This window comes from Aquila chrysaetos, chromosome 2 (genome assembly GCF_900496995.4).
Source record: "Aquila chrysaetos chrysaetos chromosome 2, bAquChr1.4, whole genome shotgun sequence".
Lineage (NCBI taxonomy): Eukaryota > Metazoa > Chordata > Aves > Accipitriformes > Accipitridae > Aquila > Aquila chrysaetos.
The window spans coordinates 69365588-69437676 of record NC_044005.1 but is presented as its reverse complement, the minus strand read 5'-3'; the positions used below and the strand labels follow the sequence as shown (position 1 = coordinate 69437676).

General features: G+C 39.6%; 1 long non-coding RNA gene across 2 annotated transcripts; it reads left to right on the top strand.

The window, feature by feature from the left end:
• The first annotated feature begins 35710 nt into the window (after positions 1–35710).
• Positions 35711–41170, top strand: LOC115333263. 2 transcript variants are annotated; one of them, XR_003920724.1, is made up of 3 exons: positions 35711–37495; positions 38483–39009; positions 40898–41170. It is a non-coding gene; the product is annotated as an uncharacterized LOC115333263 (long non-coding RNA). The 2 variants fall into 2 exon arrangements; XR_003920727.1 differs by lacking the exon at positions 40898–41170 and adding an exon at positions 39478–39698.
• The last annotated feature ends 30919 nt before the right edge of the window (positions 41171–72089 follow it).

Below are 72089 nucleotides of genomic sequence, written 5' to 3'. Positions count from 1 at the left end.
CACCCTGGGGAGAGCATGTCTGGCTTTGTTGCTTCCAGTTTTGGAACAGGCTTGGTTGCTGTGAGCTTGGGAATCTCTGTGCCACAGATGTTCGCATGGCCTGAAAAGCAAATCCAGACTATTATACTGCATACATCAAATATGACACGCAGTTGCTGCCCTTATTGCCATCCTAGTCTAAACTATAAAAAAAATTAAATTTGCTTACTTATTTCATATCTTCAGTCTTTCTTACTTGCCAGACTTGCTGGTCTCCTCTTTGACTTGTAGCATAACTCTTATTTCTGCGCTGCAGAACTGCATTCAATGTTCTGAACTCTTTCTCCACTCAGGATATCTGCCTTTCACTTTTAGGCTGGGTGCTTGTTCATGTTGCTGCACAGGCAAGAACTTTCAAGTCATAAGCTTTAGTTTTCTGCTTTTCCAACTATCACTTTCAATCTTCTAGGCTGAAAGTGTTCACTCATCTGGTGCAGCAAAAGTTCTTTCCTTTCTCTTTTCTTTTTTTTTTTTTTTTGGTCTCCCTACCTCTCTGTCCAGACTTGTCTCCTTCTCACTGTTCCTTTTCCTCCCACTTTCATCTGTCTTCTTTTCACTGGTCTGTTCCTAATTTTATTTTATTTTCTACAGATCTTCAGTTTAAAAAACTCACCTCTGACTCATTCCCCTCAAAATGTATTCAAAGAAATATCTTCATTCCTCATATTTCTTCAAGACCCCTACAAGCGGGTTTTGTTTCTGAGGTTTTGGATAGATATTTCACTTCCATGACAGATATTTCAGGGTTCATATCACTGCATCAGAAATATAGCCAGTCCAGACTCATAAATCAGTATTACTAAGGTGTATCTGAAGAACTGAAACACTTTTATTGCAAACATCAGTGATAATATGGGCCTCAGAATTGCCCTGGAATATGGATGAGTACAAACCATTTAGGAACAAATATTCTGGCTGATAACTGACAGCCAGCCAAAAGCAGCCCCTGATAAAGATAAATAACCTGTATTCAGGGAAATTTTTTGCATCATTAAACATGGTGAGCATATTAGCTAGCAGGGGGTGGAGCTGAGTCCCTAAAGAGATAAATCTAAATTATATGCGCTGCAGTGATCATAACAGTAATGCACCATCTTGGCTAACTAGCTGACATCAACGGGGAAGGGAATTTCAGATTTAAATGAACCAAACTAAAGAGCATTGCAGTACGCATACAGATTAATTGAAGCACATTCATGAACTTTTTAGCCTTTTTCTGTGGTCTGTTTTCATAGGTGCCACAGCACAAGGAGTTTAGACTTTTCTTGTCAGTCTCTGCGTCATTTTTTATTTTCACTTTCTTATGTGGTTTGATTAATTACTCCTTTATTTGCCTTCCATTAATCACTTTATACCACAGTTGTATCAACTCTTGCCAAAAGCTTATAGATGGATAATAGAAGTTTAGTGGCATTTTTCCGTAAACAGGAAAGTACACTTAGTGATTATACACTTAATATTTCAGAAAGGGAGAACACTGAAATCAAAGCAAAGAAAACATTTAGTTACACAGACACTTCTGAACAATCAAATTAAGCTCTGTTAGGAGAACATAAATCGGATGAAATATTTTCCTTAAAATGAATGAAGTGTATTTTTAAAAGCCTATCAAGTGTATTTTCTTAGGATGAGGAATGTCTTAGTAAAAGAGAATTGCCTGCTTTTAAATATTTGTCCTTTTTGTTTGCTGAGAAAAGTTTGGGTTCAAACTGCTAGAAGGTGCATGGAGTAAGAAGATGAATATTAATTGGTTGAAGCTAACTTGGTATAACTTGCAGTTCTGTATTATTAATTGAGTCCATTTATTTCCTGTTGACATGGCAAGTAAGGAAGTAAACCGGACGTAACGAACACATTTTTCAGTCAAAATTAAATATGCATTTTCATGAATAATTGGTTCACAGTTATGTTATTGTCCTGCTAGTAAGTAAATCTCTCCAAGAGGCTCGTAGATAAGTCAGCGGTTTTTCTTCTTGTATATAAAGATCCACTCGCAAATGTCTAAGCGTATTTGATAACGTGGCCTGAAAGAAGCATCCGAGTACAGAAAAATGACCTGCAAAGGGCAGTGCTTTTGCTCCATTCCTCGCCCGATCTCTGCTCCGGGGCTGTGATTGCAGCTAAACAACTCCCTTGTGTGCTCCTGGGCATCAGACCTGCAGTACCTAACCATCCATCAGATTGCCCGGGCTGTTTCTCCCCATGGGGAAATGACGATGAAAGGCAGGAATTGCTTACTTCGATGGTAGCAAGGAATTTTTCAGCCGGGTCCCTGTGAGGCTTCTGTTCCAGCTAGGAGGGCTGCATCTGGCTGCGGTAACTCAGTGGCCTGGATACAGGGTTTAAATGGGCTGCTGCAAAACAAGGAACTTCAAAAGCCTTACCACTGGCCAAAAGGGGCTTGTCCCTTAGAGGAGCACATAAAAAATGGCAACTAGCATTTTACAATGCTCTTTCACCCTGTGGAGATACAACTTCTCAGAGTGGCTCCATTGTAGTTCACGGTATTTAGCAAAATAAGAAATAAATCAAGAGAGATGATCGAGTATACTTGCTGGACAAGTCCCCATAAGGTAACAAACAGAAAAGTTACAACTTGACTGTGTGCTGAAACTGCTTAGCTGATTTCCAGTACTGGGCATTCAAAAACGTGGGTGGAGGGCAGGAAATCTCTTGGCTGCATGAAAAACTCTAGTTTCAAGTCCTGATTTTGCAGAGCATCTCAGTGTGTACCTTAGTCCTCCTGGTACTGCTTAAAGCTGAACTTACATGTTTTGCTGTCCTGGGACTATAGTGAGGAAGTAGGCAGCAGGAACTTTCTGAGGAGCTTACCGGAGCATTTGTATGCAGGAGAACAGCAAGGAAATGATAAAGAATAACTCCTACCTTGACTATACTCAGCTGTAAATAAAATATAAGCTGGGGGATGATGGTACTGCTCTGGGGCTTTCTGTCAGTGCTGCTGGGTGCGACACCGAGCCTCTGGGTGCAAAATGTGGTTTTCATGGAGCAGCTGCAAAACAGGGATTTCATGTCCAGTTTTTCTGTCAGGAAGCATTTTGACCGGGTTCAATAAATCATCTGGTTTTCATGCTGACTGGCAAAGCCCCAAGTGAAAGACCTTGTTTAGGCAGTCTTGACAGAAAATTAAAAAAAAAACTCAGCAAAAATGACGTTTTCATAGAGTTCTCAGTTCTGTCACAATTCAGCTGAAAAATTATGATCACTTCTGTATTACTTACATGGATATGGATGATCCAGTCTCTTCTCTCAAAATAGTGACTATTGCCACTACTCTTAAGAAAGTTCTGGATTTAGAATACGAAATCTTTGCCAGGTTCTCTAAGCACTGTTTTGATGTAAGCAGGCATTAATCTATTTTAAAAAGCTGCAACTTTTTCATTTGATATTTTTGTCTCCAAAAGGGTTGCTGCAATTGGACTTCGTTAAGGCTTGTGAGCTGTAAAAATGTTTTCCCAGATCCCATTATCCTTTGCTCTCAGAGGAAAGGATTCAGCAAGGTGCATCAGCTGGGATGTAGCTAGTTTAAACATTTGAATGGGCCTTTGATTTCTGTTCCTCTACTCATGTGTTTAAAGCTACAGATTCACTTATATAGTATATTAAATCGAAGACTTGTCTTCCTCCTACATTCATTTGCTCTCTTTGGTCTTTATCTTTGCTTCTTTTCTGTGCTTTTTCTGTCTTCATGCTCTTGTTTTGCTCATGCTTTCTGTTCCAACTCGTCTCTTCCTCATTTCTTCTCTTATTTTAATTTCATTTTGAGATTCCTAATAGAGTAAAATAACTGAGTAAGATAGAATAGGAAAGTAAAATAAACTTTAAATTTGAAGGCTAAGCAATTTCTCTCAGGTCCTGGTTGAATATCAAGTTTCATGAGAATCAGAAAATTTTTCACTAAATAGAGAAAAATAAAATCCCTTGAAGTGAATAGAAATTTTTCGACTGACTTCTAATGGGCTCCTGTGTAGGGAGTACTCTGATATTCCTTCTCAGTTTTGGGAAGAGTCCAGCAATTTTGAAAATGCTATTTAACTGCCTAGAGAAAATACCAAACCAAACAAAAAAAAACCAGGGCAGTGCAAAATACTGTATTCCTTTTGTTTCCTACACCCATATTTTTGCAATAGCCATGATCACGTAAGATCCAGGGAGGAAAGATTAGCCCTGCCATCCATTTACTGAAAGCAAAAAATGCTTTGATATGTTTCTCTCAAGCTGTGAGTTATAAAGCTTTGTGAAAATAGAGTAGGAAAAAACCCCAACAGCCTTGTGATAAAATTCTGAGTAAGCAGTTCCATGCGGACTGTCATTTTCTTTCCTAATTGCAAATGCCTTCTAACACCTTTCCATCACTTTATTCAGCATTTTTAATAACCAACAGTAAATGTGAGTAAATCGCATTGACCCTTAAGGTCCATATATAGATCAAAATAAACACACACAGATTAAACATGTTGTTGCTTTTACTGCAATGATATGCAAACAATTATATACCAGGTCAGTCTAGGGCACCATTGATATTGCTTGCCAACCAATTTATTTGTGAAACCTCTGACCCCCTTTAATGTGCTTCTTCAAAGAGGGAGACCTAAGAGGCTCTTAGGTATGACTGATGGAAAATTGTCATGTCTTTTTTTTTTAACTAGTAAAAGATTTTGAATGTTTTTTTATGATTTATTTCGAACTTAAATGAAAGGTAAAGTGATGGCAATTTAAAATCTGCTTGGTGATGATTTTCTGAGATATTTAAAAACATACATATTTGTATTCAGAGGAAATATTAAAATAACATACTACAAAGTGTAATAGACTGTCATCATTTTTATCCACTTTTCCATTAGCCATAGAAGAATATGTCTGTCTGTTCTTCCAGGATATGCTTTAGGATATTGTCTTTCTTGAAAATGTTGTCACTTTAGCTAAAAGAGTGTTCAGGCACAAGATAAATTTGTGTTTTTTTTAAAAAAAAAAGACATTAAAGTGTGGTGATTTGCTTATATCGCTCTCATTATTATAACAGAATCTTACATTTGAATCATCAATACATGATTCAGAGAGGGGAAAACAACTTTAGAGCTGAATACAAAACAGACAGCATAAATCATGACAAAACATTAATCTACCAGGGTTTAAAGCCAATTATATTTTTAATGCACTCTGTCCTCAGTAGATCCTCAAGAGAAGTACACACAATACTGGATTAAAAAAATGCACTCATTAGAATTCAAAAAATGAATTTAAATCTTTTAATGTCAAATATTTCTAATAATTTCTAAATTTAATTAGTGAGCAGCATGCTTGATATCAATGTATTTTTGAATATGACTTCATTCTCAAAGAATGATAAAAACTAAGGCCAGCTAAGGTGCTTATATGTTCAACTTCTTGGAGAAGGTATAAAGTACAGACATACGTATTTATTATTTGATTCTTCAAAAGTTATCATGAACCCATATCTTTTCTTTGTACACAACCATTTTCAGTTCTAGCTCTTGACCTTTGTGCATTGTTCATATGAAAACAGAAACACAAGCAAAACCATGCTTACATTTGTCTGCTCTCCTCTAATAGCTCATTTTGTAATTGACTGAGATTTTGCAACATCCTGAGCGAGATGCTTTTTCTGAGACAAGCATACATTGTCCTGTTGGTTTTTTTGTTGGTTTTTTTTTGATACACATTTTCCCTTAGGAGCCAATTCATCATCGTAGATCATGATGTAATTGTGGTAGGTGGGTGCTGATCTCTTTTAAATGTTGGTAATAAGAGCCAAACCTCTGAATGGTCCACAGAAGCAGGCTGGAGTGTGTGAGATGATAAAGGGGGAGCAAAAAGTGCTTGCAGTCAGGAAAAGGAAGCCGTGATCCTGCATTGCCAGCCACAGATTAGTAACTGGCAACTACTAGTAAATTCAGCAGGCTCTGAAGGCTTCACAGAAGCTTGATGACACAACATAAAAGAGGCTGCATTTGCTCTGGCTAGGAGATGAGCTCATTTGTCCAAGCAGCTCTTTGTAGCCCGTCCGAATGGCAGTAGCACCCTAGATTTGCATATATTAAACTGGAATGGCAGTTTTTCATTAAGGTGCTGCTCTCCTCTAAACATTCAAAACATTGATAGTTGTACACACTAAGAAAATAGGAAAGGCAGCGGGTTGCCCCGGAGGGATTTTTGACTGTGGAGCTCATGGCAGTTCCTTCTGTCGGCACCGGTTTGTGGTTGGTGCCAGTGTCAGCTGGAGCTGCTCAGCTGGCGTGCCGTGGGCTGGGGACAGCCCAAGGGGCTTCAAAAGGTGCAGTTTTTTCTGCACACGTTTGCAAGCAGGCATTGATGTGTGTGTGTGTGTGGGTGCATGCACATGCGTGCTCATTTAGCCCTGTGGTTTGCACCAGATACGTTACAGTGCACCCAAGGTAAGACAGTGATGTGACTGGCCTGGGAAGGGTGGAGTAGTTCAGCAGCTGTGGGATGGACTTTCTGGGGTGTCTTCAGAGAACACAAAACTCTGATGAGATGGCAGATGTCACAACATTGGATTTGGGTTGTCCAGCATTTTCTAATTTTGCCTTAGACGTGGAAAGCTGATGGTGAGATAGTAGCTGGAGACATTTTCTGCAGCAGAGGCAGATTTCATCTCACTTACTGATCTTAGAAGCTCAGCATCTAGTCAAAATTTATTTCACCAATTCTCCTTGGTAGTCCCGGTTGAGGAAGAGGCAACCACAGAAAGCAGTTCATCCCAATTGTTTTAGACTGTACTCTGGTGTGAGATGAATCATTGGTCTCCTCCCTCTTTCCATTGACTACAGAAGCAGTGAAAAAGACTACCTTAAAATGGATAGCTGTCTTTCAGATGGCTAAAATTATGTGAGATGAAGCCTACCTCAAGGACTAAGTGGGTTATTACACCTCTCCTTGATATTAGCAGATTTGTTTTTCTGAAGTAGATACTACTTGTAGCAGCCAGTATTTACATTACATTGCCTTTGTCACCCATATGGGTCACGAATGTATTCCCCAGATCTGTTTCATACTTCATACCATAAATTTTCCTTTCAGCTCTAGGCTTCTGCCTACATGTCAGATTAAATTGGGGTGAAGAGGCAATTAGTGCCATGAGATCTGAGTTCAGAATTTTATGCCATAGTGAGCTCAACTGTGGATTCAATTGTGGAAAACAGGCTAAGTGTTTTGAGTGGTATTATTACCTAATTACACTTACCTAATTACATTTTAATTAGGATGAGTAGCCAAGGGTTCACTATTCCCAATAAGAAGAGACTTCTGTCTGAAGGAGTTGACAGCTCTTTGGAAGGTATTGCACAGGAAAATTATCGATTTCAGTCTACTTTGGTTTTTATAGCTCTTTCCTGTCATTTTGTGTATAGATAGACTAAAGAATTACTCAATTTTAAGTGTACCATAAATTCTGTAAGTATGGATTGCATTTTTACTTCATTCCTTTTTTCACAAAATGATTTTGCTGTGGGAATGTGTTCATAGACTGACATTTCACAGAATTTTTACAATGATTAACACAAAAATGAAACATGGACTGCACTACTTCTGCATATATTCTGGAGACGATTGTAGCAAAGTCTATGACTTTGACCTATTCAATGTTTTCAATGTGATGTGTTAGCCATTTCCAATATCTCCTCCATTTCTAATTTTGGTACTTTGTGAGGAGGATGTAAAATAGTCAGTCCATCAATACATGTAATAGTGAGAAGGTCAAAAATGCTGATGTTAGTGAACAGGAAAATAGCCTTGTTGGAAACCTGGTCACCTCCAAGTGTGCTTGCACTCTGAAAAGTGGTATTGTGAATGTTTATACTTATTGTCTTTCTATGTCTTTCTAATCATATTTATTCAGTTTATTTTATTAAGAATTTGTCTTTTTTTCTAATTGCAGTATAAATGTTTCTCATGTTAGACTGTTATTATATACATATATAAGTATATTATATATGTGTTATTATATAAAAGTTCTGCATTCAGGAGCTATGACTCTACTGCAACTGAGACGAGTAACCCCTTTTATGACATTTGAATATTTCCCTAGTCACTGCTTAATATGATTTTAATATATATTTATGCAATGATTTCCCTGGGGCTGCTTACATGCTTAGGGTGCAATATGTGTATGTGCTGAATATTGCAGAATTGTCCCTCAGTTAACAATTATTTTAATCATACGCAAGTAAGGATGAACTTATTTCTAACTTTGTATATATACCCCAGATTGCAGAGTTTCACAGGAATAGAATATGAGAAGTCATATTCTTCAGATAAGCAGATATGATGACTCAAAAGACACAAAGTTTACACATCTGTTGAATAAAGCACTTCCATGTTTATACAATAACTTTCAAGGAGGAAATGTGCTTTAATCACTCATGGTTTTTATTTCTCTGCCTGATGTTCCCAGAAACAAGTTCTTCTGGGCATCACATTAAAGCATTGAGAGATCCTAGTCAGTGATGCTGCAGCATCATTCCCAGCCATACTTTGCCTTCTTTTGCTCAGATAGTGAACAAATCAAACTGTGATGTCTAAATTCTCACGAGAAAGAGTGTAGTGAGAGCCAAATGTGATTCCAATAAGAGACCGAATACAAGCTACAAATATAAATATAATCTGGTTACCGCCCTACAACTGTGACTTTGCCGACTTCCCTGGATACTCTGTTTTGGATCGTTCTGTCACCATGCAGATGTACTTAATCCAGGACCCTGCTATTAAAATAAAACACACCAAAAAAAAAGTTGCATGGGATTCTGTTAAAGAGGTGTTGGTAAAGCATAACGACAGAACATAGTACAAAGTGTGATTCAATCAATTATATTGAATGGATTGCATAAATCTAAATGCTAAAAGCTTCAGAAAGAATTAAAAAAAATTCAATTTGTTACAGAGGGACAGAAAGAATAAACATATTGTTCTCCAGAAAATTGTGTTGAAAGATCTTTAACATACTTAATATCAAGGGATTACAATGATAAAAACCCTTTGCACATTTGCTCACTCTAGTTTGTTTCATCTTGTTCAGCTGCTCTCTCACTGTTACGCATTAAACATATATTTTGAAAGGATTTGTGCCAGAACATGTTTGTGATGATGTAAAGGCCATAACCTTTTCAGTACCTCTTCATAGGATGTTTGCCTTTAATTTTTTCCATCTTCAGTTTCTGAAACTTCAGTTTTAAGAGGAATGATTTCTGTAAATGCATTCTAATATCTTCCCCTGTATCCTTCTCTTATCATTGTAACAGATGGTGTCATCTTAACAGAATTTTGGCACCTCTGTTTTTGACAATCTTACTTTATAGCTGAACCTCAATGTATTACCTAGGACAAGGAAGTTTAAGATGAATATAGGAAAGATAAGGTAGACACTTTAATATTGACTACCACTCATTTACATTCCAAAGGATGTCATGCAAGTTCTTATGCAAAAAATTGTGTACCAGATAAACACAATATTTTCTTACATAATTGCTTGGTCTTCATACTCTTTTTACTCTTTTTATTCCATTTGTGCAAATTTTTGTTTGTTTGTTTTGATGGCTATTGTTTGTGCATCTTTATATTGGCTCTTCAAAGGTTGGGTTTTTTCACTTTGGCACATACATTCACTTCCGTGATTCTGCTAAAATGTATATAAGAAACCTTCTTTCTGTACATACAGATTTTTCTTCTTCAGACTTCAAGGCTGTCTTGACTAGCTGCCTCCATTCCTAAGAGTCCTTCTAGCCAAATATTACTGACACTTTAGTATTACTCAATACATCTCCTCTCACAGACGTGTTGGATTTAATTATGTCACAGCAGCTTTAACTTTTTTGGCTGAACTGTTGTTCCTTCCAGATGCAAATCAAACCAGATGTGCTACTTACAGCCCAGTCCCAAATTACAGCAGTTCTCCGTTCTGCTAAAAACTAGTATCAGGCAAGAGCTGCGTGCAGAAATTTGGGGTCTTGGTTAGACACAGTGCCCTCTGCACACCGGTCTCTGGTGTGGGTCAGGAAGTCGGAGCTGCAGAAGGGCGGCTGCTTCCATAGGGGGAGGAATGAAGTAAAGAAACTGCTATGCTCATTGATCCCCCCTTTACTTGCTTTAAAAAAATAATAAAAAAAATTAAGTCTGGCTTTTTGCTTATTAAAAACAGCTTTCTCCTCCATCTCACAAAGAAAAGGGACAGAGGAGAAAGAAAACTCATTCATTGAAAAACCAGCCTGTAAGCATCTCAGAAGTTACCAGCTGTTAACCCTTGATGTCAAAATGCTACTCTAGTGTGGTAGCTCCAGTGGCTTGGGACATTAATTATGTGAGGGAGTTGAATAAAACATTCTGAATATCCTACACATTTTGATATGGCATTACATTCCTCCAGACCTTGTTATTTTATGTTTTCCATGGACTGAATGCTGGCTTATTACCAGCTAGGCCTCATGCCCATAAAAATAAGATGGCTTTAAATTAGAAAAACTGTTTCTAAGAACAGGTATAAAAATTCTAGTCCTCTGCATGCCGGCCGTATTCTTCACGCTTTTTCCAAATTCCCTCTCTAGCCTGCGTTCCTCATGGAAAGTTTTGTGGACTCTGTTACAAGGGATACTTCTAAACATCCACAGAGAGAGAGAGGACTTGTTAAATGGGGTTGTGGAAAAGAAGAACAGGTTGTGGAAAAACTGCAGAGCATTGGAAATCACAGGACTTATCACAATCTAAGATATTTCTGGAGAAAAATCCATGGATTCTAATCTTGATCTTTTTTATTATGAGAACATTTCAACAGGGCAAAAAGAATTGTTCTTCAGTTTAAAAAGAATTTGATGATTGCTAGTTACGCAGTGCTCTGAGTTTAACCTGTCAATTAAAAATGACATAATAAAAATGAGGAGGGAACTGTTTACCAATGTACCAAGTTCAGCTTGCAGTGTATTTGAAAACCTTGGGAGTGGTACGAGAAGGGTGACCTATGTATGATTCCTAGTTTAAGAGACCAGTGGTCTGGCAGGCAAGCTCAAATTAAGCCATCAGACAGTCTTTATAGTTTGCACATGAACTGATGACCTTAGGTTCATTGAATTAAAAGGAGTGCAACATTCACCCGCTGTTTCCACACAGGAAGCAAACTCAGTGGCTTTCTTCACTTTTGCATTTGGATCAGTAATTTTTACTATGGCAGAGTGGATTTTAGACAACGATGATCAAATTACAAATAACAGTGCAGTTGCTAACACCTAAGGGCTTACCAAGGTGTACTCTTGATTGCTTGCACATTTATCAGCATTTCCTGGGCTCAGGAATTAATAATGGTGGTTTAACAGTTTTCAAAGCAACTGTTTGCCTTTTTACTGCTTCCATGTCCAAGGTACTTATTCCCACCTGTAATACCCTCCTTGACAAGACCGGGCATTTTAGGATACACACTGGTCACTACATGCCAAACTGGTACTCTAAAGGGGTATTCAGAAAATTTTCCAGAGAAGGAGGTGAAAAGGAGTCACAGTTTCCTGGGAAACACTTTGCCCTAACAATTCTGAATTTTCACCCCAGTATTTCCCACACCTTGCTTGAACTATTGAAGGAGTGAAAAAAGATTGAGTTTGTACCTAACCATAGCAACAACTGTGAAATGTGGCGCATGAGAACAGACATATCATTGCTAGTACATCAAACTACATGGTTAACTAGAGCACAGGGGTGCCTCAGTGTCTTAGGGGTGCCTTCAGTACCCTGGGATGAGTCCGGCAGAGAGATGTTACAAAGCCATCCAACATTTTCTTCTGCCTAGGAGGAGTAATCCTAAAAGAATGGCTCTATTCAATTGATTTTGTACTGATTCATGCCCCTGAGTACTGCAAACCACACAGGCAAAACCGAGAGCTGGTACCACCCTATGAAACAGGAGATCACTGGTGTCGTCTGCCCGGGCTTGTGCTGCTCCTGGATGCAAGGTTATCCTCTTTCCAGCTATCTTCTGCTCCGGGACACTTCCAACAAAGATGTCAACAGTCATATTAGACTGTGGAGTAATACTGTTATATTTAGTACTGGGAAATCATGAAGACAGTACTGGAGTAATCTCCATTTGTGACCTAAGACAGGATTTACATGTGTGCAAATTGAACGAAGAGCAGCCTACACAGAACCCAACGGGAAGATGTGTTTCTGAGGCAATAGGTTTGCAAAAGGTTCATCTAGGATTTTAAGAAATGAATGGCTGACTGAGGCTACTGTTATCTTAGAAAGTCTTAAGAAGCAGGAGGTCTGTAATTTGATTTTTAGATGGAAAATTTTTAAGATAGCAAGAGAAAAGAACTAAGGTAAATGAGAACTAGAAAATATAATGGAAAGGAGAGAAATGCAACACACTGACAAAAGCTTTGAGAAATATTCCAATGAATGGAGAACGTGAAAAGACAGATCTTGTCTGTTAAACGTTTCTTTGTAGAAAGAACAATAATATAGGGGAAAAAAAGTTGTTTGAAATCTTTACTTCAGGTGATATTCACAAACAGTCCATTTCATATCCTTTAAGGCCATGTAGGTTAGGTATAACAGAACTGTTTGGAGTAGAGAAACTTGTTGAAGATCAGTGGGAAAATATTTGCATTATTTACTATCCAGATGGAAAATAGAATGCAAACCTGAGCTTTCTGATCATGAACTTCTTCTTAAGAGTCCACAAATAAAGAACTGGTCTTTATTAAATAATAAATATCTTTATTAAATAATAAATATTACAAATAAAGAGACTACACAGAGATGTGCCACTGTACTAATGGCAAATGGTTTTTAGCCTGTGCAGACATGACTGCTTTTAAAACAACAAGCATTTTCGATGAGAAGCTTGTCTTTGATTGTCTGGATTATGCCAAATGAGGTATATGTTCTTCATTCAGTGCAGTCCTATAACATTTAGTTACCAGAGGAGACAGGCAAATTTGAGCTATTTATATATTTCACCTGTGCAACTGTTGTACTGTTAAGTTCACGTAATGCCATTAGACACAAGGAACTTGTGAAATGTATAGCTTTCCCCAGAAATTGCAACACAGTGGGAATTTTTATTGTTGATTTGTTAGGATGCACACATCCAAAGGGACTTTTGACCTACTTCAGAACTATATATAGAAACCTCCACTGAAAGCCAACACATAGGACCGCATCAGTAAAAGACATTTTATCAGATATTGCTGAAAAAAATAACTTAAACAGCACAACTCTCTCTCTTAATGTAAAACTACATGTTCTTTATTTTTTTGTTATAGCAGACAGGTCTTTGTTATAAAGGTCCAAGAATTATAACATTGAAAGAGTTAAATACATAAAAATCAGGAGCATTAATCACAGTAATAGAAAAGAGGCAGACTTCTTTTTCAATACAAGAAAAATGTATTGCTCTCATGACAGTATATTCTTTCATTATGATTTTGATTATCATAGGACTGACTTCACTCGTAACTGGCAGTAACTCCAATGCTTGCCATTCACTCTGAAATAAATATTGCATTCATCCTCTCTGAACTGAACCTAACCCAAAGTAAACAGTTATGCTTCTGTATTTACAGAGTTGAGGGTCAGTTGATATTTCCATTATACCCTTTATTTTTAAAGGTCTTAACTTGGATTTTGCTTTTTGTTGTGTTTATTTTAGGCTTTCTATACTTAAAATATTAACTGCATGAAAACCACATGTGCATGCAAAATAAAATATGCATGCCAAAGAAAAATCGTGATCCAACTTTAAAATATGTTTTTTCAGTGCCTGGAAAGAAAAAAAACCCTCCCACGAGGAATAGCCCCAAATAGACTTGGTCCAAAGATAACAATCTGTGGTCCCAGAGCTGATTCCTGGGAACCAGGTAATTTTGACAGAACTTCAGGAAAGTAATAGTGATTGCAGGTTTAAAAGTAAAATATGCATGTCGGTTCTTGTACGCATGCCTACACACACATCCACAAATTCAGATACACAGATGATATCAGAGTAAATTACAAGTATGCCAAAGCCAGAGCATCCAAAGTCAGATTTTTTTATGCACAGCACTGAAAGCACTGGAGTTATCCAAGTAATAATCTCCACTCATATACTGTAATCTCCACTCACTCCCCACATACCAGCTCATTCCTTAACTCATGCCCAGGTGTATCAGCACAAAGACGGATATTGCAGTTGAAGCTGGTGCATAACTAGCAATCCAAATATTATAAGGCAATATCTTATTGCTAAGATTTGAAGTATAGTGCACTGGATGTCATTTGAATGTAAGAATTGCCTTGCCACTCTTGCTGCAGAGCCAATACAGAACTGCTGAATATCAAATATGCCTGAGGAGACTTAAACAAATCAAAACCCTCCTGGTCCATCCCGGTAAAGTATGTCTAAACTAGTATTGGATACACTTCTATACCATGACCATCAACTTGGACCAAGCTTTTCTAAGATACTAATATAACCTTTATTTTGAATTCAGTTAATCCAACTGATATGGTTAGAAAGAAGATTTCCATACTATTTTAGAAGACAGATGGTGTGTGCAATCAGGCTGCGCTGTAAAAACATTACCTATGAGATAATAATCACAAAAGAGGTGTTTAGATTGTTATATCAATGCTCCAGTCTTCTGAATCCATGCCTATCTTGTCTTAGGACAAGTTTTTCAAATCATTTTAGGAAGATGGGAATGTGCTTTTCATAGGATAATCTGGCCCTTAACATTTTTTAAATTTTTCCTTGGTATCTTTTTTTCTGAAAAAAACACTTTAATTTTTTGATATTAATAGAATTTACTCGTATTATTAAAGCCACATTTCCTTCTTCTGCAAGTATTGTATCACTTTAATAACAGTCAGCAATTCTGTCCTCACCAGCACTGTTTAAAACGAATGACACCCATCACGGATTTTTAAACAGGGAGATGCTCAGTCCTACCCGCCTGGTGAAAGCCTCAACTTGACAGAAGCTGTAACAGAGTCCTTTCCCATTTTACTTGGTCCTACCAAGAGGGGGAAGAGGAACGCAGAGGCAAAACCTGCCCCATCTGCGTGGAGGAAGGGGGCGAGCAAGGCAGCCGCCCGTGGAGGAGGTGGATGCGGGCTCGGAGAGCTGGGCTTGGAGTGGTGTACAGGGTATGTACAGTGAGCTACCTTTTAGGTGAATTCTGCAAAAGACTGTGAGCTGGCTAGAGTACCAGTCTTGTTGACCTTTTCTATGCAAGTCTGACCTGGCACTGAGATTTTACAGCTTGCTGAAAGGAGCAAAAGTGGGAACTTCGCCTGGCATGGGGATCGGGAAGGTCCTGTCTGCGCTCACTGCAATGGAGCTGCGGAGGCTGAGCGGCGAGACCCAGGAGCAGTTTCCACTGGGCTCCTTGCTCTCCTGACTTCAGAGGAGTGGTGACAACTCTTGCTGGCTGAAGTGCCACGTGGGAGACCTTGGAGAAGCGAGCAAGCTGCAGGGTGGAGGCCTGCCTGCCGAAATGCTAGCTGATCAAGTCCTCAGCCTGAGTGAGCAGATGTTAGCTAATCTTGGCGTTTGCTGCAGCAGTGTGAATTTCCCGTTGACAGCGCTGGGCTGGAGATCTGTAACGATGATTAAGAGTACCTACTGAATCACTGTCATTTTGTCATGCTGTTGGTGGTTGTATATGCAGGGATACACCACGGGTTATTTTTAAGTCTAAAGCCTGAACTATTATCTTGGTCAGAACAACACGAATATTTTCTAATCCCTTAATTTGGTGCCGGAAGAAAACCAAGGTTCATGTTGCCCCCTGTGGCTCTTCTTTGCTTTGTATTAGATGAAGGAAATGAAGCAAAGCCAATTCCAGTGAAGCTCCAAGCTTTTGAATGAAAAGTACTGGAGGTCCAGCAAGCTAAATAAGAATGTATCAGCCAAAAAAAAAGAACCCCATAAAATAAAAGAATAATGTTTAGAAGGGTAGAGACAGGAAATTACTTGTGAGAAATATATAACACTGAGTGATTTCTTTTTTAAATGTATGATGCCAATTTAGTGTTTAAAGCTGCTCAATGGCTGGAATACAAACTTCTTGTGAAATATATTAGGTGTTTAGAGTCACTTAGTGGTTAGTAAAAAACCCTCCTAATGAAACAATGTATTAATTGCTCAGGGCCACTCAAAGCAAACACACATAAAATATTTAGATGTCTGGAGATGCTCAGCAGCTTGATAACCAACTTTTAATAAAGTCTATTCAGTGTTTAGAGTTGATCAGCAGCTAGGAAAACAACCCATGCTCAGCAGTAGAAATGCAGGGCTAATAAAATACAGAGCTGCTCAGTGGCTGCAGCAAGGTTTTTAATGCTACACTAAAATTAGGGAGACTAAATTAAGCAATAACAGTAGAGGCACTCGTAGTTCCATAGGATTAATGGCTGGCTGGGATGAGTTGATGGCCTGTGGCTACATTTCAGGTCATTAACCCCAGCTGGTCATTAGTCCCTGGGAAATGCCCAGCACTGAGGTCATTATTACTATTGTAAGCAGTTAAAAAAAAAAAAAAAAAAAGCAACCAAACAAAAACAACAATCCCTCAGCAAGCTTATATGCATTATGGTGTATGGATGTATGTAGTGTCTATATATATTCTAAGGAGAGACGTCCATATTCATATTAACATTGATTTTCCCTAGAACAATTGCAATGCCTTAGAGTCAGTAAGATTATTGGGAAATCTACTTCCATTTCCACTCGGTACATGAATCAAAATCAAAGTTTTGGTGCTCTGCACCTCCTAGTTGATGCTGTCTGCCATTCGTAAAAGCAAGAAGGAGCACTTCAGTTGGGGTACTCAGTGTGGCGTCATTTGGGTTAAGTGGAAGCTGCATTTGGGAACACTCCCAACGTTCTGTGTCCTTCACGTACTGACCTACTTTCCCTTTCCTTTTTATGAATAGCAGAGTGGCAGCATTACATACTGTTGTACTTTGCATTTTTATAGAAACATGTACCCAGAAGGATACTAAAGAACTTCTCAGAGACTCTACAAAGATTGCTGGGCTTGCTGCTGAAATGCAGTTTCCCTTGGGATAATGGCAACCCTTTCTGGGACAGCAATATTACACAGTAGTGCTTTAACAGGAGGAAGTGAAGATAAAATTTAATTGAAACAACAGGGGAAATTTAGGCAGGTAGGACATAAATACCTGCTGGAGTTTGGCCAGGATTAACTTCCCCAAGCCATTCTACAACTCATTCTGACTGTCCAGCCATGAACACATCCACCCTGTCATGGGTTTAGCATTTGCCTTAATTTTCTCAGTTTAATAATTTAGGAAGTAGTAGGTAGCTTCCATGCTACACATTCCAGAACTAAAAAACATACTTGCAGCCTACTTCTGATATATAGAGAAGAATTTTACATTTCAGGCCTGGGATATAGCTTTGCAAATCACCAGGAGACACCATGATTGTTTAAATGCTATGAATTATGCTCTGGATTATACTCTGGAAACATTTACCCCTTTCTATTAACCTAAGTTAGGCACCTAAAGCAGAAATGATAGGAGTACGTCCATAAATAGCTTACAACAACAGTAAGGCAAGATAGAAAGGGAAACAGCAGATATCCCTTTCACAGGAGGAAGAAATCTGTTGTGGATTGGTCTTCTTGTGACTGGGAGTGTCTGTTCTGGGTTGCCCAAGATGGCCTGCAGACTGAGGAATGGAAGAGCTTGCAGAGCTCACAATCGGATATCCAAAAGGCATCCAATCATGCCTATGAGAAATTCCTTCTTGTATCTCCAGCTGATCAGCAGAGTAAGCCTTTTTTTTTTCTTTCTCAGGGTGATCAAAGCAGATTCACACTTCCCAGCCTTGTTGCCTAGGTTCTTATAATGATCTTTAACTCTTCAGGTTAAAATAGTGTGGTAAGAAGTCTGAGAAACTAAATATGAATTTATGTGCTGATCTTCTAGGCATCATGATCTGAGTTTAATTGTTGAGTTCTCTTGCTGTTACTACATAAGGGTCTTTGCAGATGAACTTATTTATCTGTCATTTGTACACAACAGAGACCTGAAAGCATCAGCACAGTTCACCAGCTGACCACGTCATTGTGGGGATAGGAAAAAGGACTCTCATATTATAGACATCAGAAAAAAACTCATTCCGTGAGCTTACAAAATCTTGCTCACATCCCAGCAGAACTGTTACTTTCTTTGAAATGCTGTCCTTCAAATCTATCTCATAAATTCAATCTGTTTTGGGGGGGTTTTATGTGTGGGTTTTTTTTTTCTTTAACTGAGGTCTTATTAAAAGGAAATAAATGAACTAATACATTAAAAAGAGATGATGAATGGCAGGACAGCTTAGAGTCAGTTTTTTACGTTCAGTAGTATGCTGCTAGGTTCTTCAGTTTTTAACCTCAGATAAATCTGGCATCCTTTCCTGTGTCTGTTGGGTCAGAGTGTAGAATCAAAGCACAGACAGGAGTAGCGTTACATACTCAAAATTTTGTTATGAGCAAAATGAAATCATGTCTTATATGTAAATTCTGAACTTATTAGGATGATTAAAATCTTATCATAGCAATCAAAGAATTATTATTAGTTCAGATCTAATTATTGTAGAAAAAGAAAGAAAAAGAAAATAAAAAATACTACTGTACAGAAAAAATCTCAATAGTAATGACATAGCTAAAATGCTCCACAGTGTCGTGGGGAACCGAGGGTGGGGTGGCCTCAAGACCCAAACCACACCACTTACTGACATAAAAATCTAAAATTTATTTACCAAGTAGGATGGCCATAGCAGGTGGCTAGTGATGTCTAGTCCAAGATTTCTGTTTTACCATACACGGACACACTCACACCAGCCAAGCCCCCTGCCCCTCTGGTCCAATCTCAACTTGCACCATGGACTTGAGGAAGCAGGACGCTCACTCCAGCTGGTCACCATGTCCAAGCCCTGGCAGGTGACCTGGCTTCCACACACAGTGGTGCCACTTGGGCTCAGCTTTCTGCACAGCGCTGGGCATTTGTGGATATGTTCCCTCCAAGGGCCTACTCTCTTAAATATTTATTGCTTTTTACGGTAGATAGTCAGCATAAGCTGCAAAGAGCTTTGTTGATCACGTAGCTGCAGGCCAATCTCTTTGACTTTCTCTCTGTTTAAGACTAAATTAGTGATCGTCACCTTGGTTGCTAACACTTTCTAGCCTCTGCCCCAAACATGTTACAAGGATGTAGATTTAACAGTTCATCTGTGACAATTATCTGTGCTCCTCTATTTTTCCACTGCCTACCAGAATCATCCAATGAGTTAGATCTGTGCATAAAATATCTGCCCAGGTATTTTATGAGGTGCTTTCAGGCAGTCCTTGTCCTGTGACAACACATGCTTCCCCCTTTCCCAGTGCTATTCACTCCCTTCCACCACCCCTTTGCTGTCCACGCGGGGTGTGTATATCAGGGTACAAGCCACTAGCACCTTGAATCCTTTCCTGGGACAACCATGATGTCGACATTAATGGCTGCTTTTTCCTCCCCTCCTTACTTTATTTATTTATTTATTTGGATTAACTAGGGGCTGTTTTTATGTATTTTCTAACATGCTGTTATATCTTGCCTTTTCTTGGTCTGCAGCTGGACGTTGCATCTGAATTTATAGTGCCTTCTATGTATGTTAAATTCTTATTCTTTGACACTCCTAAACCTCATTTTGTCCAGCTCCATATCTGCGCTTCTTTAACTGTCTGGTGGTGAGCTATTTACACTCCTAGGGTCTCCAGTGCTAGCCAGTGTCTCACCTCTGATCATCCCATGCCTATTCCTCTACGCTGCATCCTGCGTCCTCACTTCTCAAGACCTCTGCTGCTGTACCAGGCTTGTTCTCCTCTACAGTACCTTGCTATATTAGAGTCATAAATACCTAATTCACCACAGCATAACTACTTGATAGTACTTGTTAGTACTGGTCATTAGACAAACTACTGTTAACAACTAACACATGCTTTGTTAAAACAGAGTTCCTGGTAGCTGAAGAAAGAAAGGTTCAGACAAACCACTCCTGACAAACCTTGCTCTTGAGGCCTTGCAAACAGTGTAAAACCCGTGGCTCGTTACTAGCACAGGCAATGTCAGCACGGTATTACTGGCCTACAGGGCTACCGCGGAAGGCCTCACCTCCCGCAGAGAGGAAGCCCTACTTCCTTCTCTGCTTCGATCCCTCTCTCTGCCGCTCTGTGGAAGATGAGAGGGAAAGCAAGGTGAATCCATCTTTCCCTCCCTTTTTCATCTACAGAAAACTATGTATAAATAGTGCCTTATGCCAAAACCTTTGCGAAGCCTTGAGCTGTTGACCTTCTGCATCTTGCAGCTGCAAAGCTGAATAGTTTTGTCCTAAATTGCACACAAGATTGCAATGACACAAAACATTAACGTTAACTGCTGATGAACGTATTTCATTATTTTTAATAGCATTATATCTGTGTTTGTCTGCTCAATGCAGTGATAACTTAGTGAAGGAGAATTCATTTCACATATTATCCACATAAGCAATAATGAGGGAAATCAGTTTCCTCTAGAGTTGCAGAGAGAAGTTTAATTAAATTTGGGTATGGACCAATTGATTTCAGGTTGGTCACTTGCTTTCTGGCTGACAGTGGGACCTTAGGTCTCGAAGACAGGTGCAAAATCATGTAAATCCATGAGTGAAAATACCCATGCATGAAGCAAGTCTTCTGGACTTTAGAATAGGGATGAAAAAGCAGTATTTGGAAATTAACTGCACAGAAAACTTTTCTGTAAGGTTGTTTTTATTAATCTTATGCGCTGGAAGGACTTTGAATAGCTATGAACACACAAGTACCTATCAAATCATGGCCATAGTAATATTGGTCAACTGAGAAAAAAATTACATAATGCAGTCTGTCACTGCTGGGATATTCCGGAGTTATGAATGACGAGAAAAGCACCACTCAGGCAGGCATGGACTCTTGAGTAAAGATGCTTCATGTTGTATGTACTCACTTAGACTGAAATGACTAGCACTTTTGAGTACTTATTGCAAATGAAGTCTCTTTCACCACGTCCACTACATTCGGGGGAACAGATTCAGTGGGCACTGACTGGTTAGCTGGACTGAGTATGGCATACTATAATCGTATGTCATGGGATTGCTTCTCATGGAACCAAATCTATCTGAACACCCAACAATTTAAATACAGGTGTTGCTAATATCTTAATGAATCAACCCGTGTAATTGGCTTCTTAAATAAATATATTACTTAAAAATTACTTTTGAATCAGTGAGTTCTGAAAAATCAGATGAAGTGGCTAATCTATTAATTAAATATTGAGTTGACAGGAAGGTATAACTGGAGGAAAAAAAAGGTTGCAAAATTTCCACTTTAAAATTCATGCAAATCAAACTTCAGGTTATACAGTACTACTAATCTATAATAAAATAAATTACTGAAGTATCCAGGACTCATCTCAAAACTTCCCAATATCACTGGCTCTACCAAACTAGAGGAGTTTTGGACAAAGATCTTGGGGATGCTTCTATGAAAAGAAACAGGAAAGGCAAACAGCACTATACCTGCAGCTGCATAATAAAGCTATAGGCTCAATCCTGCTCCAACCTAAAGGAACAAGGGTTAGGCAGCTGACTTAAGTGGGTGCAGGATCAAGCTGCAAATCATCTGTGTGACCTTCACTTAATCTTGAATCACTTCCCAGTTCAGGGTAAACCCAGAATCCACCTGAGAGTGTTTTTGTTCCTCTAAGACAAAGGACAACTTGCAGCCTAAATGCTGAATATTGCCAAGGGTCTGCTGTAGGCTCCAGAAGCCTGGCAAAGGCAGGAGTGGAGGAGTGAATTTGTGGAGGAATGAGCAGATTTGTTAAAGCTGTACTAAAGCTGTTACTGTTTATTAAATTCAATTTGTCAAAGGTGTAGTATAAATTGCTCTATCAGTTGCTTGTAAATGGCATCATTCTGTATGGGAAAGGGTAAAGAAAGGGTAAAGCAATGTATTTAACTTCCAATAAGCATCTAAAATATGTCATCCCAGAGAGCTGGGACTGACACATTCACCCATACAGAAATGCAAGCGCTGTGCCTCCTGTGACCTTCCCCCTCTTCTTCCCCCTCCCCACATTTCTGGGGCAAATATGAAGTCTAGTCAGACATGCTTATGAATCCTTGGCAACATATATTGGCAAGAAAGAGCTGAAATTCCTATACCAAGTTATCATATCAAACTACTGGGAGTAACATTGTCAACAGTAAATTGCTATGTTGCAAGACAGCAGGTAGCAGAAGAAGCTCCTAGCAGGGAGAGATGGATCAGACATACAGTAGCTTACACCCCACCAGAGAAGATTACGAATGAAGCCCCAAAGGAACATGAACAATTTGATAAAATTAGGACAGAGATTTTAGTAGCACAGAAAGAGGCTTTTTCAGTGAAATCCTCCCCTCCAATGCTAAGCACGTCAGGTAAGAGTCTATGTTGTGCCTCTAGGAGATGCAGCACAGACCTCAAAGCCAAGCGTCAAGACAGAGAATAATGACTTTACATTACCTCTGTATCCTCATAATTCTGGGCTGAAGAGCTGGCCTGAATTTCTGCAGCTATGTGCTGCGGCCATACACCCAGCAGATCCATCCTATTCCAGCCTGGCTCTGTCCCTTCCTTGCCCCAGACTGAGGAAGAGCTTGGAAGACAGATTATACAAATGTCTTATCTACAAGCAAATTCATCTTGACACAGATATGTGCTGTGAAAAATCTTAGTCTAAATGTTTAGAGCTGAGCAAAGCAATAAACAAATGGAGAGTCTAAAAATAAGAGTCACAAAAGCCTTAGTGATATTTTAGGAATTTTTTGTTTGTTTCTTTTGGTTTTGTCTTGCTTCGGTTTTTTTTGACAAGATTGGATTCTGAAGTCCTTATTTAACTATTCCTAATGCAAAAAAAATAACAAAACTTTCAAAGAATTGAGGTAGGTGGTACACCCATTTGCTTAACAAGTCATCTCCATGTCAATCATGGTACATAGCAAAGGTCTAGATCTGTGAATTTTATTTAGGAAGGTTTCAAACCTATATTGTGTTTTGTGTTGTGACTGTGTCAGATAAATGTAATGCTATTATCTTTGCAAATTGGTAATGGAGTGATACCTCTCTGTGTGTAGGGTTTTTTTTAATTAAAAAAAAAATAATTAAGGAAACAGTTTTCTGCCCTACACCCTTATTCAAAAATTAACATTTCAAGTGGAGCCATCATCTTTCACGTTTTCCAAGTGGCTGGACTCCCATCCCTGTAACATTTTTTCTGATTAGCCTGCTGTCCTGTTTAATCAATAGAGCTACAAAGCCAGCTATCTCTCACTCTATGGTTATCTTTCATTGTACAGTACATAATGCCGCTAGTCCTGCTGATAACAAAGAGCACACAGAGGGAATGTGGCACTGCATGTTTGTTATCTTCCACTCAACTAAACACACCTCTCTTTTTCTCTTGGCTCTTATCAATGCAAAAATGCTGAAAACAAGTTACTCCTAGTGTTAACACTGCACATGCCAGCTGGGACCGAGATTTTTTGCCTATCTTAAGGCTGTGGTTTACCGGCGCTACAAAAGCCTGTCAATTTGATACATCACCTCGTCAACCTTTAAGAAGGCAGCGCAAAGTGGTACCGTCAGCAGCCAGCCTTACACAGACGGCGGGAATGCTCTGGATACACCGAGAGCGTAAGGCAGGGAGATTGACCCAAAAGCTGTTCGTGGTTGACCTCAGACCCGCAAAAAAAGAAAGTAATCCAGTTCTATTCTTTTTCATTTCCTACAAAACATGAAAGCTGATAAGCTTTGGTCTCTTTCACGGCAATAAGCAAACAGTTAAATTGAACCTTTGCTTCAGTTAGAGAACAATCTAGCAGTTTCCCTTCTCCCAGGTCTGCCACTCACAAAGGGTGGAAGCACCTTGCTCAGAAAAAAAAGACCATCTTTTATGTCTTCCCTGACACAAAACACCCTGGTGGGTGTGGGTGCCATCACTCTGATCTTGAGAATTTTAACCAAGATGATACACTTTGTTGGTGCCTCCAACATGCATGGGAGAATCTGATGTTCCATGGTTAAACAGAATGATGACCATGAATTCAGACAAAATTTGAGAGAGACTTGCATTTTTTTCCCTTTGCTCTCAATTGTTATGTGCTGGTTGATCCTTAAAAAAACTTAAAACTGGTGATTATCGTTTTCCACAGTATTTTCCTGTTTGCTTTATTTCAAAAGAAAAGACTAGAATGGCCCATAAAAAAAGCAGAATGTGAAAGCTCCTTAAAAAGAAAACAAATAAATGTTTTATTCTTTCCTGAGGGCATAAGTGTATTGGTTTATGTGTGTGCAGTATATGTATGTGACAAAATCCTTGTTAACTAAGAATGGTTTGAAGAAAACCACTCTGTGCATGTGTATATCTACATAGCATATCGATCTTTAGAGGTATACATGGAAGATCATATTACGTGATCTGCAACATGACTTTTATCAGAAGTATGAAAACATTGCAAATATGTAAGAAATGCAGAAATATAATTTTGCTTCAGCATTGTATTTGATGACACTCAAATAATCTCCAAAGCACAGTTATGCTTGTGTTGGAATCACTTCAAAATTTGTAATTTCTAACATTGTTCTGAACTTTTAGATAAGAGATGATCCTATAGTTTATGTCTCACTTGATGGCATGACCTTTGAGAATGTGTCTCAGCAATGGAATTCAAAGCTTTGCATAGTATTTATGATGTGTTCATAACCCTATTTCTTCTAGCTCTAGGCAAACACTACATATCTTTATTCAGATTTTTAAATAAATTTACTTCAAGTGTGTTGATATTATGCTTGAGTTTGCTTTCTGCAAATATTCACCAAATGAGTAGGACTAGTGTGAAAAACTGGAGATAAGCAAATTTACTGTCTAATAATCAAATATCTTTTTGAAGCTGGTGTTGGATTTTGTACTGGATTCTACATTTTGGAGTTCCTTTATGTACTCTGCTGATTAGCTAAAAAAAAAATAAATCATACAATCCAAAACCAACATAATATTACTTGATACACTTAACCAGCCAACACAAATAACTGAACACTCATAGTGAACTGAGCATTCTGTGAAGTAAAATGTTTCTTGGGAATAGTTTTGTTGTATGATTACTCTTGCTAAAACTGTCCATTGGATAGTTTTCATTTGATTTTTAATTAATTTAACTTTAATTAATTTTCATTGTAATTTAAACCCTACTCTACAGAACTAGATAATTTAACTCTCCAAAAAGTATATGCTATAATACAGGCAGCTCAAGTGTCAGTAACTTATAATTGAAATTTTCCCAATTGGAAAACTCTGTGTATAGTTGCTTGTAACAGTGCCAAAATTAAGTCGTTAAGTTCAAAATTTTCTGTACTGGATGTCTGTATTTGAGTGATATGAAGAAGTGTGTGTCTGTCCATGTCTGTGAATAAGTAAGCAAACATGTCTGTATTTGTAAATGATTGTGAAATTAAAGATTCATTATCAAATTAATTTAATAAAGTATGCAAACTCTGTTAAACTGAAATTTTACTAAAAGATATAAGGATACAACCAGTTGGCAGTCCATTCATCAAAGTCCCTTTTGGAAGTATGCACTTAGCTAGATAGATAGTACAAAGTCTGAATGCTTTCATTAATATGTGTCCCATTCATCTCTTTCTCAATCATATACACATAAAAATATTTTCATAAAATAAAGTTAAAAAAAAGTAAAGTAGAAAAAGTGGATATGTATAAGTATTTTGGAGACAGATTCTTAGCTGATGAAAATAGTTACAGTTCCCTAATCTTTAAATGAAAGCAAGGTATTTTAGCCAAGTGGCATAAGTCTGGACTTGAATACGGTATGTATTAGTTGTGGTGAATCCTAGAGTTTATTACAGAGATCATCCCAAATGAGTACCAATAAAACCTTTATATCACATATGCAGTTAAGCTATGTTACAAATTTAACATAAAAAGTATTTCAGAAATGGTTCAGGAGGTTTTATGATTTTTTTTAATTGATACTGTTATTGCACTTCCTTCTATATTAAAGCCAAATTAACTTGCTAATATGAGACAACTACATAGGCCCCAGAATGATTACTGATACAGTTCTGAACCTCTAAATGATCTTAAGCAACTTGTCTATAAATCACTGTGTTCCAGTCTTGAGGTCTAGTAAAAGCCAGCACATCCAAGCTAGAAACATTTGCTAGTTCAGATGGAAAAAGCTTCTTACCAGCTCTTTTCCCGTGAAAGAAACATGCTTCTGCATTCTTGAGAATAAGGAGAACCTCAAATATCTCCTTGCTTCAGAACCGAGTATTGCCCATCTTCCTCCTTATCACAATGTAATTTGGAGAGGAGTTTGCACATTTCATGGTGAACAAAAAAACTTGTTTAGATTTTTTTTTTCTTTTGTGGAAGAATGTTAAAAAATAGCAGATGCTTGAGAGCTGCTCAGAGGTTAGAGTGCTAGAATGAATCTTGACAGAGATAGATTAGTAGGCAAAATGCAGGTGAGGCAGTCAAAGGTGCATGATAAATGTAATTTATCACATGGATCTGCAATTTACCACATGAATATCAACTCCAACTTTGTGTGAGTCTCTCGTCTAATGTGGTAAACCCATCCCCTGTAGTTTTATAACAAATGTGACTAGTTAATACCAGGTCTCATGACCAAGTAATTACAGTATTTTCCCCTTAATTAGTAACCAGAAGAAAACAAAGTCAATTTAAGGAGTCTTAAATTAGGGAGAGATGAATTTAAGTGGAAGAAAGACTTGATCTGGAGTTTTTGCTTTCCATGTAAGTGCTCTAAACATAAAGACAACTGGACTTATGATGTATTGTGGTGTGTGGCACTGCAATATGGGTAAGTTATAAGGCCACTTAAGGGAATGATTCCGGATAACGCTGATAAAACTTGTGAGTGTGTGCATCAGTGCGTGTGTGTGCACAGGGAAGTCAGAGGAGGCTTTCTGCTCTGTCCTTTGGTGAAAACCTAGGATGACAAATTGCGCATGCTGCCTCTGTGGTTGAGCTGGTAGACTTTAGGTGCCTGAAAAATGCCAGACTCTCTGTGATACGTTTTTGGGAAGTTAGTACCAGTCTTGGCATCACCCCCTCAAGCTGTTTTTAAAAACTAAAGTATGTTGAAAGAAATATAGTAAAAATATATACCCTTAGGTAAGTATTACCTAAAGGTAAGATAAATACATATAAAATACCACCATTAGCTGTGTGCTAAATGTTAGATGGAACAAGGTACCTTGCTGCAATCTGGAGTTAAATATCTAAAGGTAGCAAATATTAACTCTTCATTTATAATCTCAGCAATTCCTGCTGGCCATGACACATTGTGGCACATGGAGCTCAGCAAGTACATGGGCTAGCTGAGTCTTGCTGAAAGTGCCTCACTTAGAATCATAGAATCATGGAATGGTTTGTGTTGGAAGGGACCTTTAAAGGTCATCTAGTCCTACCCCCCAACTTGCCCAATGCAATCCCTAACTAACAGCCTACCTGCTGTTTGAGGAACCAGGCACTTGAAAATTAGGCACTCAAAATCTGCCCTGGACTGTCTGAATAGTCCTGAAAAGAAATGAGGGAGAAAGCATCACCAGTGGGGAGTGAATGGGGGGCAGATGGACCTCAGCTGTCCCACTCCTTGGATCATGCCTGAATCAGTATGTCCAAAGCATCTCTCTGGCATCTTCACCTCCAAATCATCCCTGCTTTCTACGATGTGGCAGTACAATGTTGGTGGTAATTTAGAGACAGTGTTTTTAAGTTTCCTCTACTGTCTGAGGAGATATTGAAGAGCCAAGTCTTCCATGTCTGAAAGTGACACCATGGAAGAACAAGATGAAACCAAAGAAGTTGCAAGGAGGCAAGGGATTCTTACAAAGAGAAATGTAGGGAAAAGAAAAGGCTGTGATAACAAAGCACAAATGGGAAGAAGAGTGCCCAGGTAGGGAATTATTAAAAAACAAAACAAAACAAAACCCCCAAAACCCCCAGAACAAAAAGGCACATTAGAATAATAATACCAACATAGTTTGGCTTTGGGGTTAACATTTGCAAAATTCACTCTTTGGGGAAAATGTGCTTTCAAAGGTAACAGATAATTATTTCACAACCTCAAGAACTATTTATATTTTCCCTACTGGCAATAAATACCTGTGGTTCATGACCATACAGCTAGTACTTTTGTTTATATTTATATGCAAATAGTGTTATTTATAATAGTACTTAATACTAATATTGCCATCTCAGTTCAAGCTTATTGTTTAATTTTCCTCTAGCTCCACTTTTTACGCTAAAAGTATGTTAATACACTTCACCCTGAACTGTGGCATATTAATAATATGTCACGCTCCCATAGCAATACCTATCTATGGGTTTCAAAAGACCTTGCAAACTGTGAAGCAGATGCTTTTCTCAATCTCTTATAAATCATAAGCCATGGAATAAAAAAAAAAAAATCCCTTTCAGGGATTTGCTTGTATCAAGACACAAATTAGTAAAAGAATAAGCTAGGCTTGTACTCGGAGTGATCTCTTCTTGGCTGCTGTTGCTGTTCAACGCAAATCTTGTGGTGGAAATATTTTCTTTGTTGAAGCCATGCTTGCAGAATGGAAGAAACAATCCAAACACTTAGGCATACCTCAATCATACTTTTCCCATCATGCTTTTGCTATTTTGGAGCTTGGAAGAAAAGTATATGAAATGAATGGGAAAGATCCACACAGGGAGGACTGACTTATTTACCTGTGAATGGTCAGCAGTCATAAACAGACTTTAGCCTACATAGACCACCACTGCTACCAAAGGACATCCTTGAAATCATGAAATAACTAGTGCCGGAGGTGGTAGCAAACTGGGCTTCAGTAGACACTGAAGTGCTTTATAGAAAGCTGAACACTTCAAAGGAGGGAAATTCTTTTCCAGAATATCTTTTTGCCTGGTACCTGGGTCACTGCTGTGGGAATATTATACATAAATTCAAATCCCCTCTGTCTGAGAAGGGACAAAGAACTGAAATCTGCCACCTCTCCTCAAGGGCATCCTGCCCGGCTTTTGGGTGAAAAGAAATGACCACCTCTGAATGAGATTTGTATGACATACTTTGTTTGGTGACTCCCTGAGAGAGGGTCCGTGGGGACAGGACCAAGAAAAGAGGCACAGCTGCTTTCTGACAGAAGCATTTCTGATATTTTTAGAAGAAGGCTCTTACCTGCAGACCCTGTCATCTGAGAAACATGTTTGGGGCAGTGGCTGGGGCAGAGGTCCTGTCCAAATGAGCATTTTCCTCATGGAACCTGATCTGTAGGAAGCTACGGTTTCCAGAGGTGCTGTGAGACCACCTCCCAGCTAGCTGTTTATAAGAGCTCTCACAGGAAGATGCCCTTTTTCAGCGTTTTATAGGGACTTAGTCATAAGTCCCCAGATAACCACGAGTATCAAAACCAGGCACGCTTGGCAATACACAGCACACAAAACCAGAACTCCTCCAGGGACCTGGATTACATTAAGGTAAAAAATGGAGTCAGTAATAGATTTTATGTATATCCAGATTTAGGTGGCAGCTGAGTGAGGGTTTTAAGGATGACAGTTTGGAGCATAAAGGTCTACATTCCTTCTTTTTCCTATATATCTGACTCCCAACTGGTTGTCTCTCCTGCCCTGAATTGTATAGAATTGTCCAGCCTCACGGCTGAGGCTTCTGATGGCAAAGTACCAATGGCTGTTGTAATGCACCAACTCCTTTGTGCACCTAGCCCTAGATGCTTAACCTTAAGCAGTAGTTTTTAACAATTTTGGCTCAAGATCTGAAGGATACACTGGCCCTTTCTGACACACAGGTGCTTTAAGTCTAAATTCCCAGAATATTACCATCAAAGCTTCATTTTATATTGTTCTCCTCACTGCTTAACCACTTATCCTGGGCCACTCAATGTGTAATTTTATTGGTGATAAGGATTGATGAGGAAGATGAAGACAAGAAGGGGATTTTCTTCAGGCTGGCTAGTAAGATGTTTACCTGTTAGTAAGGCTAACGATTACAAAGGTTTGAAAGAAAATTCTACTTGAAGGGTCTTAGGATCAGACTTTGAGAGACTTTTATGTGTTTTCAATTTATATATGTGAATCTATACAAGTAGGCTTGTGCACACCTTACTTTGACATGTTATTGCTTTCCTGGTATTTTTCATTAAGCTCAATGCCGAAAGCTCCTGAGTTGCAGATTACTGGAGGCCGGGAGAGTAACCTCAGCAAGCATCTCTATGTGCTTGCCCTCATCTTACACTTTTTACGAAGCACTTAGGGAATTGGGTACTCTTGGAGACAGAATGCTAAATTAGCCTGACCTTGTCTCTGACCAGGTACAGCTGTTCTCATGTTCCTTAAAAATGCTGACATTTAGCATTTGAAAGTCATTTTTATAAGGCAATATTACACTATTTCCTTGCATAAAATGTTAGATCAATATTAAAGTCATTCCATGCATGATGTAATGGAAACGTCTATTATGTTGCAGAATGTAACATAGAAAAGCCTGCAGCCTGTGGTACTGGAAAATCAGGGGGAACTACCTATATTTTCACATGAGCCTATACCCTTTAAAAGGTTGGTGCCTTGGGAATAAGTCTTCAGATAATTTGCTGTGGGAAAACCAGAAGCAGGGTCAGTGTGAGGAGAAGGAGGACAGCAGGCTTAGGGGACTGTAGGCAGGGAGCCTGGATGAAAGCAGACCTCTTGTACTTCCCACATGCTACTGACTTGGTTTTTATCTCCATGAAAACCACTGGCTATTGGATAAAAATATGGCAAAACCTTAACATTTCAAGGTTCTCACTCATTCATAACAAAAAAGTTTAAGAACTTTTAGAACTTTTTTTGTAGGTGGCAGTGGCCTTAAAACTCAGGAGTACCCACTGACAACATTTGGTGAACTGTGTCCTTATGAAATACCTCTGCTTCTTTCAACGTGGAGTGCCACATATTAAGAGAATGTATATTTTAGGAATTGGTGGAAATACCTATTTTTGACTTCACCTATTCAAACAAAATTTCAGTATGTAATGCACCATGAAAAAGGTCACCTAATTATAGCAGTTTTTCATTAACTCACCTGATCCCTGTCTGTACATGCACAAACCATTCATCAGGTGGTATAGCCTATTAATATACCTCAGCTTTAACATCTGTATGCACAGGTTCAGTAATAATGTTTTGCATCTACCTTTATATTTATTGCAAATGTATTTTATTAGGAGATTGAAACCAACACACAGAATAAAGCCACCCACAGACTGTTCCTTAGGTCTTCCAGACATTTATGCAGGTGTTGAACTTTATATATTTGGAAAAGCTGTTGACATTTTTTTCCACCTATTCTTTTAATGAGAAATGGCCTTTAAATAATAAATAAAATGAGCACAGAAAGTCTGCAATGTTTTCAAAACATAAGTAAATACAATATTGAAAAAAAGAACATTATTATATTTACTTGTATTGGGTTTGCATGGCAAGATTTTGGTAGCGGAGGGGGCTACAGGAGTGGCTTCTGTGAGAAGGTGCCAGAAGCTTCCCCCATGTCTGATGGAGCCAATGCCAGCCGGCTCCAAGACAGACCTGGCCAAGGCTGAGCCCATCAGCTATGGTGTTGGTGCCTCTGGGAGAACAAAATTAAGAAGGGGAAAAAGTTGCTGCACAACAGAAACTGCAGCTGGAGAGAGGAGTGAGAAGATGTGAGAGCACCAGCCCTGCAGACCCCCAGGTCAGTGCAGAAGGAGGGGAGGAGGTGCTCCAGGCGCCGGAGCAGAGATTCCCCTGCAGCCCATGGGGAAGACCATGGTGAGGCAGGCTGTCCCCCTGCAGCCCAGGGAGGTCCACGGGGGAGCAGATCTCCACCTGCAGCCCGGGGAGGACCCCACGCCGGAGCAGGGGGATGCCCAAAGGAGGCTGTGACCCCGTGGGAAGCCCGCGCTGGAGCAGGCTCCTGGCAGGACCTGTGGCCCCGTGGAGAGAGGAGCCCGCGCTGGAGCAGGTTTGCTGGCAGGACTTGTGACCCTGTAGGGGACCCACGTTGGAGCAGTCTGTGCCTGAAGGACTGCAGCCCGTGGAAGGGACCCATGCTGGAGCAGTTTGTGAAGAACTGCAGCCTGTGGGAAGGATCCATATTGGAGAAGTTTGTGGAGGACTGTCTCCCGTGGGAGGGACCCCACACTGGAGCAGGGGAAGAGCGTGAGGAGTCCTGCCCCTGAGGAGGAAGGAGCAGCAGAGACAATGTGTGATGAACTGACCCCAACCCCCATTCCCCATCTCCTTGTGTCACTGCAGAGGAGGAGGTAGAGAATTCAGGAGTAAAGTTAAGCCCAGGAAGAAGAGACGGGTGGGGGGAAGGTGTTTTTACCTACTCTGATTTGATTGGTAATAAATTAAATTAATTTTCCCCAAGTCAAGTCTGTTTTGCCCATGACGGTAATTGTCGAGTGATCTCTCCTTGTCCTTATCTCGACCCACAAGCCTTTCATTATACTTTCTCTCCCCTGTCCAGCTGAGGAGGGAGAGTGATAGAGCGGCTTTGGTGGGCACCTTGGCATCCAGCCAGGGTCAACCCACCGCATTACTTTTATCTTTTTCTTCCTGCTTTCTTATCACCTCATTTTATTATTCCAGACTGGGCTACAGCTGTGGTTCAGTCCATTCTACTCGTCATCAACCAGGGATTTTAGAGGAGAAATACAGAAATCCCATGGTAGGACAATGACAGCCTTCAGCCTGGTGTAATCAACCTGGGGTGCAGCTTCAGGATGAGAAGGGACATCAAGCTCTGCACCAGTAGCTGTTGCCCCCTGTGCAGTAACAGCACTGCTCTCTCAGAATCTCCAGCCCCATCCCCAAGGTGGGACAATCTCCTTCCTAAGGTAACTGTGACAGCAGGGTGGAAGGCTTTCTGAGGCATCACTGATGTTCTCAGAGGGTTTTCATGGTATGAATTCCCTAGACAAATTAGAAATCTGAATAAGATCCATATCCCCATGTAACACCCATTTCAAAAGCCTTAGGACTGTATGAGCAGTGAGAAGATCTGACTGTTCAGGCTGGCAGGGACTGAAAATGCTGGTGAGCACCATCACGAATCACATCAGGATATGACTGGAGTTGGGGAACAAGAACAACAGTGGCCTTAGAGGACTCCTGGCTGATGCCTGAATCCTACTGAGGTCATTGAGACACTTTTCATCAGGTGCTAAAGCCCCATGTGCAGTGACTGAGGACACGTTTGATTGGAGGTGGCAAACCCTCAGAAACAAGTGAGGCATGCACAGCATTGTGGCCTGCTCTGTCCTCCCCAGCTTTTGTGAAACTTAGAAAAAGCTTTTCTGTAACTATGGTGAAATGACAGGACTTATATCTCCAAGTCATCTTTGCTCTATTTGTCAGAACTGGAAGGTTCTGGCTTCTGGGCTTGAAAAACCCATATGAACACGCACTCCCTGTGCTAATGCCTCTGCCTCATGGCCATAAAACACTTTTTCTTTCCCCAACTGCAGCAAGCATGCTTCTTTCCCATGAAAACAAGTTCATTGTCTTCCTTCAGGATAGACAATGGGTCCCGGCAGCCAAAAAGCTGTTCGTGCCCAAGCCTGCAACCAGCAGCTATAGCACAGCCTTGTGTCCCGGCCCAAACATCTCGCAGAGCTCCCTGCCTTTTCAGATCCCTTTTGCTGGATTTGTACATAAACCTTGATTCAGCTGGAGGCTGAGGGCGTTTATTCCTGGTTGCAAGAGAGCCAGAGTTGGGCCCAAATACACTTGCATAGATAAGCAGTGCAACGAGACAGCAGAGATGCTATTGACAGACTCGGCTGAACTGTAAAACCTCTGCAACATCAGACATGTCCTTTAATTTTGGCAGGATGTGGCTATGAAGCCCGCTTTATTTTAATTTCGCTGGATAACTTAAATTTGTAAGATGGAGTCTAACTTATAAGTCTATGGAAAATAGATCTGCGATGTTCAGGTTTGGATTTCTTATTGCTGTTTACTGTTAGCTGGAAACACACAAAATGTATGATGGCACTCCCTGCAATGATGGCAGCTGTTTGCAGAGACGCAACGGGAGTTAAAGATTGTCCATATTCATTTCACAGTAAAAAAAGACTTGCTTTTGGGTCTGCAGGACATCCTTCAGGTGTTAGGTATGTGTGCCTGAAAGCTTGGCTCTTTTTTCTGTCTATTTCAGTCTAATAAAAGATGTTAGATCTCCTCGAATCTTTGACTCTCTTTCTATCCTTAGATCATAATTACAAAAAATTACTTTCTACAGAGGCAAAAATGAAGGACTTCAAAATGCCTTAAAAAAGAAAAATGAATTCAGGAAGGGCTATTTTTAACGTTAGACACAGAATTTTTTCCACTAGAGATAATTAATCTGTAACTTTTCCCACAAAATAAATGTCCAGAATTAACCCCCCTCCCACCAAAAATAGGAAGCTCGTAACAGATGGAAAAAGTCACAAGACTAAATGATTGGTACTTCACATTAAATGTCTTTTTCATAAACCAGCAAGCAGCATATCTACTTCATGGCAGTCGTTACTACATCAAAGTCCTCAAAGCAGAATACAATTATATCGAAAAAAAGAAATATATTTTTTCCTCCGTATGAAAAGGAAGTTGTCAAAAGGAGGGGAAAAAAAAAAGAATCTCCCGTGAAGACAGATCCTGATGAGATGTATGATCTTTTTTGTTCTGGAGAGGGGAGGGGAGAAAGGGAATAGAAGAGAGGAAACAGAAAAAGCAGCCCCAGGATAACAAGCTTTGTGCGAAGCAGAAAATCATACCCTTTGAGGGTCATTTTCTTTGAGCTGCTGCCTCCGGGAGCGAGGCGGCAGAGATTAAACATCGGAGGGAAAGTCCGCGCGCGCTTGGGAGGCACCGCTCCGCCCCGAAGCGCTCTGCAGACGGTCATCTCGGTCTTGCCGGGGCCGCGCAGAGCCCAGCGAACAGCCCGCACCGAACCGCGCGCCCTTTGCCTTCCACCCGCAGCGCAGCGGTGCCACGGAGAACGCGCGTACGCGGCCGGGACGCGGGAAAAAAAGGCCGCGAGCGGCTGAGCGCAGGGGCCGTGCGAGCACGCCTGCCCGTGCGGGACCCAGCTTCGAAGGCGGGATCTGCGCCTCCAGCTGTCCCTTCTCGGGGCGGCCGCGGGCTCTGGGCCGCGGGCGGGAGCGGAGCGGAGCGGCGCGGCCGCGGGTTTCCCGGGGACGGGCGGCGTTGGGCCGCTAGGTGGCGCCTGAGCCCTTCGGTGCCGCCCCGGCGCCGGGTCCCCGCGGGCCGCGGGCGGCCGTTTCCTCCGCGCCGGCCCCGGGCGGCCGGGCGGGGCTCCGGAGGCCGGGCGGGGAGCTCCGCCGTGTGCCGGGGTAGGGAGGTCACGAGAGGGTTGGGTGGCGGGTTTCGGGGGGGTTGGGGGCTTTTTTTCCCCCCCCCCAGATTATTTTACCGTGATCCCTGTTTGTTATGCGTTAAGCTAGGCAATGAGGCCATCACATCCATCGATACGCCCCCCTAATGCAGCTGATACCAGTGTATTGGTTTTTTTTTAAATAAAGTTACAAAGATTACGGCCAGTTCCTAAAAAAAAAAAAACCAACCCCAAAACCAAACCAACAAAAATGCGGTGGCGTGAATTGAACTGTTGAACTGCAGGGCGTGAGGGACCCTGTTTCAAAGTGTGCATGCAGGAATTGAAGGAAAATCTTGCAGATCCCCCCAGGTTAAACTGCCCCTATGTTGTGTAAGTGGAATTGTATATCCTTGATGTGGGATGGGGGAAAAAAAAAAAAGTGTCAATGGAAGGCAACTGCATGGGCCTGCAGATGCAGGTTTAAATAACCAGGCTGCGGCTCCTGCTTATGCCGCCGAAGTTGGTAGGTCAGACCAAGCCCTTTGGCAGACTCTGAATGGATTAGCTGGCAGTGGCTGAAAACCCTGCCCAGCAGTTTCATTTCCATGGCCTTTCTGGAAGAGGCACTTTCTTTGCTCAGCACAAGAGTTCTTCTCCCCAGTGTGTTCTGAGTCAGGAGTGGCAGGACTGGCTGGACAATGATGACTGTGTAGCATAGTAGCCTTTTAGTTTTCAACCTTTTCTTCTTCATAGGGTCAAAGATAAACCTCTTAGATGCTTTGAAAAACCTGACCCTGTCTCTGGAAATAACTGAAGTGTCCAGCCTGGATCAAAGAAACCTTTCCTTCAAAAACATTGTCAAAACTGAGATTTTTTTTTAAAAGCTTTTGGCTCTGATGAAAGCCAAATGATGAAATCGGTGTGTATTTGATGGGAAGTGTTCCAGCCAGCTCTAATAAGGACACTACTCAGTATTTTAATGACAACCTTCAATAGCAAAACTCTATTTTGGCTCCTTTGTGTTCCTACCACTGTACTACCTGGGCAATCTCCCAGTCTTTAATGTATTTTTTCCTCACAGTATACCTGGAAAATGCTATTGTCCCGACTTTACAGATGAGCAATGGAAGCACAGGAAGGTGAGGCGACTTACTGAAGATCGTACAGTCAAGTTTTCAATGGAGGAAAAAAATCATTCTCCTTGTCCAAGATCATAAACTAGTGTCGCGAGTTGGGGTACCTAGTGCTATTTTTCTCTTATATGACCCTGATCCGCTCTGTCCAAAACTTGAGAGTATGCAAAACCTGACAGATCATTTGTCCCGTATGTAAGAAATGTAAGAGAGAGATCATTTGTAGGTGAGGTCTATCACCTGCTCTGTCAGTTGTTGGGCTGCCCTGAAAGACTTGCTATTTATTTACAGAAGACAGTTAGAAAAAAACACTTTTATCCTTGTTTCTTTCTTCCTGCTCCCTACTTCCACCTTGTATTTTTGGGGCTTGCATACTGCAGATGCTATCTGTAAACTCCCACCTCAATTTTCTGTGAAGCTTTCAGCAGGTGGGAAAGTCTCTCCAAGAAGGATGGAAATGAGAGCCAGACAATATTTGGTTCACTAGAGAAAAATATCACAGTTTCTTTCAGGAAGCAGAGGAAGCAGCAGAAACTATACCTAACTAGAAAAGGAGATCATATTTGCTTACATTGTTTGAAATCCATGAATGCCTAATTTGGTACCCTTGCATGAGATGGCAGACCAGCAGCCTTTTATAAGTGAGGGTGCTGATGTTTTCCACTAGTCCTCAGTTTAAAAGCAGTGACAGGATTTCAAAGGGAGAAAGAGAAATACAGTTTTCTGGTGAGAAACACAGTCCATAATTCAGAAGACATTGAGGATGCAGGAAAAGAGCTGCAACAGGCCAAGTGTGAATCATCAGGTATGATTTTATTCTTGAAATAAAATGTAAGAATGATGATGTGGTGTTATGTATGTTCCCACGTTCTTTGTTTATATGAACTCATCTCTAATTTTGTAAGTTGAATTAATGACATTTTCCACTTTCTTATTTATTCTCCTGTCTGCAGATGACACAGGATGACCAATGTACAGTTTTGTGGTTTGCTTTTCCTTTCTCTGTCCTATCTTATACTTGCGTATACATGACTGGATATGATTATTTGCATAAAGAATTTACTGAGGAGTAGTGTCTTGGTTTTGTCTCAGAAGAGAATAATTCTTCTAATCTAGGTGCAGAACTATTGACACCTAACTGTGCTATTTCTCTTAATTTGTAAATAGTCTCAGCACTGTGGTACGAAACTGCCTTTATACAAAATCATAGACAGAGGAGAAGGAAGGCTCTCAGGTAGCTATTATCTGCCTTCCACGTTAAACAAAGAGGATGAGCAGAGTTTTTGAAGGACATAGAGTATTGTCTTTGGTACTCACTGAACTCCTCAGATGTATCTGATTGGGATTGACCTGTCCTGGTGGCCACAAAGTCATGGATCACCATAGTCAGATCTGAGCCTGCTAGGATGGGGTACAATCTACCAGGCAATTTCGTAGGGACAGTAGTACAGAAGGGTCCAAAAATAGGCCCAGCTGTGAGCTGGTTTATGGTCGATGGAGATCTGTGTACCCAGCTTTGAGCTGAGCTGGAGACCTCCTGAGGTCCCTTCCAGCCTGAGTTTTCCCATGACCCTGTGATGATCTGGTGATCCTAGGGTCGTAAAGAAGAGAATTCTTTGAGGACTTCCATCCTCTTGCTTCTTCTCCAGGGGCCAAACAGATCACGGTTCTGTGCAGGCGTGGGGAGTGCTGGGAGATCATGTTGTTTGTTACTGATGTAAAGGAGATATACACTGGAGTTGTCCCTATACTGCTGGAAACCTAGTTCCTCTCTTACTATTTCTTACCACAGGTTCAGATAAAATTTGAATAGTTTGGAGGAAAAGATTCTGCTGAGGGTTTTTGGAAATGGAGCTGCAACTTCTGCAAAGAAGGCCTTGAACCACAGAAGAGCACTTCTCTTCAGCCGCAGGGAGAAACTGCATCTTTTATGTGTTGGTACTATGTTGGTGTGAGGCTATGGTCTTACACAAGCCCATGCCAGTTTAGGCGTATGAAATCACATGATAGGCAAGTGTTAAATGCAGATGTAATTCCTATATATCTACCTTTATTACAGGAAATCTTTGCCTCTTCCTTTTTCTTAAACTTTGTGAGTATTTTATTTTAATTTAAGTATCTGATAGTAGTGAGGAAACTGAAACTAATTCATGACCAAAGAACATCCTTCATCACTTCTTGCTTCTTGTCAGAAAAACAATTCGCTGCCACTGGAAGCTTGCGCCAGGAATTTCCCTGCAGGCCTAAGTTTCCACCGCCTTGGAACATCAAAATGCTGAACTCGCAGACTGTAGAGAGAAGTTTCTTCCCAGAGAATAAGTAAGTCATCTTGAAGTGTTTTTTTTTTTTTTTTTTTTAAACCTGTATATATAATATAATATGCACCTTTCTCCTCGCTTCTCCTTTCTGCTGCAATTGCCTCTAAAAAGGTTTTGATGCACTTTCTCGTGTGCGCGGCAGCTGCAAGGTGTGTATGGCTCAGCTGCTGCTAACCGTAGCCAAATAATGTTTGTAAATATCCCTGTCAATAAAGCTTACTGCCCTTTGGCATCTTATTCGTGTGTCTGCACAACTTTGGGGCATGAGATTTTATTCATGAGTATATTTGAAAGCAAGAGTATCAGGAAAACCAAGGAACTCGTTACAGAAATGTTTGTACAAAAATGTTCTCTCAGGATAATCTTTTAAAAGCTCTTTTTGTTTTGTTGGTGTAAAGTTTACTGAACATAGGCTGAGTTTTTGCAAATCATTTCAGAGTAGGAAAATGGGATTCTTCTTTTTTTACAGAGTGCAGCTCACCTAGTTCTGGAAGAGCAATTGTCCTGCTTGATTCACAGGGGCAGTCATAAATAATGAGTGTTCATTCACCAGTTTGTGAATAAACCCCAGGCTAAAATGTAGTCATACATTCATTAAACAGTACAAAAATATCACAGCATATCTACAGATAATTTACTGCTAAACTTTTCAGATAATTAATTTGTAAAAATTAGTTTGATTAGCTTTGATCTGTGTGCTAAGTACCCATCATTAAAACTTCAGTGTTTTATTTTGTTGTGGATTATTTTCGTATATTGCTATTAACATTACCTATAATCTGCTGTTTAGCCAGATCAATTATCTGTTACCACTGATCCATTGCCTAACCAGGTGACTTCCATTCTCTGAACCATAGATTATTTAGCTCTGAGTTTCTCTTGAAAAAAATCTGATGGATAAATTGCAAAGTTGGGCTATAATCCTTTAATGTAAGTTGTGATAGATTTTCTATCTGCAGAATGACTTTTTACTGAATCCTTCTATTAGAAATGCTTGTGGCTGTATGTAAGTAGAGGTATGGAAACTCTTTTCAAATGGCAGTCGAAATTGCAGAGAAGATATTAAACCTAGAAACAGTCAGATCCAAATTTTTCTTTTAAATTTTTTTTTTAATTGAATGCTAAGTTTTTTTTAATGAAATATGTCTGCTTCTGATGAAAGTAAAATATGTTCATGAAATACAAGATGTCCCAAATTGCAGTATTAAATGTATAAGTTAAAATTATTTTTTTTTGTTGAAAATGTGATTTCCAGATTCCTTAGGGAAAAAAAAAAAAGTGAAAACTAGGAAAAAAAAAGACTGTTTTCTCTGGGAAGGAAAAAGAATTTTTTTTTTTCTGTTAAGCTTCTTTAACGAGTATAGATTTATTTCAAGTCCTCATTTTGCAGAGACTCTTGCTGCTTTTAGAGATGCCCCCTCCACAATTGGGAAGTACTGTGTTCTTCCAGAAAGCTTTTGAAAATTTATCAGAAAAGATTTCCTGGTAGCTTTGCTATTTGGCACAAAGCACTTTAGGACTACAGTTGTGAAACAAACAAAAATGTTGTGCAGCAGGATGAGGAAACTCTGGTTTAAAAATGAAATAAATTCACAGTTCCCTACCTAAACATCTTGTTAGGATGCTGCAGTGCCCCTAAAATTACATTTCGGTGTTTACCTAAAATCTCGGGAAGCATATAAAGGTACGGCAGTGTAAGATTATCTTCCTGCTTTCTAAAACCCACCGTACTTTCGTAGCTCCATAATTCAAGTTTAATGTTGTAATAATGCCAGAACGCAGTGTGACAACGACAAATGACTCCCTGACTGTGGCACTTGCTGCTGCACGGAGGAGGTCGGGAAGGACTCCTAACTCAAAAAGACATTTCTTGTCATATTTTCTGGCAGTCATCAAGGGCACGTCTTTCATGGGGAGCAACTGAGTAATTCCCAGGATCCAAGTGTCACCGCACTTGTGGTGTTCATGAGCGGGTCTGCAGAGGGGATGAAGAAAGAGGAGGGTTTCCACCATGAGAACGCAGGCAAAGAGAAGGCCCTGCCCTCTCTCACGTAACTGTCACGGCCTCGGTCTGTCGTGACATTTTGCCTTCCCACGGAAGGGCCGCGGAGCCCTGTTAGTCAGAGGGACCTTGGGAACCAGCACTTCCCACGTTTTGATGTCCCCTGGGCCTTTATCTGCTGCTGAAACTCCACCCTTCCCTCCCTCCCAGCCGAAATGAGAGAAGAGAGTGTCTCTGGCCCTCTTGAGAGGGAGGGAAAGGGGCAGGAGGAGCATCGATGGCTCCTGCCAAGTCGGAGAGACGCCGGGGCCCGCGCTCCGGTTCCCAGGCAGGAGGGCAGTGAGCCACGCTCTCACGCGTCACTCTTGCAGAGGGTGGGGAAGGACGGCTGAGAGGCCGGTCCCTGCCTACAAGCCAAGAGGGTCACGAGCCCAGCGTGACTCTCACAGAAAAAGTATTATTAAAAACAAGCTGGGGAAAAGGCTTCCTAGCATTTGGCCCGCGGAACAGAAAATAGCATTACTGCTGGAGCAGGAGCAAGTATGAAATCCTGGAAAACACTCATAAACATGACATATTTTTATTAAAAGTTTTAGTTTCCAGTAAAGCTTCCATGACCCGGGTCTCCGTTACCCTATGACAGTGTAAATGCTGTTGAAGCCAGGAGCGTCATTTGAACACAATAAATCAATTAGATAAATACCCACTGATACTGTCTAATGAATGTTCAACTGCATTTGATGTAATGTGCAATATATTCTTCAGACTTGCTGCAAATCTCACTCGAAACCAGAGGTCCCTACGTTTTATAGTACGTCTTCTGGCACAAATTTTCTGCAAAGTTCCGGTGCCATTTCCCAACTGTGACTGTGAACAAAATTCCACAAAATTCGAAGCACTCGAGAGAGCAGAGCAATATCATGGTACCCATTTTACGGGTGAGGAAACAGACACAAGGTGGTGAAGGAACTTGTCCTAGATAATTTGGAAAGTCAGAGACAGCAACCTGAATAATACTGCAGGTCCCTTAGTTTTATTCTTTTCCTTGCGTGAAAACAGCCTCAGATAAAAACTGCTTGATTAGAAAAGTGATATGGCTTAGCACTCGGCTACTAAGATTAGAATGTTTTTCTGCTGCATGATTTTCTTAAAATAAAAAGAAGATGTTTGACTGAAATTAGGAAGGATTATATATTAACTCAGCTGGAAGACTCATTACATGAGAATGGAGATCTCACACAGGCATCTCTTTTTATTACATTAATTTGCATGCCACCTATCCTGTGGGCACCCTGCTTCTCCCCTCCTACTTGGTGAACTCCACGGAGAAGGTGAATTGTGAAAATGATGGAGGCAGGGCTCAAACCTGTGTGCTAGGCTGTGCTAGACCTGAACCAAAAATGTTTTCATTCAGCAAAGAGAATTATTTTGTTTGGAAGATACCCCTTCTAAAGTAAAGCAAAGGGAGGCAGTGGTGAGCTGGGAAAGCTGTTCAGCTCTCAGCTGAATCAGGTCAAGTGTGTAGTGATCTAGATTCAGTAGGTTAGGTAAAATATTGGTGATTTCAGTGTCCCGCACCCACAGTAACAAATGGTTGGTAATTCCTACAGAAGGAAAGAAAACTGAAACAAACTCCTGCAATCATGTTTTAGATTATGTGTGAATTTGCACCATAGCTTATTGCGCTAGGTGAGTCTTGTGGAATGACTAGTTGCCTTGTCCGAGTGTCAAGTGTCTGTCTTTCGTTTAGGCTCTTTGTTATAATGTCAAAATGTATCTTGTGTAGATAGGCTGAGAGGGAGAGATTACTAGCACTGGCACAGCACCGCACTGGGTAACGCCTGTTTTCATCCCCAGCTGGGATCTCTGCACGGGAAGGGGCTAGACTGCAACCGGCTGAATGCCACGAGCACGGTGTCAGGGGTCTCTGCATCGTGCTGTTGTATGATGGATACGAGGTCAACAAGCACTGGTGAAATTTCTTAAATCACGCTGATTCCTGGCAAGACAATGGCAAAAATCCTGTTGACTTAAAGAGAAACAAATTCAGATCATAGGTCAGGGTCACAAAAAGGCCTGTGATAGAGCTGGAACAGAAACTCAGATTTCTGTTATTACCTTAATAAAAAAATCCATCTTTCTTCCCTTTGTAATCTGAAGCTCCTCCCCTTCCAACACTTTTTTTTCCCCTGAAGTATTTGGGACAGTTTATTTATGGTTCCAATTTACCTGAGCAGTTTGAATTCTTGCCCATTTCCCAGGAAAATTTTCTACCTTTGAATGATCCACATTATAAACTGCAGCTATTACAAGGACCTTCTAGGGAACAGGGGAAGGTAGGAGTGGATGAAGTTGTTCATTTCTACAGAACAACTGAGTGAAATCGTAGTTTTCATTACACTTCATTTTCAGCCCTTACCTTTCTATGGCCTCTGCCTCCTTACTTCTATAAACTGGACCATTATTGCCCTAAATCCTTAAACTGTCCTTTTAACCGGAGCTGCTTTACTATCCAGCCTGCACTGCATTCTCATCGAATCCAGTTTGTAAACATTCCTGGGGCACTCAGAGGACAAATGACTATATGTTTGGAAATACATTATAAAATATTTTATTTCTTATAGCTTAATGGAAACTTAGGATGGTGTCTTAAGAAGAATTTATTTGACAGTCTGAGAAGTCTTTTCACCAGAGGATAATGTGTTGAGCATCAGCCTAGAGTGTACTTTGGGTTGCATGAGACTCTATTTGCTAAGCACCATGGAATATAAGAGCCGGTTGGGATGGATGTGAAACAAATGCATTCTTCACGTGAGCATATTGGATGTGTCCACTGGTGTGAAACTGTGGTTTGATGTCATCATGCTTTTACAGGGCAGTTCTGATCGTGCACTGACTAATGACCGGCTAAAGCAGGCATTGGTGTCAGCCAGGGCTGTAGCTGTTTAGCTCGGAAAGTGTGAGGCTCCCATTTCAGAAGAGTGATTCTAGAACGTGTGGAAAATGTTCCGCCCTGTGAGAGCTTGCGGGGGGAGAACTAAATCACGAGGCTGCAAAGACAATAACCTCTTGTTTTCTCCAGTGAGGCACCATCCTTTGTGTGCGCTGAAGATTTTTTTACAGATGGCAATAATGTTACATTCTGGCACACTTCTTAAACCACCCAAACTGCATCATGGTTGTTTAGGCATTGTACTTGGACCACGTCAGGAATTTTCTTATGAAATGACTTGTCACTAGAAAAATGCTGATTCCTTGATACCAAGTGTTTTGTGAGAGAATATCAATGCTGTGAGCCACTGCCAAGACACAGAAAGCCTTTAATAGAAATTCACCTGCTGGGCAGATTCCTTGTTACTTCATCCGCTGCACTGCTAAGAGAAGAAGATCCATAAAGAAAACTATTATCTTGAATGCTCAGTCTTAGTGCTTTGAGATACTCTTGCTAGAAGACGGAGTTAGCCTGAAGGGCACATATACAGAAACAAGTATATTTTTTCACCTAACGTTTTAACATCTGACAATGGATAACAGTTTAATATGCATTAGCATAAACAGTTCTCAGTGACATATAACAGACACTACTGAAAAATGGCATCTGTAAAGTATTAACTAAAAGTACTGCTAAATTAAACTTTAATATTCCCCTACATACATCTAAAGGTATGGCATCCAACTCCCTGGTTCTGAGTGATTTCTGAACACTTTGTTGTTATGTTTGTCCAAGTTTATTACTCTTCTGCCTTTCTGCTCTGAAGATGTCCTTGTTTGATCACAATCTTGAGATGCCTAGCAGTGTGACAGCTCTCTCCAGTAAGGACATTTGGTTTTCACATGCTTCCGGGTGAGAACCTGAGCTACTTTATTTACTCTTCAAAGACCCTAAATATCCTGAACCTGAACATTTTGGCTGTTGTTCACAGCTGAAATTACTGTATTGTCACATATATATGGCTTAACCTCTAAGCCTGTGCCTTGATTTGCACCTCTCGGACTGTATTAAGCAACTGCTTTTAAACTTGGAATTACACAGTAATTAATTTGCCATTTCTTAAAAAAAAACCCCTTTTGTTCCAGTGTTTTCAAGACTGTGTGTGTCTTTTTTTGTGTTTCTACCTGAAACACATGCCTGTCCTTTGTTAAGAATATGTGCTTGAGCTGTCACATAAAGTCAAACTTACAGGGCCCTGGCTGCTCTGGAAAAAACAACAGTAATTCAACTAGGGACTGAGCATCCCCTGAAACATGAGAGCTCAGATGTCTCCTGTTATCAGCTTATCAAGCTCAGAGGAATCTATTGTCCTCACTAATTTATCCAGGTTTGTATTGCAGTAGGTGTACTTTCAGTGACAACGTTAACCCCTTCTGAAGGTTTTTCTGCTCATTTCTAATACTTGTGTATAGAAAGAAGCATTAGAATTTATATTTTCCATGCTTTTCTTTAACCAAAAGTTTACAAGGGACAGCTTATGACAGTACAGTTCCTTTTATTGTGGAACCATTTACATTGTGTTGGGACTCTAATGTAATTGAAAAAAAGGCACATGGTAATAGTGAGCCACAGGAAAATGGTACAACCTCTGAGAGAACTTGTCTAGAGCAATCCAAGCAAATCTCAGTAGGGGCAGTTGTGGCTCTCTCTACACCTCGCCTCTTCTTCCCTCAGTCTGTTCTTGTTCCCTCTCCCTCACACCTCAGCTGACAATTGCCCGACACAACAGTAATTTGGTTCAGAGAACTAAATGGGTAGAAAACTGTTTCCAGCCTTGGCAGGTAGGCTTTCATGGCTTCAGTGCCCATGGGGTGGCTAAGTGAGAGCCAGAGCAGGCACAAAGGGCAAGGAACATGTGGCAGAAGGACAGAAAAGGCAGGAAAGGTTTATCACGGTTTAACTGCGGATGTTTGGGACAATTTGCCCGGGTCGTGGTCTGCTCTTGTTGACCTCTTTCCTGTCGTCCACTCGGCACTGCACTACCAGTCAAATCTGGGACAGCGAGACCTCCAGCAGGAGGTCCTGCTGCGAGACCGGCAGGAAAGGGGTTACAGCACACAGCCCCCCGTCCGCCTCTGCGATGAGTGATATGCCTTGCTAATAGCACTTTCTCTTTCCATAATTTTAAATGGCTTTTCTTTTTTTTCCTCTTTTGTATGTTTAATATAATGTCAAAAGATTTTTCATGGTGATGATTGACACATGACTAAGCAGTTTAGATCTCTCTACCAGAAATCCTCAACCTTCTTCCATTGCTTTATACTATGACAAGATCACGTGAACCCTTTTCTGTCTATAAGCCTATTTATGCCATCAAAATTAATACAACTGGTCTTGGGAGGCTGCTTAAATATAAGTACTGAGAAGCATGACTATTTTATAGGTAAATTTTATTTTTTGAAAAAATACTGTATAGTAGTTTTGCATGTCCTTCCAATTTTTATATATTTGCTGGGCAGAGTTGATTGAAAAATGGAAACACTGGTTTTGGATATTTTTGCAAAAGAATTTCCTTTGGGTGTTTCTGGTAGAAAATTAATGGACTTGAATTTTTTCCCAGCTCTAATGTATACTTGCTGTTACAATTCTGACTTGTAATTCAATATACATTACTCCAAGTTATTCTCCATTGCTTTGCTACAAAAATCCTTTAGAGGAAAAAGCATTATTTTTAATTGGCTAATTTATTCCTCCTTCTTAGATGGTATTGATTAATGAACTGTATTTAAAAAAAAAAAAGTAATAGAATCCCTGCTTCCTGCCTCTTTCTCCCTTTTGTTGTTTTTAAGTCAGCGCTAGCGGAAGAAAATTTAACAAAGTACCTTGTGGACTCACACCTCAATATTACTTACTTTCCTTACCTTTAGTTACGTGGTATCAAGTGAGAAAGACTACACAGCATGTATGCAAACAGAACTGTGAAAGGTCTGTAGCGTGTGTGGCAGAAAGAGGACAAAGAAGCTGTTCCTGTTCTGTAGGAATGCAGTCCAGCCTCTGTCACCTGTTCTCTGGCTGAATATGGAAATACATTTTGCTATCTGAGAATTCCTTTTTTTTTTCTTATTATTGGTATTACTCATGAAGTGAAGTAATGTAGAGTGGCTAAAATCACCAGAATGATCTAAAGGTGCTCGAGGCCAAGTCCCACAGTGCACTGTGCAGTCTATTATTCATGGCTTCCTATAAAAATTATATCCAGTCATCAGATCCTCTGACTAAGGTAATAGGGATGGGCCTTAAAATTCACTTGTTATGTTGACAAGGAAAATAGTAATATATTTCTTGGCAGATTTAGTTGAAAATTGCCCACATCAGAATTCTAGGGCTCTTGATGCCCTACAAGACCTGGATAAGGTAACATATATACCTGACTCATGAACATACATTCATTGGGACGCTTGCTTATTACTGAGCAAGCTGGATATTTACCTCTTAAAATTCGGATTTGTGGGATGCACTCAGGTCTCTGCTCAGGTGAGTGAAGCAGAGTCTGTGCCATGTATGCAAGGCATTTCTTGTGCAATAACACTGGAGATGTCACAACAGCAGCACAGCATATTTACTTGGGTTAATACACATTTTGTCTAATTTCACATAATCCGATTACTTTCACGAGTCCTGCAAACTTCTCCAGTCTAGAGCATGGAGGTTTGAGCACTCTGCCTCACCTCTCACATGGATATCACATACTGGAAAAATATTCACTATGACCTTAAAGACTTTGGGAGACAAACATAGTAAATGATGAGGACAAGATCTGTAAAAAATTTAGATGGAATATAATTGTTTGTCTATGTATTAACTGCCCATCTCAGCTTTTTCTAACCTTAAAGAGGTTTATCCTAAGATAGGGTTAACCATGTGCCTCTGAAGATATCTAAAAGCATCCTTGTCTTGACAGAGCTAAGTTACTCCGTGTCCACCTTAGTGCTCACACCCAGGGAGACTCTGCCTACAAGGCATCCCTCAGCATCTTGAGGTGATGCTCACAGTAGATGAAGCTCCAAAAAACCAGCTAATGCCACTGCTTCCTTCTAAAAACATGAGGGAGTTATTGTGTCTCTTTTTGTAATGAACACATAAGTAAACTACTGTTGTTAGAAATGCAAGTTCAGGTTTAATTCCACCCCATCCCTTAAACATACAAACCCACATCTCAAAATATCTGTCAGTAGAATAAGCCTGAAGAAAGTAATTGTGTTGGCACTCACCATTTCTCCTGTTGAAATGAGGCAGAAAACAGTTGAAGGCTCAATTTAGAGGAAACATATGGGTTAAGGCACTCACCTAAAATAAGCAAGACCTGGAATCTGCTCCCTCTATTAAGCACTGCCTGTAGCAGTGTTTGGGTAGATTATATACAGTGCTACGTGTGGCAGCTGGATCCCTCCGAAGCAGAGAAAAGACCCGACTGCCCAGTTCCTGGGCAGGTACTGGGACCAGGTGGCTGTTACACAAACTGGGGCTAGCTCCTGCCGCCACCTCCTCCAACTACTCTTTCAGAAAGGATCATAGTTAAAAGAATGGATGGAGACACCAGCCTGAAGGAAAGAGTTCAGATCCTGAATCTCAAAAATTTCATCTTGAAAGTTTGAGGGCTAGAATGGAAGACCATATCCTTTTCCCTGTCCTTCATTTGATGCTGATTGTGTGTGAATGGGCCTTAGCACACTGGCTTTTTTGATCCTTTTCTGATTCTCCCACGTCTAACAGGATTTTTTTCTCCATATCAGTGGCCCAGAAAGCAGGGTTAAATTTTGACACACTCTCCTCTGTGTCCATGGACTATGTAGGCACTTTTACTTTTCCCCTTTTCCGGGCTGCCACGGATTTAAGCAACATGTAGTCGCTGCAGTAAGCTTTGCAACAAAAAGCTGACATGAGAGATTTCTGAAAAGGACACAGATGTGTAAGCGTTTGTTTGTGCTTTTGCCTGTGCAAGGCACTAAGGGTAGTGGCTGCTGCTTTGTGGTGGGTGATGGGGAAAGGAATTGCATGTAGACATTCAGGATGCCATTTTAGCTTGATCATACAGGATGAGGCAGAAACACTTGGGTTGGGTTTTTTTTCGCCTGGCAGACTGATAAAGCCACAGATTCTCTGTTTTAGAGAAGGGTGCTGTAATTGTGTACTAGAGGCTGATGTGAAGAAAAAGGGGTCACGCTTTGGTACATTGAAGGGTGGTTCTGGCAGTTAAATCCTCACACATTATAGCAAGTTTTCCTTGGAGGCAAATACATGAAAAATGACCTCAAGGGCTCCTCTTCCATTCCCTGTAACAAAATAACGTATCCATAAGAATCTGATCTCTTCAAGGATATTTTATACCATTAACTTTATGGCTTTAAACATTTCTGAAAAAACTTCTGGTTCCAGTGTACATCCCTTTTACATATAACAAAGAATGGACTGTACGATATACAGACAGTTTGGTCCTCTCTCTGCCCCCATTTGGGGACCCACCAGACAAGAATCTATTCTCTGATTCTTTCACTTTCCACTTTCGTGGGCATTCAGTGGAACATGGATATCTATTCTAGCAGGCATCAGCAAATATTATTTTTCTCTGTCAGGTATAGGTCAGTCCTTTTACTTTTTTTATTGACCTGTATTTTTTCTAGTAGTGGGAGCTTTATTTTTCTTGCAAAAGTGCCTCAAATAAATGTGGATATTATGTCTTATATTTGCCAGCCCTTCCAATACAGAATCAGCTGTGAATTGTATTCAGTTGGTGCCATCTTAATGGCCATCAACAGAGCCATTAAGTAAGATTAGACTTAACATGAAGTTATGAAAACTTTGGATTCAGAAATAATATGACCCTCTTTCTTACAGGTTTATTTCTTAGTGATGGCTGAAAAAAGAACAGCATCAGGAAATAGTACTTCAGGTAAAAGAAGGCAGGACGATATTGAATAACTATGCATTTCTATTGTTCCTGTTATTTAAAGAACAGAACACAGTTTTCCTGTTTGCAGTGCCACAATAGCAGAAACAACGCAGAGCAGATTAGTAACCACGTATAATAGGACTGCTTTTCTATTAAAGAGTTTTGGGACACTGAGTTTTCAATGTCACAGAAGCCCATAGATGGTTAAGACCACGTGGTTATAAACGGCTGAGTGTTTGGTTTGATTTTACTTTTTACAATATATAGATGTAAATATGAAAAGTGCCTCTCTCTGCCAATACAGATTTCTTGCAGAGGCAGTACTGTGATTTTTTAAAAAAATACTTCCATGTAATATATAAGAAGGTGATAAAGACTAGCATCTCTCCTCTGTGAAAGATAAAGATGATAATTTTTTCCAGTGCAATTTATATTTTTGTACTTTTTAAAAGGGAAAACAGGGCTTTCAAAAGGACTTGGTATTGCCCCAGTCTCACTGAAACCCATAAGATTTTTACTGATGATGTCAATCAAATAAATCCTAAGTTAGGGGAGTGCTTTAGATACTCATATTTCATACCTTTTCTGTGTGTGGCAGATATCTTAAGTAAATGTATGGATACTTCCTCTACATCTCCTGCATCCTTTCAAAAAGACTAAGAGGATCAGAAAACAAAATTTAACTTATAAACTAATTTGTATTCAATCAATTAAATTAAGACCAACAGCTAAAAAGGAAGGGAAACCAGGTGATGGTGACAAGGTTCTCAAAGATCAGCAGGACAATTTCTCCCAGTCTTTTCACAGGTGGTGGTTGTGGTGTGAGGTCATTCTTCCTTCCACAGACCCAGTGAATGTTCACTGATTATTTCTCGAGGAATGGGGAGTATTTGCACACAGGTAAGAGTTATCTCCACCACAAATCTAGTCACAAAAGCTGAATATGAAACATCTTGTTAGGTCACTTAATCTGTGTACCTTCAGATGCAGGCTTCTTCTTTTTGGCCAGGTCTGCCCTATAGCATCTAAGAGCAGGAGGAGACCCCTGTGTGCATCATTCCTTGGATTTTATGAGGGAGAAACAGCTGACAGGCTAAAGGAAAACAGTGGTGATTGCCAACATATTCCCCTATCTGGGTTACAGAGATGGCAGAACTAGAGTGCATGTAAATGTATAGAGCTTTTTAGGACATTTCTGAGTTATTTTTAGTTAAATAAGCTGAAATTCTGCCCATTTTCAATAAGAATAGAAGCTGTCCTGCTGGAAACCAGATTCTGCATTTGATTTCCATTATTGTTTCATCTGCTAGCCTTAATTTTTGTGTGATTACATGTGACAGCACTGGGGCTGAGGGAGAAAAGAGTGAGAGTATATAACCAGGAGAATGAAGACTTGGAGGCAGCCTCCCTTTATAAAAAAAAAACCCGGACTTGAAGAAATTCTGCAGTTTCTTCCATTTATGATGTGAAGCCTCTAACCTTTTCTCATCAGGAGGACAATTTTTGAGAAACTTCATCTAAGTGAAGTGTGATTTATCGATAAAGTATGTATTTCAGAAGGGGATTGCTCTCTAAAAAAGCTCCTCAGGGACTCCAGGGTAGTGTCATCTAACAGGACACATCCATACCTTCCTTGTGCCTCTTAAAGCTTTCACTGATCTCAGGTAAGTCAGTTTTCCCCCAGCCTCTTGGTAACCTTAGACACTTTGAAAATGGCAGTATTTTTGTATTGACTATATCCTGCTATTCCCCTCTCTTGTGTAGTCCCCAATAGTGCCTTCCTTTGAAAAGGTGCTGATGTGACAATGCATAGACCTCTAGGAAAAAAATTAACTGTTCTTATTGACTGCTCTCCCAGCAGCCCAGGTGCACATAGCTTATAACATTTATTTACAGTGGCATTTCTTTTTTGTTTCAACTGGGGTAATTCCTTGTGATTGATTAGCACTTTTTAGCAGTAGAATAAGGTGACCATATGCCCAGTTTTCTTCTTGATCATCATTGTTGTCTTCTCTTCCTTTTTTCTAGGGCAGTTTTAATTCAGCTGAATTTGCTTTTTCCTCATTTATTACTGATAGACTGCTTTCAGTGTGCTGACTGTAAAAATTCTTTTGGAAAGCTGCCTGGTTTCTCTCTAGAGTCTGATGTAAAATCTTCAAAATAAGATTAAGAGTTGTTTGTTCATTTATTTATTTATAAACAGTGTCTTCAAGAAGGGGAGATGGGTCTGTTATCACATAGACCCTGAATTTCTAGTTCAAGTCTTCTAAAGATGCAGGCTCATTGCATCTTTTATTCAATAGAAAGAGAATTTTCCCATTAGTTCTAGAGGGATCATCTGCTAGAGAGTACAAGAATCAGCAAAGCTACAGTCAGTTAATGTTTTTCATTGATGGTCTTATTAATTGATTATTGATTTTATATTTCATGAAGAAATGCCGAATAATCTGGAAAAGTGAGGGTGCTCTGTGGATTATCTGTCATCACAAGGGTTGGAAGTCCTGTGGAAATATACTCTGGAGCAAGTGTAAGAAATACTTCCGATTAACTGTTGCTGTCTACCATTCATCTACAGTCAAACTCAGCAAATATATCTTGTGAGAGTCTTCAAATGTTTGATCTCAATCTCATTATAGTTAATAAAAGCTTTTCCTGATAGCTAAAAAAAAAAGGACTGAGGTTTGAAGCTGTGTTACTCTGAGGTAGAATGAAATCTTATTCTTGATTCAGACCTCCAAAATGTAGCCGATGAGGGTTTGCAAGGCCATCCATAGTTATCAGGTGTTTAGCTTTTCCATTTAGAAGTCTTAGAATTGTCTGTCAATGTGAATAAGTGATGCCCTGATGTCTCTCTGAGGCAGGGAAAAAATATTCCTCAGGGGCAGTGCCTCAGGGATACTACTCATATTTTGGGGCATGACTGGGCAGGATCCAGTCTGAGTCACTGATATTTCAGCAACTGCATTTAGGCATCTGAACATGATCAACAGTCAGAAATAAAATGTTGATCTCCTCACTCCTAGTTATATCTCGGTTAAAACACCAAGTCTTGTGTGATGTTTATTACCTTCTTCCTTTTTTGTAGACTCCAAAGTACAAGATATTACAAGTATAGTCTGCTTTAAAAGATTAAACCAAATAATTTTAGCTTTAAGTTACTGATATTTACTTCACCTTCATCTCCAGTATAATGAAAGGACTGTATGGTACAGGAATAGATTGCCATAATGGAGAGGTTTACATGTTTTAAAGCAGCCCTGCAAATCTTTTAGAGTTGCTGGAGAAAATGAAATACACAGCTAATATATGGGCGTAATCCAGTGGCTGCAGCAATCAGTGGGCATGCTGGCAACACACTTTTGACCAGAGGGAAAGTTCTGCCTAAGGAAACTATAAAACCAAATAAGCAAAACTCTGGAAATGCTTCTGAGAATTGCAAGAAACAAACATAAAATGTAGCATATTAAAAGTGAAGCTAGAAGCAGTGCAAGCTCATTGGTTTTATTTGTAAAAGTAAGGTGGAAAATAAATAACTACTGAGGATGCATAGTGCAATTCTGAGCTCCAAATTAGGCCTGTCAATGAACTGTTTTCTGAAATTTTTGAAAAGATGATGATGATTTGTTGAAAGTAAATTTTTAAAGAAGAAAACTGACAAATCCAAATGTTATATCAGTGGAAAAACATTTAAAAGATCAAAATATCACATTTCCTTTAGGCAGTTTTGCAAGGTGTCTGGCCTTTCAATTTTTTTGTCATTCAAAATATGAGAAAATGTAAACAACCAAACTCAAATGGAATAATTTTGAAGTAGTTGAAAGGAAGATTCTTGCTGCGTCCCAAACCCCCTTTTTGACTCTCAAACATACATGCAGTTTTGAGTTTTGAGACTAAGTCTGACTAAAAAATTTGCAGTGTCCTGAACGTTCTGATAAGTGAAAAAAGAAAATGTTTTCAATCCTGCTTAAAACAACACTATGTGGGCTATTTGTGTGCTAACTATATATTACCTTAATTCTAGTTGACAAAATGAAACTGTTCCATTTGTTTTATTTAGACTGTGATATTTATCAAAAAAGGTGATAAAGACAAGGTTATAAAACCTGAATAGAAGTACATGTTTTATACTAAGTGTTATTGAGTCTCAAAGAAGTAATGATATCTTTATTTATCGTAATGTCTGGGAGAGAATGAAAGATTTTACAATTATTTTGACCATGACACTTAATTGAAATGAGAATGTGTAAATTTTCTGTAAAACAGATGGAGGTACTATAATATAGTTGCAATTTTGTCTGTGTTAATTCCTCTTTATAAGCCTGAATCTCCACCTCATTACCTAACATTAATGAATTCATGCCACACAAGGTTCAGCTAAGGGAAACAATAAAGAAATAAATGCACAAACTAAAGCAGCAATGAAATTATCATCTGAAGAAAAAACTTACATGATTCACCATGTCAGCAAAGGTACAGGAATAATTGGTTATATGGATCACTGCTCCTGCTGTGATGTATCAGAAATCACTGGATCAGTCTCATACACACACATCCCTGGAGTGAGCGTGACTAGGAGAGCAATTGCTTTCCTGCAAAAAACCCCCCTGAGAACATTTGTCTCCATCCACTGGCAGTTTCATAAATAATGTCATGTCTTCAAAACACGTGGATTAAAATCTTTCATTTTAGACTACATTCAGCTATTCTGTTACTGTACCAAATCTCTGCAATTCTGTTAACTTTAGTAATGCAGGCCATAGTTATGGTGGATACTAAAAAATGAAAACATTGCAAATACAAAAAGAGGGTGAGAAACATTATACGTGGGTGGGACTGACCTTGGAGATGACTGTCTTTTCTTTTAATTTCGTTGATGCCAGTAACCTCCTGATTCAGGCACCAGGCTATGTACTGTAGTTAGAAGGATAAATCCAGACTTGGCCTTCTTAACTTAGATGCTAAATGTGAAGGCTGTAAATATGAACTGACATCCTAAGCCCACTGGAATGCGTCTGGGTTTGCATGTGGGAATATGCCGCTTTAGCTCCTAAAGAAAACTGGAGCTGAGAATGACCCTTCAAGTGTTGCTCATCATCAGTGCACAACATCACAGACAAATATTCCTTCCTTCACCAGAACCATCACCTTCTACTTTACAGGGCATGCTCAAAACCACTGGGCTGACAGAGGCCTCTTTGGTCTTCTAAAGTTACAAGATTTGCATTGGGAATGCTTAACTGTAATTTGCTCTTACAAATCTCAGGTCTGTTAGAAACTGGAGTTGAAAAGATGGTTCCACGTGCCTGCAAATAGAAAAAGAAATAGGTCAGAACAAGCAGAAGGAGTTAGTTTTCGCTAAAAGTCAGGGTGAGGTGCTCACTCCATTTCACAACTCTCCCATGAACTGGAAGAAACAGTTTTTGTTTATAAGTAATGTGAGAAAGGAGGGTGAGTGCTTTTTTACAATAGCCATTTAGTCAAAGAAGCAGAAGGTAGTCAAATCACTAAGACTCATTAATTTTTTGAAAGACCAGTGACTGACTTACTAATAAGTTATGTGGCACTTGCATGAGTTTGTGTTAGACTTTTCTTACCAGAGGTGTAGAATGGCATTACAAATACTAGCTGAGACTGTGATTTACACTTTTGTTACACTCCTCTCTGCCTATGTCCCACTGGGAACCCCATTCTAGTGAGCGTGTAATGTAAAAATATCAATCAGCTAAACACATTTTAGTTTTGACACTGTTCCTTCCAGGCTCCATAAATATCTATAGATTCAAAAGGTCATGGAAGGGTTGTTTAACATGTAAATTACACTTCTACTGGCCATTTTAACATAATTTTTAAAATAGCTGTAATAGGCTTGTGATGAGAGGTACAGAGAAACCTAAAGGATTTTCTTAGTCTTCATTTGCACTTTGTTTTATTTTGTGTAAAAGACTGTAATGCAAGTATTGCATACCATCTAAGTGATAGTAAAGACTGGCAGTAAAAGCCATTGCAGTATTTAAAAACTGCCAATTAGTTCAACAAGTGATGTTTGTTTTGTTTTTAACAAGCGTGTGATAAACAAGGGAGTAATGAAAGAGGTTCATGAGATAGAAAATAAGAGCTAAAATGAATGATCAGTCAAGTCTGTCAAAACTTTATGTAGTATGTTTCTCTTTTGCTGCTGTTATTTATGTTCCAATTCAGAAATAAAGGGGATTTCTCTCTCTCCCTCCCTCTCTCTCTCTCCCCGCCCCACCAAGCTAGAGCAGAACATACAGATTGTTATATTGCCCTGTGTTTAACAGCTGCACAGAAAACCCAAGAGTTGATTTTTATGATATATCATTAATTTTAGTGTAGAAAGCATCTTTATCTCTCTAGCAGTAAAGTCACCTTTTTTTTTGCCACATTCACTCAGGTCTGTGTCAGTTATTTCATACAAAGGTCAGGATGCATTTTAAATTCATTGCTATCATGCACAGATACCGGAGATAGTACAGTAGTCCCATGATCTTATAAGGTGGGCACACTAGCATGTCATATACCAATGTGTTTTTAGAGAGGAGTGGCTGCCTTTTAGTTCCACAATCATATCTTTTTCTGATTTACATTCAGCTCTTGTACACACTTTCTGCAGAAGCACTACATAATTTAGTGTAGGGAAGAAAACACCAGGCTAGCTCTACATACGGTAAAAATCTGGTTGGTGTGTGTTATTTTTTCTCTGCCTAGAAGAGGATAGGGAGACAGAGGGGATGAGAGAGGAACATGATTATGTCTTGCCATTCATTTGATTTTTCTCATCATGAATATGTTCTTTCCTTATGACCCCTGCAAAATGGCATTACCATTAGATGGTAAGTGAACAGACCTCTCTAAAAATATAACACTTTAACAAATTGTTTAGCAATGACTGCATGCAGCCATCAGGCAAAAACACTGACAAGGATGACAGAATTTCAATGCAGAATGTGAAAGTATTAAAATAATCTGAGGATTGACTGGAAAAGAAAAGCCTGATTAAATTTTCTTGATAGCTTCTGAGGCAGAAAAGAAACCAGACATCTCTGTGTCTATATTTATTACTGGAACCTCTGTTCATTCTTCCTGGCTACTGTAATAGAGGGGGGATATTGTCTTCTCTTGGGAACTGAGAGGCTCAGCCTGGAAGATATTGTCACTGTTTTGCTATTGAGTCTGTATTTCTGTTTTTAAGAGAGAATGGGAAAAGTGTTCTCAACCTTTGCCCCAAACTAAAAATAAACCTGCTAACTATTTCCCCCCTCTTTACAGGGATTAGAAGCACTGAAATACCATAAAAGAGGCAGTTTTTAACATTCTGAAGTTCAGGCCAAACAGTGTTAAGGGATTTCAAGGGGTGTCTAAACCTGATTCCTAGAAGAAAAAGAGTGGAAGCATTCAGATAAGCATCCACATTATCTTTTTTATTTTAATTAGAACAAGCTTTTTAAGGTTCACTCATCACTAATTCCCATCAAATATAGTTTAACAGCCATCTCAAACTTTGTATGCTAATATCTGATGTTTTTTCCTTTCATTTTTATGGTTTCACCAAACCTTTGACACTAGCCAAAACTGGATGTATAGAGGATGGATGAGACATAAAATCTTACATTTCAGCTTTAAAAAGTTTTTATGGAAGGTGATAGTAAAGGAAATGGGAAAACCAGTAAATTATCTAGATAACTGCTAGAATATCTGTTAAATGGAGACAAAATTAAAAAAAAAAAAAAAATCTTGTTTTCTATGGAATAAAACTTAAATTGAAAACTAAGCCGCATAAGGTAGGACTCCATTGTCTTACCTTTAGGCATGTACACTGTGGATGATTAATTTGAGGCTGATGCTCTCCATCTAGTGCATATTAGATATCTACTTTACTTGTAATTTTTACCAGTCTTAAAGTATAAAGCTTCACTAGTCTTAAGTGTAAGACTGTTACTAGTCTTAAAGTGTAAACGTGCCCTTTACATGACAAAAAGAGCTTGTGGTGACTAGTTGAGACAGAGAAGAGACATCACTGTAAACATCTGCATTTGATGAGATTAATCTTTCTTGTGATACCTATTTGCCATGGACCTGTTGTACAAAAAAATTCAGATCCCTCAGGACTTTGTCAGCAGCTGAAAAATGTGCCATTTTATTATCACTATAGTGGAGACTAAACCCACGTCTATGTTAGCATTTTTGTCATGGCTATACCAGTTAGGGGATATGATGTTTAGTGATATTCTTATACTGACAGAACCAGCAAAATAAGCAACTATATTCACAACTTCAACTTTTATGCATGTAGTCAGCATAAAATGCACTGGCAAAATATCACTTTTGCTGGTAAGAGATGCATCTCTGCTAGGAGGAATTTCCAATTCATTCAGAGGGTCCTTATAATGGAGACGAGAGCTAAGAGAGGGAGATGATAATGCTTTCTCTAAAATGTAGTTTGTCATGCTTGTTTTGTCTTGGAGTTGACCACCTTAAAATATTCTGTCTAATGCTGTTTGATTCCTCTTTGCTGAAGGAAAACAAAACAAGAGATATTGACGTATCTGGGAAGCAGTGTGAATGAAATAAACAAGGAAGAATACCCTTCTGGAAAAGTTTTGCAGAAAAGTATTCAATTTATTAACTGCTTCTTAAAAGAAAGCATGTAAGACTAGAAAAAAGTGAAATAGTCCTATGCTTCTGGGAAAAAAAAATCAGAAAGACTTCTGATTTTTCTCTCCTAATACTGAGCTAGTCTCATGTATTCAAATGTTGCTGTAATTTAATTATGGTAGGACTGAATTTATGGGGTTGCAGGATTTCAAATTTTTAAAATGTAGAAATCCACTAAATTCTGAATAAAGTGAATAGAGCCAGCTCTGATCTTTTCAGTCAGTATTTGCTATTACCATAAGAAGATGCGTAATGTGCTGTGACTGTTCTCTAATGCTGAGGCCAGTTGCACAGAGTAGTCACATGTCCACACCTTTAAACTCTCTTACTCTCCAAAACAAATGGCTGCACAAAACCTGCCTGTCGGATGTGGTCTCCAATGCTGATTTGTGCCTTTAGCTGTGTGTACAGTGCTTGCTGACTTGAGCAACGCCATGTCAGGGAACATGTTTAAACAGTATAGCCATTTGTGTACCAGTATCCAGCATGGAGCTCATTACTTTTTACCTAGCATTTTTCAAATATATATTACTATCACGAGAAGGATTTCACATGAAGTGATGTTTCTGGACTCGGAGATCTTGCAAACAGCAATAACATTAACTCTTTCATACTTGTACAGACAGTAACACTTTAAGAGGTACAGAAAGCTAAGTGCCTAAATGGACAATATACACATCATCTTCCTCATAGTCCCAAGTGTGCAGGATTTCAGGGGTTTTTCTTCAAAACATTGGATGTGAGAGAAACAAGGGATAATTGGATGTAAATCCCAGTGTGTGCTATGAAATCACACAATAGTGTGACACAGGAAGAAAGTTAGCTGAACGAGAGTGTAAAAGCAATTGCAGGTGAATGGCATATCATCTGCTTTCCAGCACTTTGCCAATACACTAAGGCAATGTCATGCCTTTTGGGCACAATGCCATGGAAATTTTAACAGTTAAAATGATCAGAATTTTCAGTTTCATGTCTCACAAATACACAAAGCCAAATAACTTTCGTACATATGAAAGAGTAGTTGTATTTTTCTATTGACATAGAAGGAAGACTGCAATATAATGTCTTCTTGTCTTTTCTCCTACAGTATCCCTGTGTTTTCTCTGGAAGCCTGAATAATTCTTTCTCTGTATAATTTTTGAGTTCTGGTTGACGTTATAATAAGATTTCTTTGCTTTGGTAATATCTTCTGGTGAATAAAGAGTCCGGTATTTCTGAAATAGTTTGTGTATAAGCTCCTTCTACTTTAAGGACAGTATTGGATTACTGGTCATATGGGGTTTTTTAGGTGGAAACACCATGCGACAGTGGATTAAATACAGCTTGTGAAAATCAGAGGTAGTTCTGGATATCTCTGTGGATGGCTGACATTTGAGCACTGGGAGAAACATCTAGGAGCAGAAGATCAGGATATAGATACTGGCATATAAACTGTAGAGACTCATTAAGACACAGGGGAAATGGAAGAGGTGATGAACAAACAGGTTTCATACTAGAAAATGAGTAAGGGGAGGAGAAGGTGAACTGCTTAACATAACTATCCAAGGTCAAAATGGAAGATCTGAGATGGAAAGAAGCTGTTGTTTGAATGACAAGCCATAATTTAGAGGAGAAGGATCACTGACAACCTTGGAGAATGTGCAAGAGTGCTGGGAAAGGAGAAGGGTGAGAAATCAAAGTCAGGGATAGTACAGATATGCACATTTCTTATGCTACTAAATAGAGATTGACAGAGCTTCAGACTTCACTGTGTGCATCACACCTGTCAAATGTGCATGAAAATGCTAAACTACAGACAGGACAATTAATTCCCTCACTGGGGTTTGAGAGAGTATGTATGAGCTTCTTGGGGATATGGGAATGGAAGCATATAGCACTATATTCAACACCCACACACCCCAAAGCCCAAGTTAGTGCTTAAAATCTTCCCTTCCTCAAGAAATTAAGGGCAGGTGTGAGTCTGCATTTGGCTCCCCTCACAGCAGTATCTATCAGGGAAAGGTCAATGACATGTGTAACTACCTGCTGGCCACTTATTCCTCCATCCAGCGAGGCTCTGCTTTTCCTATAAACTCACAGCTCGGAGGGGTACAGTTGATTGGCTTTCCTTCTGTTCAGTTCCTCTTCTTTGATTTACAACAGTCTCCCACACCCTTTTCATAGGTCCTTCACTAACTTCACTGATAAGGCATTTCTCTGTGTCCAATTAGTAAGGCTAGTGTATCAGGCTGGAACTAGATAATTAAAAGAATGAAAAGAGGCAGAGTGACCTTGGTTCGCAAACCTCCATGGGCAATTTATAAAACTTTAAAGATTTCAAGAAAATGTATTAATGTTATTATTTTATCTCTTGTTCATCAGAAACAGGGCAATTGTTCTTATATAACTTCAAGGCCCTTCTAAAATCAAGAAAAAGGTGAATTTCTTTTTTGTTTTAAACTGTCCTTTTGATAATTGTACATTTCTAGGACAAAATTGCACTTTTCAAGTTCCCAAATGAGGGGTTGACTTGACTGTATTTTATTTAAAGGCATATTATTTGTTTTGAAAGGACAGCGGGTATTAAGTCTTGCCTGTTGGCCAAAATGCTGTGAGTGGCACCATTCTTATGGTAAATCCAGAGCAATGGAAACATGAAAAGCAGGAAATGCCATTCTTCATTTTATCTTGCCTGCTCTCACAGATTTCCTTTAGAAGGAGCAAGAGAGAAAGTGCTCCCTGGAGTAAAAGAAATGTTGTGGTACAGCACATATTTGGCTCTTCTATTTACGTAATTTAAATAATGGGGTATTTGTGCGTTTAGCAAAGAACAAAGGTCTGATTATACAAGGCACCGAAAAGTAATGGGGGAGGTGTAACTTTTAGGCTGGAAATTCCTCTTACCTAGCTGTAACCACCTAAAAGACAGAGAGATGCAGTGCAGTTATTTAGGCTTCAGTGATAGTTGGAAGAGGGAGATAGGCAGAGCTACCCAGAGCTATCTTAGCCAAGGGCTCATAGCAAAAAGAGATGTTGGGGAAAGACTCTCTAGATGTGCCCTTCTCTCTGCCTGGCTGCTTGTCTCTCTTTTGATTATAAATGTAGCCCAGATGGCTAGCTTAGACTAGATGCTTAATTTTTATTTTGTTTTCTAAAGTTAAGGAAGATAAAATCCACCAGAAAACTAGGCTGGTATACCACTGTGTTTGCATACAAGTTTAAAGAGATATTTTGATTAATGGAGTGTCAGTAAATTATCTTATAGCCATAAGTTTGAGCTTTTGTAACTTATTTTTAAAAAATAAGCACATAACTAATAAGAGTAATCTCTTCTTACCAGATGTGTAGGTCAACAGATGTCAAAGAAGGAAGGAAAATACTTATTGCTGAAGACATGTCCTTGACTTTTAGATGCCTTGAGTTTTCAGTAGTATTGGATTATTTAGTCTCTGCTTGTGTGTCCATTTGATTCCAGGTATCGTGTTGTGCTCTATTTGCTGGGCTAATTTATTTTGCTTTTCTCTGTGTATGTCTCTCTCCTCTGCGTGTGTGAGTTTTCACGTGTATGTATTCATGGGATGAAGTCTGCTCAAAAAACTACATCTAGCTATATGGGCTGAAAAGAGATAAGTGTAAACTTAAATATTTCTTTTCTCAAAAAACAACTGAAAGACCAATATCTGGGTCTTTACTCAGGAACTGACCATTACATGAAGGTGTTCCTATTTCAGCTGCAGAGGAATGGAATCTATCCACTTCCAGATAAAACACTTAACTCACAAATTTAAATACTTTTATGCTCTTAATTCCTAATAAAGGCCCTTCAAAATAGATAGGGTGCTAAAATGTGATTCCAAAAATCAGCATTAAAATACTCCTGGCTCTACTTAGATGTCCGCTTGTGTATATATAGAGAGACTGAGGCCAAGAGATTTTTCAAGAAGCTTTTCTCGAAATATTTCAACAAATAACCCCGTCATCATTAAAATGGTAAGTTTCACTGCACAGAAATAAGAAGCATTTTCAGTCATGTGTCTTACCTCTGGGGTTTTGTTTTCTCCCTGTCTGATGTGCTTTTTCACATTTGCTTACTTCCAAGACATACTGCAAAGCTTGGACAGCAGGGTTTTGTTATAGTGTGCAGGCATTGTGTGCATCCCAGATTTTTAGCACCAAGCATTACTCTACTACTAGACAAAAGTAACAGCTGATTTCTTACAAACAATGAAGTATCAACATTTTACTGGTAGGCACTGTTTAAGGCTCCACTTAAAACATAATGGCAGACATAAAAGTGTGCCCTTAAAACCACTGCTGCTCTTAAATCTTCCCTACAGCTTTCAAATTTCCTTCCCTGTAGGTTAGCACTTTTTCTTTTACTGTTACACTCTCTCTGTGCAGTTTTTGCTGGTTTTGAAATAAACCTTCCAACTTACAATCTGTCTATTATTGGCACTCAATTATTAAACCCTTTCACAATTAAGTCATTCCAGTGTCTTGAGAATTTATTAGCTAGGAATTAACTCTTTGCTCACACATTTGCTATCTATGCTACAATCCCCAGAGATTTTCTTCGTAGATCTTGTTACTCCATAATGCTAATTGGTGCCAGTGGAGGATATTAAATGCCAAGCTATTTTCAGTTGATCTACAGCTATTTCACTAATGAACTTGTACCATAAGCAGAATAGAGCTAGAGGTCTGTCTGAAATGTATGTATTTGGATTTCTCACAAATGCTTCTGTTGAATTGGCAAAAGGGTACACTTACTCATAAAATGCATGAACAAATTTCAGCTGGCCAATCAACATCTGTTATAGAGATAAATGTGAGCCAAAGTTTTGTGTTCTAACACTCAGTATTTGGCCCAGAAAGGATGATTATTTAAACTTTTCATGGCTGGGTCCCAAATACAGTCTCAGAGCCAGCTAACCTAGCTACCAGAAAGGTGGGCCATATTCCATATCCTGCTGGAAGGATACTTGTTAAAAGCTTGGTTTCCTTTTAGTTCTTGCTTTCAGTTCTTTGGCATTTTTTAAAACCTGAATTCTCATTTGCAGTATAGTAGCACTTTGAAGAGTTAATAAATGGAATTGTGGCTATTACAAATTCTGTTTAACTGAATACGCAAGTAGTCAGATTCTTTGCTGACGTTTGGGTATAGCTCTTTGTAGAAGCTATGCATGTGAAAAGTTTGATAATAAAAAATTCTGACAAAAAAGTATGGTTTGAATAAATAAAAATTTTTCAGGGGAGATATTGATTTCAACATTAATATTCAAAATATTAACATTTCAGAAGAAAAGCTCAAAGCTGATAAAATGTCTTTTTCAGTACTTTTCCTTTTGTGACAATTTTAAAACTTTCCAATTTCATGACAAAGGCCTATATCAAAATAATGACATTTTCTGAGGATATAGATTCAATGTTCTGAGCTGCTCCCCTATAAACTTTTTCATTTCCTGAGCCTCTCATATTAGAACAATAGGTTAGATGATGAGCTGCTTTTTCCTGAACAAACCAAGAAAGAAAAACATTTCCTTTGGGAGACACTGCACTGCCTGCAGTACTCTGTCCTGCAGACTGCATTAAATTATCTTTGAAGGTTATCAGTAATATTCTGCTGAATAGCAAGAGGTGTCACTGTTGAGCAATAAAAGACTTCCCCTTCGCTGAGTGAGCTGTCCTTGTGAGGTTTTAATTTTAGCTTTTTTTCTTGTAGCTGTAGAAAATGGTCTCCAACCCAACTGTTTATTAAGGCTGAAACAACTTCACTTACTGCTGAAAGCACCCATAGAATGCAATAAACAAATCATCCTTGTTACAGTGGTCCAGGGGTTAAAAGCCTCTGAGGTCTTGCTTTATTCTAACTTCAACATTAACGCCATATTAAAAATGGTCAATGTGTATCTTGTACACAGAAGTATGGATGGAGATATTCTTATTGAGCCAAACACACACATAGATCTGACCTTCTAAGAACTCTGAAATTGTGTGTTTCAGGAAAAGCAGGGTTTGAAGGAGGACACAAAGGAAGTGGGGATTGTAATCCAACCTCAGGGATGCTAGAAGCCCTGTCCCTGCTGTAGGTTAGATCCTGAACATCATGACATTTTAGTGTAACTTTGCCACCATTGGCCTTTACAGACAGATTTCCTTTCTGTCAGTTCTCATTTTTAAAGATAAGGAAACTTCTCCCATATTCATCATTGTGCCAACCCTTAGGTCCCACAAGATCTGTTTTTTTCTCATGTTATTATCTTAAATTTTCTACACAGAAGCAGATGATGGGAGAAAGTGGAATTTGACTCATGAAGTGTATTCCTCCTTCATTTCCTGACTTGAAAAAAGAGAAATCTCTGCCCTTAGGTTTCCCACAGGAGAAATTCACCAGAACAGGAACCCTAGGATTTCAGGGCCAAAACCATTTTCAAATGCAGATGGAATAGTCAGGGTTACAGTCCTCAACCAGTCTGAATGGATGTTTCTTTGATTACTGTCATCTTGGTGCAAATTCCAATGTAGCTGCTGAACACTTCCTTGTACTTTGTTTACTTTAAGCTTAATGTTTTTTAAAGCTTTCATGTTACAGATAGCATCTCTTTTATCTGCCATAGTGTAAATATAAAGTTTCTCATTGTTAAATTCAAATTCGTGTTCCTTTTTGAAGGGTTTCATTGAAGACTTTCTTAGCTTGAGGTTATTCTATACCAAGTAGCATATGTAGAAGCTTAAACAGGATAGAATCATTATTATTAATCTATTAAAATCAGCTTCTGAGTGTTCCATCCTTACTCCCTTTAGACTGACATGGAAACAAAATGAAGTATGTTTATGTGAAAGTATATTGAACCATTGATGTAAGAAAATTTTATCTTGATAGAGTATCTTCAAAGAGAAGGAAATCTTCCTCATGGGAAAAAAAAGTAAAAGCTTTTTGCCTTTTAATATAGTTATGAGGAAGGACAGAGGTCAAAAGTTTTTTCTTATGTGTATACAGTTATGGAGCCACAAGTCTCTTACTAAAATGGAATGTTAGAGCAGAAAGTCTGTGATGAAAGTGCAGAGTTTGCTTTCAAATGTTTGTCATCTTTTTGACATAGTACTTTGTGTCCAACTGAAGAGCTAAATAAGCCTAGAAATACTCAAAAAATGTTCAGCCACAGATAAAGGCGTACATATCTCCCTGTGAGGAAAAGCTTAGTCCTATTGATCTAGTGAGGTCTGGTCAAACTATAAGATGAATACTCTTAGAGCTAAAGGGTAACTCTGCGTGAGGGAGCATTTTGACCCCTTTGTGGCTTTGTGGCCCCTGGTATGGTGGGGGATTTCATGGCACACTGACCCTGGAGTCTGAAAAAATGCTGGCAGAGGGAGCAGGGGGGCAAACAGCCAGCATTTCATGGCATTGCTGCCCAGTTTTATGAAGGGACGTAGTCGGACTATTTCCATAAAAATGTTTCAATTCTGGTTTAGTTCTAACAAAGTTCAGCCTCTGGACTTTTTGTACATTTAAGAGGCAAATGGCAGGGGATTTTCAGGATTTTTTATCCCTCCCACCCCAATTACTTATTAAAAATGTCTCTCTCTTCTCACTGGTGAGAGATGCCTTATGAACTCAACCCCTTCAAAGTGTGAGGGGGCTCCCCGGACACCCCTATCACCAGTTTTGCGCTAGAACTTTACGGTGAGTTACTTGGGTAACACGGTACTTTCACAAACTCCCCTGCCTGTGTGGATTTGGTTCTTTGGTCCTCTCTTGGGAGATAAGGTATTCAGCTACAATTTCCGCAGCATTTTCTCTTTTGAGCGTGTAGGCTGATTTGGCTGGCCTGCTTCTCAGCCCAGGCAGCCTCAGCTCTCTGTCCTGCAACCCCGGGGAGGCTGATGGCTGTAACCAATTCCTCTGAGATGGCTCTGTGGGGCTGGGGTCATGTGGGTTTTCCTTGCACAAAAAGGAAGAGAACTTACTCAGAGTTTGTCTAGATTTCCTTGAGAAACAGAGACCTTCTCACACTGCAAAACTTGTAAAGTTCAGTAAAGACAGACAAAGCTTTGATACAAGCTTATTAAAAACACTAATTAGATCCCAGGACCATTTCCTATCTCCTTACATACACCTCTGCTTAGCCCTGAGTTTTCATGTGGTTCAGGACCCTGGGAAGCTTGAAGGGCTGCATCACTGAGGTGCTATTGCCTGCTTTTGGTCCACTTTTGTCAATAGAATAGGGTTAATGCACCGATCCTGCTTCTCCCACTGGAGTCTGCATTAATAATAAAGCAAGCATCATTAACATATGTTCAAGAATGTTTGGGAGTATTTAAGCTTCATTATACATGAAGTAACAGCTCTTCTGAAATCACTACTGTAAAGGAGACTGTTGCACCATGCAGGAGTTGATCAAACAGGAGACTCTGAAAAATAAGCGATCATGTAAGTCAAGATGTTCATAAGGACATATTAAATATAAAATTCCTGAACGTGGAGATCATGCTGAAATGGTCTCAGTAAAAACCAGACTAAACTAGTGGGTATGGATTTAAGTATCTGATTTGAGGAACCCATTTCTGAAAAATCTTTTCTTGGGATCTTCTTAATATTATGACGGAAAAGGCCTTAGGAGATCCTGCATGTGAAAACAGGTTAAACATTGAATAGAATTAAAACAATTGGCTGCATTCCAATGTATGGATTAATGTCTGTGTTTCAGTGTTCTGAACTCCAGATCTTCCATGTGAAGTTGGAAACTGAAGAGTGTGGACAGAAAAAAACATAAAAAATGCTCAGTGGGAAGAAATGGTCTGCAAGGAAAGGCCTGAAGACTTCAGTCAGTTTGACTTGTTAAAAAGGTGTCGGAGAGGCAACTTGCTTACCATGTTTACTGATAACTTGGAGATATATGAAAAAACTCCCAAGAAAAAGACAAAAACTTGAGATCAAAAGGGTGTACTGTAGAAGACATAATCAATATATGAAAGCTGAAGCCAAATACACAAAGAAAACAAATATCTAAAAATATTCATAACATTGATAGTAAGCACTGAAACATGCTGCTGAAGGAAATACTAGATTCTCCATGGCCTCATCTCAAGGATGAATGTCTTTCCAGAAAGCATGTTTCAGTCAAGTGTAACTCGGTAAGGGCAAAAGCAAGGGTAGCTGGGTGAAATGTAATGACATATGATCTACAAGATATCCAGTTGTTTATTAGCTTTTATATATACACAAATCTATAATAAATGGTGAAGCATGGATTTCAGAGATATTCCATTGATTTCAATGGGGCTTCATGAATGAAAGTTAACAAACAAGCTTTATACTCTAATAACAGGACCTTGCTTTATGATTATCTATGGTGCTATGGAAAAATGGCAAGGCTTTTTAAAAGCCCTTAGGAAAGAGAGGATCCTACAGTTAATTAAAATTTGATGTGAGGTGGGGTCTGAATTTACAAAGGTGTTAAGGAAGGCTCCTTAACTGCTACTCTCAAAAGACTGCAAACTTCTAAAAGGTTTGTGAATGTAGACCCAGGAGTATGGGGGCCTACACATTTTGGAAAATCTCAGCTGTAACATTTTACAACTATTCTCTCTTACAGACTATTTTAAAGGAATGTATATCAGAAGTCTTGTGGTGTAGTCCCTTTTTCTGACTCCATGAGCCATTACCCAAGAACTTCATACCACTGAAAGCAATATATGTATACTGCATAACTTGGAAAGTCAAGGAATTCGGCATCTCAACTATAGGTTGCAAGCAGGAGATCTAGTGGTTCCTGGGGGACTCTCATTGCTCCATTGCAGGAGAGGCAGGATGGCCCTGGATGTGCAGCCACACCTGAAGTGACCCAGAGACATTGAAGGTGCACAGCACTGGCACCCCTTCTTCCACTGCCTGGCACAGGACAGCTAAGTTCTCTGCTTAGAAATATCGTGAAGGTCAGGAACCAGTATTTGGCTACCTCTGTTATAATTGATCCTAAATTCTCTCCACTAAGCAAAGGAACAAAGAGCATGAGGAATTATTTCTGAAAGTATAAGCATACTTTTTAATAGTGAAAGTTAATCTGGGATGCAGTATGGAGGTATGTATCACTGGTAGTGTCAAGATACTAGAAACTTGGCTAATGTGTTCAGTACAGGTTGTAATATGTGGGAGATAGCTTATGTATCCTCAGAAATTATTCTCCTTCATCAAAATAACACACAAACATCAGCCAAGCACAGAAGTAAGAAAGTTCTTTATCTAAGACTGCAAAAGAAATCATTGCTTGAGCATATAACTTATGTCTTAGCATTGATGCTGGCATAGACATAGAAAAAATTGTCCTCCCCTGAGTGAAGAAAAATTGGACTTATCTTTGAGAATATCTATTATATATATCCTTTCATTGTGATTCCTTTCTGAAAGTTCAGTAGAAAGTTTGAGTGTGCTTTCTGCCTTTTATTCTTTTGTTTTTTCCAGTTCAGTAATTTTATTTTCATTTTTTTTCTTCTAATTAGGAGAGATTCTTCTCCTCCCTTCTGCTATGTCTTTGAAAGAACTAAGAGAAGGCCTGTTTATTTCTGTTGTGCTAATCCCTTTTTCATATGGTTGTGCACAATGCCTAAAATGATGAGAGCATCTGCATGTGGTCTCTGAATATATTTATTCTGACAAGCTCTCAAGAGACGAAACGTGGAAATTACCATATTCTACTTTCTTATCTGTGATAAGTTTCCAATTCCAACCCTCTTGTGCACCCAGCATCATCTCTTCATTTCCAATGGTAAAACTTCAATCAGTTATATTTATTTATTTTGTAATGAACAAAAAGTTCTGCTCTTGCTTCCCTAGGGCTCGTGTTTGTGGGAAGGGTACAATCACACAACTGTAGTCTGGGAGGGGTCCCAAGGGTGCCTTGTGTGAAGAGCTGAGAACCTCTTCCTGCCTGGCTGTGTTACTTTAGACACAGGACTAGGAATTAAATACAGTTTTAGCTGAAAGTGAGTTGCCCTGCATTTAGTTTAGTTGGAAGAAAGGAGAAGAGAAAATGGGTTGTTTCAAAGGGTGTTCTTAGGGAAAAAAAAAAAAATAAATCCAAGCATGAAAGCAGAGCACCCTAGTGGGTTGTATCTTTTTCTACCTTGAACAGAGGCTAAGGGCTCAGCCTTGCAAATTACTGTCTCTTACATGGAAGTTAAAGGTAAGCCAAAGTACCTTGCATTTGCAGCAGGCTGAGAGTGCATGCAATTACTGGTATTGAGTTGCTTTGACAGAATTTACGAAGCTGTAACATGTAAATTTCTCATTCACCACCGTCCTCAAATGCCAGGATGATCTACTTGTTAAGGTTCTCCCAAATGCCTTCAAGAGCTAGTGTAGAAAACTAGCGGGAGTAACCTTCAAGATTATTTCCCCCTTAAAGTCCAGCTAAAAGTTTTGAACTGTAAGTAATCTAAAAACCTTATAGGAAAACTGTCCACTTTCCAGGAGAAAAAATAGCATTGAATAGGTTGAATAGCATTTCTGTTTTAATACTTTTCTTTAGTATTACCTGTCAAAGAGAGAACTCTGATTCAAATGTGGGAGGAACAGCCACACAACTGTATCACAGCATGCACATAATAATACAGGCTCTGGGGCGGTGAGTGTTGGAGTGAAGCTAAGCTATGGATTTGCACTGTAACACAAAGTACTTCCACTTGACAGAAAATAGTAAAGGACTTTGATTTACAGCTAAAGGTGGATCTGAGAGTTATCTGTTTTTGGCTAACTTACTTGCCAATTAGTGTGGTCTCCTTATTTAGAGCAATTATCTTAAAAATCTTCTCAATGTGATTAACATCATGATGAATAGGTTCTCCATTAGTCTCCACTGTATTCCACTCCTGTTTTACAAGTCAATGCCAGTCATCCCGTATGAGTGGGCAAATATGGGGCCATGGTGTTATCTTTCTTTTTCTTCTCTTCCTTTCTTAGGACATTGTGTATCTGAGCTTTTGCATGGATGATGTAAGGTTTTTGGTTGCCTACAAAGTGTATAATATTGCCATCCCATGACAGTCTTGCTATCTATCCACTATGCCAGAGGTTCCATCCATGTCATAGAAACAGTAAAGAACGGCATGTATGCCCAAGTTTCAGCTATTTCAGACCATGGTGGCTAGGATAATGGTATGTCCTCTACTGTCAGCCACCTTGCCATAACAGAAACAGCTTGTAGCAGATAGGCTAAGAGGATTGGAAATACCTTGGACTAGCCAGCTGCAGTGACACAAGTTAGTAACTTCCCTGCCTATGTAACCTTCTCTTCTGCTGGAAGAAGAATTCAATTCCTTTGGTCTGCCATCTCAGTGGAGGTAGGGGATGGAGATCCATGCGGCACCAAAGACACGAGGGTTATTGATGTGTTAGAAACCATGGAAGTGCCTGAGAATGGTCACACAGGAATTAGGGCTTCTCCCCCAAAAAGGTGGTGGGATCAATAGCCCAACTGAAGTGCATCAACACCAATGCACGCAGCATGGGCAACAAACAGGAGGAGCTGGAAGCCATTGTGCAGCTGGAAAACTATGATACAGTTGCCATCACAGAAACATGGTGGGATGACTCACACAACTGGAGTGCTACAATGGATGGTTATAAACTCTTCAGAAGGCATAGGCAAGGAAGGAGAGGCAGTAGGATAGCTCTGTGTCTTAGGGAGTGTTTTGACTGTCTAGAGCTCAATGATGGTGATGATAGGGTTGAGCGTTTATGGGTAAGAATCAGGAGAAAGGCCAACAAGGCAGATATCATGATGGGAGTCTGTTATAGACCACCCAACCAGGATGAAGAGGCAGACAAAATATTCTATTAAGCAGCTGGGAGAAGTCTCACAGTCACTAGCCTTTGTTCTTGTGGGGGACATCAACTTACCAGATGTCTGCTGGAAATACAATATAGCAGTGAGGAAACAGTCTAGGATGTTCCTGAAGTGTGTGGATGATAACTTCCTGACACAGCTGGTGAATGAGCTAACTAGAGAAGGTGCCCCGCTGGACCTGTTGTTTGTGAACAGAGATGGACTTGTGGGTAATGTGATGGTTGGAAGCTGTCTTGAGCATAGCAATCACAAAATGATAGAGGTTTTGATTCTTGGAGAAGTAAGGAGGAGCATCAGCAGAACTGCTACCTTGGATTTCTGGAGGGCAGACTTTGGCCTGTTCAGGGACCTGGTTGACAGAGTGCCTTGGGAGTCAGTCCTGAAGGGGAAAGGAGTTCAGGAAGGCTGGACATTCTTCAAGAAGGAAACCTTAAAGGTGCAGGAGCAGGCCATCTCCATGTGCCGAAAGGTGATCTGGCAGGGAAGAAGACCGGCCTGGCTGTACAGAGAGCTTTGCCTGGAACTCAGGGGAAAAAAGGAAAGTTTATGACCTTTGGAAGAAGGGACAGGCAACTCAGGAGGACTACAAGGATGTCGTGAGGTTATGCAGGGAGAGAACTAGAAGGGCCAAAGCCCAGCTAGAACTTAATCTGGCTACTCCCGTAAAAGACAATAAAAATGTTTCTATAAATACATT